This window comes from Anastrepha obliqua, chromosome 1, assembly GCF_027943255.1.
Source record: "Anastrepha obliqua isolate idAnaObli1 chromosome 1, idAnaObli1_1.0, whole genome shotgun sequence".
Lineage (NCBI taxonomy): Eukaryota > Metazoa > Arthropoda > Insecta > Diptera > Tephritidae > Anastrepha > Anastrepha obliqua.
In genome coordinates this window covers 136,994,708-137,066,796 of record NC_072892.1, presented here as the reverse complement: position 1 = coordinate 137,066,796, position 72,089 = coordinate 136,994,708, and positions in this window count along the sequence as shown.

The window sequence follows — 72,089 nt, the reverse complement described above, 5'->3', positions numbered from 1 at the left end:
CCGACGTTTTGGATTGTCGTAATGGACCCACTTTTCATCGCCAGTCACAATTCGATGCAAAAAACCCTTTCTTTTGTGCCGTTGAAGCAGTTGTTCGCATGCCATAAAACGGCGTTCAACGTCTCTTGGCTGCAATTCATACGGCACCCAATGGCCTACCTTTCGGATCATTCCCATGGCTTTTAAACGTTTGGAAATGGTTGATTGATCAACTCCCAAAGTTTTTGCAACCTCTTCTTGCGTTTGAGCCGGATCTTGATCGAGCAATTCCTCCAATTCGGTATCCATGAACTTTGGCGGCGCACCCTCGCGTTCTTCGTCTTCCAAGCCAAAATCACCACTTTTAAAGCGTGCAAACCACTTCTGGCACGTTCGCTCAGCTAGAGCATGCTCACCATAAACTTCCACCAAGATACGATGACTTTCGGCTGCTTTTTTCTTCATATTAAAATAATGAAGAAGAATTCCCCGCAAAAACACATTATTTGGCACGAAATTCGACATTTTCAAGTGTGGTAAAAATATTGTTGTTTACGCTTCAAATAAAAAACTTATACTGACGTTTGTGCCTTACGACAGTAGCTCTCCAATGAATGTTTGGAAATGTGGATCGATGGAATAATAATCAAGTTACGCCATCTGTTGTAAAACCGCACGAACTTATTCATAGTCACATGCTATGTCAATTGCCAGAGCTTCAGCCTGGAAGACAGTGCATATGTCATGTAATTTAAATTTATGTGACGTCCAGTCGTCATCTTGTTTATGAACGACAAAAGCTGATCCACAAGCGTCTGTTTCAAACTTGCTTCCGTCGGTATAGATGTGGGTCGCGTTTGCGTCGATAATATTGTCAGCTTCCTGTTGTGGTGCTATACTTTCAAAACGTATAGACTGAAGCTCGGAAGGATATAGTTCATTTTTTGGTGCAGTACGTCATATTCTCCAGATAATTTGACACTTTCGATTTGCATAGTTTCTTTTATCTTCAGATGCAGCGGTGTGAACCCTGCAAGCGCCAGAGCCGAATTGGCCGAAATTGTGTGAAAGCCTCTGATTGCTCGTATAGCGAAAATTCTTTGGAACGAGCGGAGAAGACGGCGTATATAATAAAACTGTATGGCTTTGCCCCATATACTTGCAGCGTAAGTTATAGTTGGCTCACAACTTGTTTATAAATTGTGATAACGTTTCCGGCGTGTATACCCCATGTGGGTCTAACATATCGGCATACGTTTCTAGATACTCGTTGAACTGTTTCGAGAACGTACTTAGCATGGTTGTTGAATCTCAGTCGATCGTCTATTACTACACCCAGGTACTTCATTTCTTCGACGAAGATTAGTCGATTGCCAATTAAAAATATTTCAGCTTGTTTAGCATTACTTTTAATTGCCATAGCATATGTCTTGGTGTCGATAAAAGTCAAAAGTTGTAGGTTAGATTAGGTTGGTGGTAGGTACGTGGCTGGCATAAGGGTGTAGAAGGGCCCCATTCAGGCCTGAAAGTTCATGGTGGTTCAAGCGGTCACTTAGGAAATCTGATGGCTCCTTCACGGAGCGGAAAAGTGAGACACTCAGCTTGCTGATGGAGTCTCACTTTCTTGGTAATCAGATAAGCATCAGCCGGCAACAGCCCTTATTGATAGAGGCAGTTGTCAGAGCTGTTACACCTTCTCGGCATGACTGGTTCGTTGCCAGATCTGTGGTGAATGAGGCCGCCATTCGATTTGCCATCAAATCTTTTGGCGGCTACAAGTCGCCCGGACCAGATGGCATATATCCTGCCATGCTGAAGGAGGGTGCAGAGTTCGTGACAGCAGCCCTGAAGAAAATCTTCTCGGCATGCCTGGCACTGGCTTACATAGCACGCTCTTGGAAGATGGTGAGGGTCGCTTTCATCCCAAAGGTTGGAAAAGACGACTACACCAGCCCCAAAAGTTTTAGACCCATCAGCATGACCTCTTTCATGCTGAAAAGTCTCGAACGACTGGTGGAACTGCGTATACGTCAGAAGTCGCTGCCAAAGAATCGTTTCGGTGCGAGTAGAGGAAGATCTGCTGTTGTCATCTGGGGTGGTACCACTAGTTTGAACTCTTTTTCCTCTTATTCTTCTTCTTCTTCCTCTTCTTCTTTTTCTTCTTCTTCTTTGTATTCTTTATAAGATTAAATCTTATTCTTCAATCATTTTTCTACCAGAGATACAATTTGGTTGGATTTTATTGCTTATACCCGAGGGGCTGTTTAGATATTGTCATGCTATTCGTCCCTTTCTAATTCCCAATGCCGTGAAACCACTTTGTCTCTCGGATAAACGACAAAATACTGTGGATGGCTGCCGATTCAGAGTCTCCTAGACATCCAAAGACGGAAATGTTCAGACAACAATATCGTGTTCCTGTAACAACGGAGCAGTGACACAGAAAGTTTTCTATGCTCTTCACATCCTACTCTTTTCTTTAACCTACATCAGAAGTCATGTGAGGAAAGCCCCACACGTTTTCCATGTGTTTCCATTGTACAGTGCCAGGTGATGATCTCAACCACTGTATTAAGGAAAGGCTGATCTAAATTGATGAGAACTAGTTCTGTGCTCATTCCTTTTAGGCAAAGCTTGTATAGTTATCTCTCAAATGGACTTCATGGACTATCTACCGCATGGACTGTCTTTACCGATGTAGACCGATTCGGCGCAGAGCTTCCTTGAGGATAAAGAAATGCCCACATATTGGGCAGTACTAACTTATTTAGGATCAGTTCTTCCCCTACTCAGTGCACCCGCAATGCAATTTCCAATGCAATTTCTCTAAGTTCACGAACCCAAACAAAATTCGGTTAGCCAGCTCATTATTGTATAGGTAAATAAAGTAGAGAAAGATGCAGACTAACAATTAGCCAGGCGTGAAACGCATGTTTTTGCAAAAATATAAATTTTCTTACGGATTCGATAGCTTATCCATTCAGCGAAAACAAGAGTAAGTTCGTTCGGGAAGATTTCTGTTTAAGGCGTTAAGCCCATAGAAATGCGGGTAGCAATTTTAGCACTGAGGCTAACAAAATGAAGATTTTATTGTGGATTTCGGCGGATATCAGCTAACTAGCAATTATTATCTTCCTCTTCCCGATTGACGTGGTAACAGTTCAAGTGATTTAGGCAGAATTTAAGATCTCGCGTTTTGAAATCAATTCCTCCACGTACTAATCCTCAGCAGTTGGACACACCAAGTGCAGCCAAATTCTTTTCCATCTGATTCTGATCTCCACCAACACACAAAAGGCGTTTCCCTTCCTCCGCTACCACCAGCTGGTACCGCGTGAAAGACTCTCTGAGACATTCGGATGACATGACCCAGCCAACGAAGCCGCTATATCTTTACTCACTGTCCTATATTTAAGTCATCGTAAAGCTCATACAGTAAATTACTTCATCATCTGTGATATTCGTCACTGCTAACACGCAAAAATTAGAAAATCTTCTACATAATCTTTCTGTCAAATACTCCAAAGGATATCTCATTGGATATTATCATATCCCGATCTTCTGAGCCACATAATAGGACGGGCATGATGAGAGACTTATGAAGTACGATATTTGTTTCGTTCATCGAGAGAGGACTTTTCTACTCAAATGCCAACTCAGTCAAAAGTAGTACTTTTTGACAAGAGAGGTGTTAGAAAAATGTTTTTCTTAATTTGGTGTTTCACTGACATTCGAACCGACGTTCTCTCTGTGAATTCCGAATGCTAGTCACGCACCAACCCATTCGGCTACGGCGGCCGCCGTAATGGTGCTAATGCGGGCTCCTAAAAAAACGAAGTCTTTTAAGGGGTAACACCACTGTAGAAATTTCAAAAAATTGATTTTTTTTTTATAAGCTTAAAAAATTCTTTGAACCTTTTAAAATACAGAACAAAAAGTTTTATACGTTACCGAAGTCTATTTCATAAATATTTTAAGCTTTTAACCAAGCGTTAGTGACTGCTACCTAACGACTTCTCCAAATTTCCAAACTTTAAACGCGTTTTTCTCAAAACACGTTTTCTGAAATTGGCACGCAGCATAACTCAAACAATTTTAAATATTTTTAATCAGGTTTTTCACTACGTCTGTATAATAACCTTCTTAAGAGAAGAGCGTAGGGGATATTCGATAGATTAATTTAAACGATTGTTATAATTATTTAAGTGCTGTTTTTTTAGTCCAAAATAGAGTTTTTTCCTTCAAATGCTTGCTAATTCCACAAAAATAAATATTTTTTAAATCCCCTACGTGTTTCTCTAGCTATTCTTATCTAGATTAAGAAAAAAATGTTTCTTTGTTCCAGATTAAAATTTGCACCCTCTGTGCTGCGTGCCGCGGAGCTCCTTCAAGAGAAACCACATTACAAAAATGTCTCCAATGCCGCCATTTTGTAAAAATTTTCGATCAAACTTTGTAGTTTTGTATTTTAGTATATAAGTAATAACTTCCCAAATCAGAGTGATTGTTTCCGCTTTCCTTCTATAAAAAAAATTCTTTAAAAATCGTGTTTATTTTACGCGTGTACAGTGGTGTCACCCCTTAAAGCTTGAAAATCATAACAGTCCACAGTGACTGCACCGACTGTGAGTGCGCCGACTAATTGTTTAATAACAGGAAGTACTTCGGTTTGTGCTCATTCACTATCAGACCCATTCGCTTTGCTTCTTTATACAGCTTAGAAAAGACAGCGCGGCATACACCAGAAATTGTACTCTTACGCTCTTGTAATAAATTGTACCTGAGTGATAAAGTTCTGCGGCTCGCGTAATCTTTTCTGGCATCAGGGTGAAGAAGTCACATGACACTATCTAAAACCTCATTTTGTATCAAGTGGCATCGAGAAGTCTTTTCCAATTTTGACAGAGCTGTGGTATTGCCTAACGTAATTTTGCACAGCCGTATTAAATAAAAATACCGGTCATACTAAATAAATGGAGTAGCAGTACAAAAATTTCTAATATACAAATTTGTTGGGTTGACATTTTTTTTTTATTTTGTGTGACTAAATTAGTGCTGTATTTTAGTGTGCACTTTTTTTGGTCCATCGTATTTTTTTCTTCTGTTTTTTCTTACAATTTCTCTGTTCGTATTGGATAAAATATGAGGAGATTATTTCGCAATTCTTCTTAGATCCTGAAAGGGTTTGTCTACTCTGAGAAGTGCGCATTGCATTTTCAGTACCAGTAGTAAAATCTCGCTGATTACTGATATTTTCCAGGCACCTAATATATATAAGTAGCGCAGTGTACACATTTATGCAACATTCATTATGAATTAGTGAAAAGTATTTAATAGAGGCGTCACTTCTTTGCGTTTTTGAGAAAAGGGCATAAGAAGTGGAGCAAAAGTGTATCAAAAACAAGGTAGGAGTGATTACTGCAGAATATTCTATATTTTATTTCTGCGGAGGATTAATTTCCTGTCCGCCCAAATATTAATTTCCGCTACTGAAAACTATGATGGGAGCTAGAAGGTATGGACTGAAAGATTCGGTACCGAAATTTGATGAAATTCAAACAAGGACTTTATTGCAGCAACGTTATGAATATCTTTGAAATCCAAATGTGCAGCCATAGAATAATTACAGGACCATTTGAGAGGTTGTTTTGAAGCAAAAGGCGGCCAATCGGAAAAATCAAAATTGCAGTAGAATCTTATTACGAGTACTTTAAATTTGTACACCAATTTGAAAAGGAAACAAAATTTATCGCACCACCAAGTGTATCGTCGTTTAAGCTTTGAAGTACAAAAACAAGATACAAATGTGGGGTTACCTAAATTTTAGAAAAGAGCGTAAACATTGTGTTATTCAAAAGGGTGAATTGCTTTTTTTTATTCACCAACCAAACCAACCCCTAGTTTACCATATAAAAAATGTATATAAATTGATGATATGAGCTTCCGGTGAACAAATCTCTATTTTAGCACAAATGTCAGTTAAGAGATTTTGCTCTTTAAATGACGATATGAAGTATGTTTGAGTGATAGAGTAGTGATATACCCGCATTTAGCTATCTAAATAGAACTTAAGGCGTTAATACCTTTTATGGCCTTTATACCTTTTGAAAGTACTTCTAATGTCTGCTGCTGCGTTCACTTACTATAAGAAACAACTTTTTCTATAAATCTACGGAAAGAGCCGTGCCAACAGTAGGTAGCAAACCCGACTTACTAACCGTATAGCAGTTGAGCACAACCCTACGGGTACGGCGACTACCGACTACTAAGTCAAATTGTATGCTTATTCCTGTTCATATCTAATACGCATCTTACTTACTTTCCTACAAAAGTTCCAAAATGTGGATTAAATATGAATAGATATTTCAAGTCCGTCCTGTACTCTTTTTACAGCTGTTTTTTTTATTATTATTACAAAGTATTGTTACGATTACTTACAAGTGAGTAATCGAAAACGCGCAAAAAAGTATTCAAACACGTGAGTGATGTGTGGCGACATACGTCCGCGATCACTTGCCTCAGAGTTGCACGTTCTCTTATGCCTGTTCGACCCTTCGCTGGTGATCATTTATGAAAGGCGCTAGGTTGGTGATGTGCATACGAGTGTATAGTGGGCTGCCAATCGCACCGAAGGTAATCCCAGAATTTCGGTATTCATTATGGGAATTAACATTCTTACGTTCAATGAAGTTCAATAAGTTAAGATTTGTTTATAAAAACTGAGTGATATTAAATATACTTTTTCAGCGGTAATTAGTGCATGTTTGTTTTTTTTTTTTTTTTTTTTTAAAGGCAGGTTAAGACTTGACCCATATAGACCTCTGAGATGCCTTGGAAAGATATTTTCGCACCTTTTTCATTTCTTCGACGTTTTTCATTTAATGTGCCACTTTTTGTTTTCACAAATACCGTTGTTTTGTGTCTGTAAATAAAATCTATAAACACTTTTGAACAGACCTTTTGAGCTTAAATTTTCTATAAATTTATAAAAAGTATTTTTAAAAATAAACTTCATTTATAAAAAACGCGACTTTTGGAAGTATATTAAAATCTGTCCAACTTAATGTTTCACAGAGATATTTTGGCGAAAGTCTTAGATTATAATAAATTTTAGAATTTAGTTTAGATTTCTTGTTGGATAGGAGCGGTACTGCAAAATAAATAGGTTTTATATATTTTTCATTTAGTTCCAAATCAAGCAAACAAGGCGACTTAAAAGTCATATTTATGTATGTAAACAAAAATTCTTAAAAATATTCTTAAAAAAATCTGATTTCTTTTTTTCATTTCTTTCGGCTAAAAATGGCTAAAATGAGGACTTATTAAGAAAAGAAACATATTTTAAGTTGAATCATTCCAGCTGCGTATTATAAAAAGAAAGAAAAAGCTTGAAAAAAATTCCTGTTATCCTTTTTTATAGATTTCGTTGAAGGTGAATCTGGCCTGAAAATATCATTTAATCGACCATCTAGCATTGCTCCGAAAGGAGTAACTACGAATGAATACTCACTCAATAGTTTTTTACACCACTGAGTACTTTTTCTACTCGAGTCGTCATGCAAATATTCAGTTGGGTATCGAATACGCTTTTTAAGTATTTATTTCTACCAGTATAAAAAACTTTGTTTGATAACACAGTGGAATAGCCATTTTAGGGTCTCAAAAATGCGTGATAGTCAAATTCCAAGAAGATTTAGCTTGACCTCATTACAGTTTTTTTAGCGTGGTTCAAGTTTCAATAACGCAACTATTCGTCAAAAACGCAATTATTTTACTTCAAATATTATATTTATACTGTCTACAGAGACCTATAGTAGAATTACATAAGCAATTTTTCTATAGAGCATTTTTAATTTTTAAACCGCATCTGAAAGGGTCTCTTTGACCCTCTTTAAAATAAGTTTCATACAAGTGTATTAAGGGTTAAATAAGCTACAGAAATTTTAGGCAGAAAACTTTCCTGGGAGTCGCTGCAGGTGAAAAACTTCCAGGGGCTAAATGTGTACGAAAGTTTAATAGAAGTACCAAAAAAAATGTTATAAAAAAATGTTCCACAGTAAGGAAATCTTCACATGTTCAGTAGAACTTTTCCCCTTCTGAATGATTGTATGAGTTCGATACTTTTAACAAATACAGATATCGAGTTCATAGCGATATCGGAACAACACTAAGCCCATAACCGTGAAAATAACCATCCAATGGAGTCGCAGAAAGCATTAGACCGCATATCATTTATAAAAAACACTTTGTAGTACATCAAAAAAATTCGTACGCACTTGCATGAAGTACATGAACAGCTAAAATTTCAAGATAATAGGTCAGGATTTTCTCAGGTTATATTATAGTAAGTATGACCGACTTAAAAATTGTAACCTCAAAAAGAAAACGCGTCGAAAGTTTTATGTATGACGGCCATTGCACTGGGAAGGGTTGCTCCAAAATTCTAAATAAAAGTCGGTACAGAATTTACAATAACAATTTATTTCTTTATTACATTTTTTAATTAATAAATTTATTAATGTAATTATTTATAGTCGAACTCTTAAACGTTGTTCCTGATTACTGACTTCGAGCTAATAGGATTTGTTCCATCCCATTCCCAGATTGTAAAGATTGTAAATTGAAAAGTCAAATGAATGAAATTCGGTAGGTAAGTAAATTCGCGAACAACCCAATCAACAGATGCATTGGACTTGAGTAACAATCTATTTTTTAAGGTATATTTTTGAAATTTCTGCAGGGGCCTATGCTTCTAATAAAATATTCTTTGATTAAAATTTTATTTCAAATATTTCTTATTTGGCATTAAGACCATTTGTAAGGCCAAAACACTTCGTCAAGTGCATTTTTCTTTTTCAAAAGCTCACTAGCTACTTGGCAAGTTCAGAGTGGCTTCTGATCCCTTCAATGAGTTTGTACGCGTGCTCGATTTCGCAACCAAGCAGCGAGTGCCAAGTGAAAGGATATTTGCCCCTCACTAGCGCAGCGTGTAGCATTTTTATGTGTTTGATTATGCATTACAAAGTTCGTCTAATTCATCATTCTATCTTTGCTTTGCATATGGGCTACGGGATCTAAACTGAGAGAACCCGAATGTGCTTAAAAATCTATATCTTTCTCTCGCCAAGTTTGAGAAGGACGCGATGATAATCCTCTGTTTTAGGACAGTCATGCCAATATCATCGTTTAACTTGGTCATCGTCAGAGTATGTAGTTCCCATCGGAGGCTTTGATTGCGTTTTCATTAGAGGTCTCAAATTCAGCGTATAAGCAGATATCCTGGGCTGTTTTACCTTCTCACATTTTATATAACTTCCAAACGGATGTTCGGAAGCTACCCAGAGCTGTGAGCCGCTTGAACCATATGTAGAAAAATCGGCCTGGCCACTCACAGGTAAATGGCGTTCAGAGCCTTTCCCTAATTGACTTCTACACATTGAACTATCCTCAAATCTTCGTTGCACCCAAGAATGTGGTGCCACTGAGGTTGATGATTAACGACATATAGAACTAAGTACAGCATATGGATGCCAAAAAGATGCAGCAACTCCGGCATCGTGAGCAGGCAAGGTGGTGATGCGAACGCCAACAAAATACATAAACCATGAAACCTGCTCGGAGGTGAAAATACAGGTGTGTGGTATCGTCACAATTTAGGAACTATCTTTTCTATGGTATTGACGGGGAACGGGTGGTAGGAGGCATACAGATCCAGCAGGATCATCTGAAGTATTGCATTAGAACAGTTACTGACGTTGACTGTAATGCACAAACCACATCCCTACGAAATACTTGACGGTAGTATCGGGGAATTGAGAAGGCAATTGAGATGTAGAGCCTTCTCTTGAAAAACGAAAACAACCCTGTAGAGAAGAACAATCACTCCCGCCTTGTATACGGCGCAGAAGCTAAAACGATGACGAAAACTGATGAGACATCACTGGCAGCGTTCAAGAGAAAAATTCTGCAAAAAATCTTTGTTCCCCTTCATGTAGGCGAGAATGAGTTCTCTATACAATGGAACAGCGAGCTGTATGAGCTGATATGGACATAGTGAAGCGTATTAAAATGCAGCGGCTGCGCTGACTTGGCAATGTTGAATGAAAGTGCTCCGGCGCGGCAGTCCTTCGAGAGGGGACACACTGGTAAATGACAAGAAAGAGGAACATCTAATGTACGTGGGGGGGACCAAGTGAGGCATAACCTGGCAGCACTCGGTTGCATCAACTGGCGCCAGCAAGCAGCGAACTGAGCTATATGGAGAAATGTTTTAGATTCTGCCAAAATCGATATACGGTTATAGTGTCATCTAAAGAAAGAAAAAAGACGAAAAAAGTATCGGGAGGATCGGAGTTCCAACTGTAAAAGGTTTAGTTTGGGTGAAACTCCCGCACTGACGAGGTTAAGCTTTCGATGTTTAGTTTAGATTAGGTTAGTCAGGTTGGTTGTTTAAGACAAGACACTCGGTGGCCCTAAGGCCCATTATGCCAAGATATTAGGCACTGTTCCTTGGAGTGCAGAATATTCACAGAGGAGGTATTGTACCGACTCAATTTCTTCTTCATCTTCACAGCTCCTGCAGCAGTCATTGTGAGGTACAACCATTCTACTGGCTAGCATGCCAATAGCGCAGTGACCCGTTATAATACCTGTGAGGACGCTGGAAGTTGATCCGTTGAATCCAAGCAGATATTTTTCCCTTTTAAGATTCAGATTTGGCCAGATCGCTTAGGAGACCCTACAGTTAATAGCCCGGGACCACCTTCTCTGGTTTCCGCGATTACACTCAGCTCAATGGCAGTGAATAACTCATTTGCTTATGTCCTCTAGTACTCGCTGAAGTTCAAGCTCAGAGTCAATCCTTGAACACTCATCCGCTCTTTCATTTTCTTCCACTTCAGAGTGGCCGGGAACCCAACAAAGTGTGTGGTGTTGTGTTGTTGGATAAACGACAGCGACCTACTGCCTTCTTTAACTTTCTCGGATGCTTGCTTCTCATAAAAGCATATTATTTGATATTAATTTGATATTGTTTATGAAGATCCAAGCCTGATTAGCCTTGGAATCGCTGATATTCCGTCCATCTCAGATCAACAAGTGCTCCACATCTCTCATTAAGTTATTAAGTATGAAAAGTTCAGTAAATTTATGGTTACAATACACCGAGCTGTTGGAGTCCCGACATTACGGGATGGCAAAACCTGATATATATGTAACGCCATTCGCAAATACCTTTTACTAATTTACGCTAGTGTTGGTGGTCAATGAACTTCCGCCAAACGTAGAAACTTATTTCATTTTTTACGCGCCGATTTAATGTTGGATGTTGCAAATTGTGAGCGCACACGAGTACTCGTGTTGCATAAATGCAGTTATTATATTAGTATTGCCGCCAAAGCTGCCTTTGCTGCTGTTCTTGCTGGCTTGTTTGTGTTGTTGTTGTTGTTGTTGTTGGGAATGGTGTTGTCGGTGCGCCAGCTACTGTTAGTTTATGTAATTGATTTCCATCAGCGAAAATCGCAAGCAAAAGAAAACTGCCTAGAAAAATCAATTTCGATGCATTTGCATTGTCATACATGTGTGTGTGTGTGTGGGATTGTGCACGTCATAGTGTGAATGCGCCTTTCGTTCTTGTAGCACTGGCAGCAAGCTGCATCACTTGCCCGCTTGCTTAGCTTGCCTTGGCGCTAATTTGATTTATTTGCAAGTGCCTGAGAAGGCGCATTCGATGTGGCAACATTCGCCAGCATTTGTGGCAGCTGTGTCAGCAGAATCATTAGCATTTTTATGTCGTGCACCACATGTTGTACGAACAGTTCCATTGCTTGTTTGTTTCACTTACCTACCTCCACTCGTGTATGCATGCATGTTTGCCTTTTGTTGCATTCGCCACACGCGTTTGTTTCTAATTGATATTGATTTTTGTTGTTTATGGAATAATTGCGCCCCAGCTGATTTGGTGTATAAATTAGCAGCTGCTGTGAGTCAATGCCGCTTTCTTTATTCATTGTTAGAACTGCTTCTACCGCTGCACGGAATAACAGTAAGCCGGTCATTGCACCCGCTGGGAGAAAATGTTTCGCTAACGGAGACACATTTCCAATTGTCGCAATTAATGTTTAAGCGCGGATTTAGTAAGACACCCTTTACAATACCCTGCTGTGCACAGAATAGGGATCATAATGGTGTTATTTTAGTATTTTACGTGACATCGGGGGGAGGACGGAATTCTTGTTGCAGCTTGTTTTCAGCCGCAGATACAACGGGATTGGTGCAAAACGACGCGTGTAACTAATGCGAAGATGGAAGGTATACATTAGAAGACCTCCTTGGCCACAACCCTGCTCAAAGCAGAACTCGTTACAACTGTTACTGGAAACAGTATACTTTTCATCTTTGAAGGATATTGCTGGCACAAGTGTAAATAGTTTATTAAAACTCGGCAAGACAAGTAGCCCACATGGGTTGGGGCGTGTCTACCATTCGAAACTCAGAGAGGAACGTAGGTTCGAATCTCGGTGAGCACCAAAATTAAGAAAAAGTTTTTTCTAATAGCGGTCGCCCCTCGGCAGGCAATGGCAAACCTCCGAAGGGAGGGAGTCCCGAGAAAATCACAAATGAGACCTATTTTGGTCAACAGCTCTTACACAAAGAACATTGAATGAACTGGCCAACGCATTGTTTCGGTGCAAGATCCATCAGTTCTCAATGAGTTTGATCTGAAGATGAAAACTGCTGATGGTCCCTTCGTTGGTGTTTAACTCGTCAATGTCTGTAGCGTTCCCAATGGCGGAGACTTCGACCTAAAAGAATTTTTGTGTCGTACTGCTCCTTTCAGAAGTAGTTAATACTAGTCTTACTGACTGGCACTACTACCTAAAATGTATAATACAACATCAGGTTCTGTTTAACCTAATTGCTCCCTGCCTCAGGTTGGGAATTGGTTGAAAGCCAAATTCTTTCATTAAATTTCCGTCTTGCGGACAAATTTCAGAATATCTGCAACCGGAGTATTCTTGATTTCATTCGGATCCAATTGATCTCGTTGAAAGATGTGCATTTTGTCTTTCCAAGGCAATACAGCTGCACAAATCATGCTCTGAGGTTTCATCATCCTCTAGAGGAGTCTTAACTCTGTCTCATTTCCAATGTGAATTTTTGAGAGATGATAATTTAAGTAATAGTAACCTGTCAGAAAACAAGGCCACTATTTTCCTCATGTCTACTTTACGCAAGTTTTGCAGTTCTCTATTGTAAGTAAAAGGTTTTGTAAGCTTGACGGAGATCGTGTGTAACTTCCCAATGGGTATCTCCTAACTATTTATCCTTCACTCAGCTTCTACCCTGTTGATGTCACAGTATGTTTCTGGACCGACCTCGCTCTAGGAAGGGCGCATCATCAGGAATTTCATTACCTTTTATTCCAGAGCGATCCGCAACCCAGCAAAGTACAATTTTATTTGTTGCACTGAGTTGGTTTAAGTTGTTAAGGCATTCGCACAATAGTTTCGATTTCACAGAATGAGAAGTTAGTGGTTTTAATGCAACTTGACTGTCCAAGCACACAGCTATGTGCGCACCCTTGTTGCCTCTCAAATGATTTATTCTGGCGCAGATTGAAATGGCTTGAATTGGCCAATTTGAACACTGGATCACTTGCCCTTTGGCTCGCAGATTTTCGTGTTTGGATCTTAGATTCCAGCATCGCCCCAGTATTTGTTATCGAGCAGTCTGTGAAACATTCAAGACTTCTGGGATCGATCCAAGATCCTTCAAGATTCCATTCATCTCAGTCTGAGACTATGATTCGGATAAAATTTTTTTTCTACTATAGGGACGTTTAGTATCCAACCATAGAGCCAAGTCTAAGCAAAATTTCTAGTCTCCGTCCTCATGCTCGTTCATTTCCAGAGCCATTGATGTCGTTTCTCTAGATGGTACAGGAGAAGCCAAGCTAATCAGGAGGCTATTTATATTTTCTGCTGAGAAATTGTGCACTCATATAAAAAAAGCTGCATTTTTTTCCTCAACTAAAACAATTTTTCCCAACATTAGATTAAACAACATAAATGGTAGAAATTTACGCTCCTGAAACCTTTGTTCGGTGTCAAACGACTCTGATAGATATGTACTTCTCAGTTTGGACAGAGTCAAATCAGTTCTGAAAGATTTCCAAGCGAAAATGGCAGCTCTTCAGCGACCTGTCGAAGACGGTTTAAAAGTTCACGCAGAGGTGTTTGTAGCAGTTCTTCATTCCTTGGTATTTTTCAAGACTTGGTGTATTTTCGGTGGCGGTGGATTCACCAGTTCTGAAGCCACAGTGTAAAGGTTCAACTCTTCTCCTATTGCCGATGGACAACAGTGTTTTACATTAAACGTTCGACATATCTTCAAATTTCTAAGAGAGTAAAAGCAATTTGCCAGATATTCTTTTGAATTGGTAGCTGATTACATTTAGATTTAAATTAACTGTCGGTAAACAAATCCGGTCATATCAGATTACCATTCAGCAGCATACAGAAGCGTCATCGTAGATCAGGTACAACAGCCTCTTAAAATAATTCTTATGAATAGTTTTATTATAATTTATTTTTATTTTATTATTTTTTCTTGATGAATATTTTTAAACTGGAACTTGTTGTTACTGACTTTAATATTTTTTGGGAGTCCGGCGAAATTGATAGCTTTTAGTCCTTTAGAGGAGGATTCGTTATTGATATTGAGTTTCCCTTCCTTCTCCTCCTGCCATTTAACTCGCCGAACACCATCTTTATGCCTTGACAAAGCTTGCAAATAATGATTCTCTCCCCGTTTTATCCCTTGGGTGGTTGGGATCCTAACACGTGCAAGAGCTCACCTGTCCAACAGGGAAATCTTTCTTGTTGAAAGACATCGGACATTCCAGGTGCTTGTTAACAAACCTTAATCCTAACTTATTTTGTCGTGGTCGGGTAGGTCCCAGTCCCGTAATACAATTTATTCTGATGTAAAAATTTCATAGCACTCTTGGCTGCTGGAGACGCATGCAAAAAAGTTACTTCTAGTTAATACCCAATTGCCAACTAAGAACTTTCCACACTTGTGGAATTTGTAATAATCTTCAAAATGAGCAAAAGTTATTGAACTAAGCAGCACATATTAGAACTCAATCAGATAATTCGAATTCATAACAAGTGGCGTGATAAAAGGTTGCACGAACAGGGACTTAGAGTCTGCCGAAAACGATTGGTTTTTCTTTCTCTTAAAATTACTGAAATAAAGAAATTGTTTGCATGTCTACTAATAGCTAGGGAACGACCGAACTTCGGCCTCGGTCATGTTCGGCCAGAAAAATTCAGTTCGGCTTCGGTAAAAAAAGCGCTGAATATTTACTTAATTCTTTTTATTCGAAAATTTGATAAACCTTAATTTTTGTAAGAAAAAGTTTAATATTGACATTTTCTGTAGAATTTTTTGAAAATTTTGTATAAACATATATCCGGTCCTCAATCGAGTTAACTGTATCACCATTACGTTGAAAATGCAGATAGGCTATTGCTTTACATATCTAGGTTAGGTTAGCCAGTTTGCTTGTCCAAAACAAAACACTCGGTGGCCCTAAGGCCCACTGTGATACCTGCATTTGATTTCCATCCCTAAACTAAGTTGCTTGAGCCGCTTAGACATATTCAAGAAGGTAACTAATCCTTCTGTTTCATATTTGGCACGGCTTCTTTGAAGTGCAGAACATTCACAAAGGAGGTGCAATTTATTCTTCATCTTCACCACTCTTGCAGAAGTGATTGTGAGGAACACTCGTTCCAACATCTGTAAGTGGTAGTAGTTCTGTTGGTTTGGTGGTAGTTGATCTGTTGAATGCAAGTAGATTTAAAAGTACTGGACTTTTAAAACGTCAAGCCTATATCTATTGGCTTCTTGCGAAGGTTCGGTTCGATTTTGGTTCAATTAGGCTTTAAAAATCGATTTTTCAGTAATTATTCAATTTATATTGAACAAAAATTTTTGCATTAATGATGTATAATTTGTAAGTGCTTAGAGTTTTCAAATAATTTTCAGCCTCCTCTAAACAACATAACATTTTCAACTGTTTCGGAGACAGTCTCGAAAATATGTTTACGGATGGCTCGAAGTTGGACGGAAGAGTTGGTGGGAGAGTATTCTGCAAGGAGCTTCCCATCAAGCTCAAATTTAGGCTTCCGGACCACTGTAGTGTTTTCGAAGCGGAAGTGGCCGCAATTAAAGAAAGTGTGGATTGGTCATTTGGGTCCCTGCTCACAGCGGCAAAGAGGGAAACTGCTTGGCCGATGAGTTGGCCAGACACGGAATCCTTGAGAGGGCTTCATCGCAATATGAGAGGATTGTAGTTCCCTTAAGAACCTGTGGTCTTCTACTGGAAATATGGGCCTCGCAGCAATTCAGCGAACGCTGGGCTAGTGCGCAAACGTGCAAAGTCGCGGCCTTCTAGGCCCGGGTAGATCGGAGGCGCTCGAGAGAACTTCTAAGACTAACAAAGTTACAGCTATCGAATTTGGTAGGTATACTAACCGGACATTGTTCGTTAGGTGTACATGCGGTGAGACTTTGCATTGTATCAGGCCCTCTCTGGAGGACGAGGTGGAATCATCTCAGCACCTTCTCCTCCCACGAGAGCAGGGCATCGTCGGGTCAAGGTTTAAACATCCGGGCTTCACAGCGGATATTGCGGACTTACATATCACAAATCTGGTGAAATTCATCAGCACTTTGAAGCTGTTAACTTAAACGTAAATCGCCACTCGTTGGTTGTCATCCTGAAATCCTCTAATCTAAGCCCTGGATTCTATATGGTTCCTGCTTCTTTCCTGTTCCCCTCCCCTCCCCCTGTATGGTGTCACAATGGACAAATATTACTTTTTGTCCAAGTGAGCCCTTCGCAAGGGCAGCCATTTAACCTAACTTTACCTAACCTCGCAGATTCCACGTCAATAGTTATGGGCTGTTACAATTTTATAGTCGAAATAAATACTGCCGGAATGTTGTTTATCCGTTAAGTTCACCAGGGTGAAAATATAAATTTTGGTTAACGTTTCGGCACTGCCAGATCATAACAAAAATTTCAAGGTAGCTTTATATTATTATGAATGTAAAATATATTATATCTCTGTTGAAAATCCCGTTAGTCGGTTAGTATCAACTTTTCTTAAAAATACACTACCTCACAAGAACACTGCCAATCACTTAAGCAAACATATGATGGTCCCCGTTTGACGGAAATACATATTCGACAAAGCTCAGAGCAAAGTGGCTATCCTATTTTTAATGCCAATGTGAAAAATTAAAAAAAATGGAAAAGTGTGATTTTGCATCTTTCTCTAACCTATGAGCTTTTTTTAAATTCTTTTTTAGATGGTGTGATGACAATCCTCATAACGCCAGGGTATTCCACCATCTGTGAGATCACTGGTGTGTGAGGCAATCCTAAAACTCAATGTTTGTTTGTTAATGAATGAAAGCAAGTTTACTGTGAACTTCTCATTTGCGTGTGATAATACTGATTTAAAGTATTTATAGTTATCGAATAGTTTATATTTACTCCTTACCGGGATAAGTTTGACATAATGCAAAACTTGGTGTGCATAAGAGTTTTCGCTCCGCACTCACATAGATCCGAGTCGATGGCACGAATCATGTGTAAATAACTGGCATCGTAATTGTGGCTAACCAATATTCTGTTGATAAGTTTTATATCTTTAACAACAACTTGAAATTTTTGAATTAGGTTTTCCCTGGTAACTGTGTGAAAATATGTGCAAAATTTGCATATGACAAATCCGTCGTACCATTCAGAGAAAACGCTATAGCAAATCATTCTCAAAGCTTCTTCCACAGTGAATTCAGCTTCCATGACAATGCCATTATCTGCTGCTTCTTTTGTAATTTGATATGCCCGGAGACCACACCACACCACTTAAACATTTGGGAACTCAAACTCTGAGAGCTGCGCGTGAAACCGAGCAATATAGTGATTGCTGGAGCGATTGTTTTTCAAGAGCTTTTGCCAATTTCTTTTGGGGCAATGCTTATTAATTTGACATTTCTTCTCATTTGACAATTAATGTTGCTAGAAACATTTCACGGCTGTGGATTAGTACTATCATTTAGCTTTGCAGAAATGTTGCTAGATTCATGTTGGCAGCATGTTGCAAACTTTTTGCAATTGCTTGTTCGTTGTAATCCACATTTCCTTTCAACTAAATTATTGTAAATTCAGCGTGCCCGGATTCGAGTTTGAAGCCAACAGAAGACCTCTGACTTGAGATTGAGATAAGAATCAGAAAAGGATAAATTTCCAGCAGAATGCATCTTAGTGATATTGTATTCGAGCAGTGGAGCAAAATGAGCCCAAAAGACGTGAAACAAAGCAATACAATGATTGCTGGAACAATTGTTTTTTAAAAGTTTGCAGGCTATTTGGCTTGCATCGTTTGATAGATTGGAAGATATCTCAGCAGTGGGTTGAAAGTATCTTCTTAAATTCATAATAGGATAGGTACCCGGTGGGCGAACTTCCAAAACATATAACTAATGAATTCCATCTGGTATCGCTACGAACTGAACCGGTCTATGCATAACTGCAAGTCAACCAGTTCTGCCCAACCTAACCTTGGGTGCAAGCACACATTTCGCCCGTCGTCTGATAAACTGAGTGCCCCACTTTGAATTGTTCTGGTTCGTTATTTGCGACTTATCAGCGATTTGAAAAATTTAGTTTTTACAAATTTTTCTTGGAAATGAACAATCAGAAGGGTGTCAAATACTTAGATCAATTTTCAGTTCTCCAAGAATTTCCATACCCGTTAAATTTTGTTGCTCGCCAGTATAGTTTAGACTGTTGAAAATGCCATAGCTGCAGATTCCACTCTTTAAGAAAATTAAGTTCTTGAGTGGCTATCAACCAATGAAACTGTAATTTACACCTCAAAACCTGTCAACGACTATTAACTGGATTTGCTACAAATAGAATTATACCAAACTAGTAGCAACACTTAACCAGAGGCAATGTTGCAACACAATATTTTAATTAAAATACATTCAACCCGAAAGGCAGACAGCACTTAACACAATAAACGGAGAAGATGGAAAGGCGGAGCGACCGAAAAGCCCCAACCACAGAACCAACAACATCAACACTAATACCAACACCAGCAGTACCACTTGTGTGCTTAGCTACTATCACAACTGCTCGTTGCCGCCACTTCCTTATTATGCCTTTAGTAATTATCGACTCAAGGTCGTTGTTGTGGCATGTAACTACATAACTGCCTAGCAAAACTCTCCCAATCGATTTTGATTTAGATGCAGATCGGCTGGCGCTGTAGATAAATAAATGTTTGAATTTATCATAGCTGCTGGCCAAGTGGTGGAGTAAGTGGCGATCTTGATAAGCTGTCATAGCTGTTTCATATGTTTATATGTATGTACGTACACCGTGCCACATAACAGTGCCACACATCTGTTCTGTTAGTGGTCATTCTATATTTTGCTCGCAACTACTCTGTAACAAATGGTAACTGGCAACTTGCTGCTGTTAAATATTTATCAACATTGATTGGTTAGTTTGTTCTTGCACTTCTGCGTAGATTCACTATTTCGTGCATCAGTGAGAATAGAGCAAAGCTAACTGCTCTCATTTTTTTCTTGCGATGAATTTCATGCAGCTTTGCAACTCGACGGGATGATGTCTGAGCTATTAAAATATTTTTCTTCCTTTTAAATTGTATTATATTTATTTGTGTAAGTATTTCAGAAATGCATAAGCGTGATCCCTACGGCAGGAAAATGAACCTCTGTAAGGCAAAGAAGGATATAGAATCTCAATGTCAACAAAACTTTTTTGTTATTTTCTATTGTCTTTTCGTTCCACTTGAATTAATCTATAAAAGCGGAGATAGCCGCAATTAAGGAAGCAGTGGATTGGTTGCTCACTTCGGTAATTACTGTAAAGGATGTAAATATATACTCCGACAGCCAAAGGGCTACTAGAGCTTTGGGCACGTTCGAAATTAGTCGGGGAATGCCTACCTTCCCTCTCGATTGCATCGGAATACTTCGATATTAGACTCATTTGAGTTCCCGGTCACAGCGGTGTAAAGGGCTGATGAGCTAGCAAGACGGGGAACCATGGAGAGGGTTTCATCGCAAAATGAGAGGATTGAAATTCTCTTGAGAAACTGTGGTATGCTCCCGGAAAGATGGATCTCGCGTTAACTCAGCGAGCGCTGGACTAGTGCCCAAACGTGCAAAGTAGCGAGATCCTTCTGGCTACCGGCAGATCGGGGACGCTCGAGCGAACTTCTAAGGCTTACAAAACTGCAGCTCTCGAATTTGTTGGGAATTCTTACCGGAAATTGTCCGCTAGGTGTCCATGCAGTGGGACTTGGGATTGCCTCAAGTCCGTTCTGGGGAAGTTGTCTCGAGAACGAGGTGGAATTATCTCAACACCTACTTCTCAGCTGCCCTGCACTCGTCGGGCAAAAATTAAACCGTTTGGGCTCTCACTTTTTCGCTACATCTGCGGATATTGCGGATTTAAATATGACACATCTGGTGAAGTTCATCAGTAGCTTAAAGCGGCTAATTTACATTCGATAGTAGTCGCCATCCTCTAATTAGAAGACTTCCTCTTCTTTACCTTTTTCTTTCCCCTGTTTGATATCACAACGGGCGAATTTTGAATATTTGTGGAAGTGGGCCCCTCGCAAAGGCAGCCATTTATTCTAGCCTAACTTAATTTAATTTATAAAATATGAATATAATAATTTATAAAATATGCAAGAAATTCGATAATATTTCCATGAAAAAGTGGTGCTTTGCTCATGCCTTAAAAAATGTGCAACATGTTGGCAACATGAAGCTGGCAGCATATTTCTACAGCTGCTTAGGATATATCACTATTTTGCTGCAAGAGTGACTTAATCCAAAACATTTTATTTCGGATAGACATGCAGAAATAACTACCAGCTTTTCTTTCATACTGTGTAAATAGTTTTTTTTTTTCATTTTTACTTTTTCATTTTTTATCCTCATTCACTCCGGTCGGGAGCACAGGGCCTTGACGTCTTTTAAATCGTACACGGTTCTGGGCTGTTGTTTTTGCGCTGCCCCACGTGATGTCGGCATCTGCTAGCTCGCGCAGAACCGACCTTCTGCACCTAATCTTTGAACGACAGCGAACTCTGCCCTCTTGCGGGTTCCTCTCCAGTGTCTCGTGATGCTATCTGATGCTTTTATTAGCGTGAGACCTATCCGTCCCTACTTTCTGCATTTGATTTGCCATAGGATGGGTTCCTCTTTCATTTATCTCCATAGCGCGTCATTGCTGATTGTGTTCGGCGAGAATATTCTACAGGTTATGCGAAGGCATTTGTTGACAAAAGATTGTAGCCTCTGTGTGATGGTGGTAAAGACCAGCCATGCCTTACTTCCGTACAACAATACTGACTTCACACATGAACTAAATATTCGTAGTTTAGAGCGCCTAGAGATTTGTGAACTCGCCCATACTGTTTGCTTTTGCCCGAACGCCGCTGACTGCCAGCGGTAGCTATCGTCAAATTCCACAAGGCACACGGCAACCATTATGTGTCTTGCTGGCCAATTTCTTTTGGGAAGATGCTTATAAATTTGTTATTTCTTCTCATTTGACAATTTATGTTGCTAGAAACATTTCACGGCTATGAAGTTAGTACTAGCATTTAGCTTTGGAAAAATGTTGCTAGATTTATGTTGGGTACATGTTGCAAACTTTTTGCATTGCCTTGTTCGTTGTAATCCACATTTCCTTTCAACTAAATTATTGTAAATTCAGCGTGCCCGGATTCGAGTTTGAAGAAGTTTCGGGAACAAGAAGAAATCGAGTATGTAAGACGGATAACCTATTAATTCGAACTTTCGATTGCTCAAAAAATCTCTTGTGTGAGCCGATACATGAGAGCTCCTAATTACTTGCTGAAAGATGATTCATCTTCGCGGTTGGTTTTCTTTAATTCTCTAAAAACTTTTGGCAAACAAGTGGTTATGGGCCACCCAGAATTAACTATTTTAAGTTCCCTAGTGGCACACTTGCGACTTGACCAGATTTTCCGAAAAACACGCAACCATTTGATTTGGGGTACTTCTTCCGCGAACAACTTTTGTTGTAATAATCTCGTCTTGGAACACCCATACTGTCGATAACTGTTTTGTTTGCTCCGGCTCATACCTGTATATATAGATCTAAGATTCGTAACCTGCAACTCGTACGATATCATAGACTTGCTTGAACTAACGTGGCTGAATTTCCTCAACATTCGAGTCTTTTTTTGAGCTTTTGAGCAATTTTCAAATTATGAGGTACCCAAAGAGAACAAATCTTCTTGACGACCAAATTTGCATGTAATATTCAATGCATGCTGGTTTCACTAATGCTTGGAGATGCCTCTATCTCGCGATATGAATGTGTCACATGACATTCTTTAGTTATAAAATTGACGCACAGCATCGATTGTTTCCTGCAAAAACCGTTTTTGTACGGCCTTCACGAAATTCTTCCTGCAAGGTTCAACGGCCACGTTGGAACTCGTTGTGCTCATACTAGCATTTTAGAGTGACTTAGTGTGGTCCTTGAACGCCAAAAGCAGAAGTAAGTTGATCAAAGCACTTGGATCAATACTATTCGGTAATCCACGTGAAAATCGCAATAAATCGTCGGAAGAGTCAATCAATTAAGAGTTACTTTCACCCTTTAGGGCAAGATATATTTTTCAACTAATTGAAAAAGAGCAAATAAAGCTCCTAAGGGAAAAGATCATATGTAAATTTTCGCTAGAAAATATTAAGATTTTCTATAAAAGTACCGAGTTACAGCTCGACACACACAGTGTTGCAAGGAGGCCCTCTTAAACGGCAAACTTCGTATCAGTGCCAAGTGGACTCAAAGTTAGCTAAATTCCCTACAGGGATATCAGCTTTACAAGCTTTAAAGAATTCATGAATGTTGCCACATGAATTTGTAGCACATTTATTACAAACACAAATAAAGCACCTGTGCCTGGGTGGCATTGAACAAATGCGGTCGCGCTGCTTCTCCCGCTATCTGACGAGTTTCTCAACTCACGGCATTGCTTGATCTGCCTCATAATCGGTATATTAACCGTGCATAATGAACGTGCAACATGGTAATTAACAGTCTCCACAAACTTCGCAGCGAAGTGGATCGCCAATGACTTGTGCAGCGCAACAGGTAGCGAACAGGCAGACTGCCGCGGCCTCTACTGACCGATGTGGCAGAAGTAGGCGTACATCATCGGTGGCCGATCGACAGTCGCGATTGCATCACACACTTACCTAACAACAGGCAACGGAGAAAATTCGTGGGTATGACGACGCGCGTGGCATGCTTTGCCAATTTAAAAATTTACATCTATGAAATGAAGTATGTAAATATAAAAATACATACATACTCACGTGTGTATATGGCCAGAAAGCCACGCTGCAAGCGGGTGTAATGAATTGCTGATTCCGCTCGAGTTACTAGTCCAGCGTAGTCGTAAAATTGTAGTTGTAACATTTTTACGATCACCCCAAGAGGTGCGCCAAATTTCATAAAACTTTAGTGGCCGCACTTAAATGCTGCTGTGATCATTAAGCGTTACTTGCTGCATTCTCATCTTTCCTCTGCCTTTCTTGAAGTTATTAGACACAAAAATGGGATGAAGTGGATGCAAAAGAGGGGAAAAAACTATATTCTGTGTGCTGACTTCAGTCATATAAGTACATAAAAATTTACCAATAAAATTTTGTGGTACATTCTCGACTCACATTTTTTATTTTTTATTTCTTTTTTTTTTGTTAATATAAATGGACCTGTAAAAAGTCATCTTTGTTACTGAGAGCATTATGATAGCACTAAAGTGGAACCTGTTGTTGGAATCTAATTCTATTGCTGCCCTTAAACTTCGCCTTCACTAGTTGTAAGCTTAGTGTATAAGTGCATATAGTGCTTAGTATAATGAATTGTGCATCAGCCTTTATTTTGCTTAATGAGAACTACACATTAGTGTACTTATAAATATAACAGGTGGCGCTAAAGTAATCCTCCTATCAGAAAATGCTATAAATTTTGGGAATGGCTCCTAATGTCAGTTCTGTTTTGACATTTGTGTAGTAAACACATGCGAAATACACGTTAATAAACAATGTTACGCTACACTGCTCCAGAACGCGGAATATTGCTGACTATTTATTTGACCAATAATCGGTCGGTGACTTTGGCACAACGTGAATTTCGTCGCAGATTTCCTCGCCGGCCAACGCCTACTGGTGAAACACTAGCCGCTCGCCTCGAAGAGACTGGCACAACACGAGATGCTGCAAGGCGTGGCAGACCCCGGAGTAGCCGTTCTGCAGAGAATATTGCTGCCGTAGCCGAGGATGTCATGGAAGCGCCGTCGACATGGACCAGACGACGTACCACGCAAATGGTTATCAGTCGACGGTCTTTACAACGAATTTTGGTACAAGATTTGAAGATGTTTCCGTACAAAGTCCAGACGGTGCATCAGTTGTTAGCTGCTGACCGCCAATCGCGTCTAACATACGCTCAAGCCATCCTTAATCACCACCAAGAGGAAGATGATTTTTCATCAAAAATAATCATGAGTGATGAGGCCCATTTCCATCTTAGCGGGTACGTAAATAAGCAAAATTTACGCTTCTGGGGCAATGAAAATCCGCGTGTAACCCACGAAGAGCCATTACATCCGCTTAAAGTCACTGTATGGTGTGCTGTTTTCGCTGGAGGAGTCATCGGACCTTTTTTCTTCGAAGACGTCGCGGGCCGAACGGTTACTGTGAATGGTGAGCGCTACAGAGCAATGATCAACGAGTTCTTTTTGCCGCAACTTGATGAATTGGGATTGGAAAACATGTGGTTCCAACAGGACGGTGCAACGGCACACACTGCACGTGCCACAACCGATATGCCGAAGGATGCATTTCCCGGGCGCCTAATCTCCCGTTTTAGCGATTTGCACTGGCCAGCAAAATCGCCTGATTTGACCGCTCCAGACTTCTTTTTGTGGGGCTTTTTGTGAGGACCTATCGCCGGAAGTTTTGGCCAAAGTGATGGAAAATGCCATAAAAAGGGCTCAAATGGCAATCAACTGTGGCGGCTGCCATTTACATGACATCATATTCTCGACTTGATGTAAAAAAAATTAAAAGACCAAATAAAAATAATCCACAAGAAGCATCAAAGTTTTTTATTTTTTTTTAAATTACAGCCAAAAAACATCGCAAGGTTACTTTTGCGCCACCTGGTATATAGTAAAGTCGGGTATTGTGGGCACCATTTTACTTTGATATTAATTTCTGCCAAAATAATCGTAATGAGAAAGCGAACTTGTTTTCTTTCCAACAGATATTTAATTATCTTTACATTTTACTGCAAAATATACCCTCGTATAATGGTTTTCGTCTGCTAATATAGAAGAACTGAAACCACCTTAAAAGTTGATGAAAAGAAAAGTGGTGGGTAAAGTGGCTCAGGGTATTCGCGTAAAGTGGGCCACTAGATAAAATCACCAAAAACATTTGTAAGAGTTAATAATAACCCAATGAATTTATTCATATATTTTTTTTTTAATTAATGACCTTCTTGGTTGACTATTTGAAAAAAAAAATTATTAAACTTAGGTAAATATAAATCCACATTCTGAAAAGCAGATGGTAGAAATTTGAGTTCTCATACTCTTGCTTAAGTAAATCTAAAAACATTTTTACAGTTTCTTTTGTGAAACCCATTGTTTATTTGTTTATATAAATAGTACATAGTAAGACTAAGGTCTTTTAATAGTACTTCAAAAATATTATAAGCAACTGGAATGTTTTTAACATACAAGTTTCTTAATCTAAATTTTACACCAGTTCATTTATAAATCAATCCAATATATTTAACTTAACTATAATAATAAGAAGAAAAGAAGCAGTAGGAAAAGAAAAGAAGGATTTAGAAAAGAAAAAACAAAAGTATTAATTAGAGAATATAGAGAGAAATTTAATGCGCCTATCCAATGCAGTCAAACACTTTTAAAATAATTTTAGACTTGTGCCCTGAAGTTAAATCTGTTAAGTCCAGCCTTCACAGTGTCAGGTAATGAGTTCCACACTTTAACAGCGTTAATGTAAAATAATCTAGATGATGCTAGGTAATTAAATTTTGGAACGATGAATTTGTTGTGTCTGCGAGACCTTACTGGTATGAACGTTAGATAGGGAGGAGACCTGAATAATGTAAGTTTGCACAAAAAAATGCAATTTCTAGCAGACAAATAACTATTAAGGCAACAGCCTAGTAACCTTGATCGCCATGCAGAGATATGGTCATATCTGCCAATCCCATATACATACCGCGTGGCGTTATTAAATGCCACATTAAGTTTATGGCAAGATGTGGAGTCGAGTTTGCTGTATACCACCTCAGAGTAGGTAATGAGAGGCATAATTAGCTAGAGAACTAATTTGCGCCTCGTTTTCTCTGGCGTGAATGTTGCAGAGACTCTCAGCTTACGCAATGTAGCATAAATATTCCCCACAACCCTATTTATATGGCCAGCACAGGTAAGTTTTGTGTTAAGAATAAACCCCAAATTTTTTACCTGATCCAGATTCCTATATTAAAAGACTATTCCGTTGGAGAGCGAAAACTAAACGCATTTTTTGTGCCTGGACAGGAATCCATGCAGCCAAGCTTTCCTTGCACATTGCTTAAGGGCCAAAAATTTGTTTGGCACTTTATTTCTTTCCCCCAATTGAAACGCCAGGGAACGAATATCGTGTCTCGTGAGGCCGCAAAGGCTTGATTCCATTTCTAATGTATATTTGACAAGGTCTTTTTCTGTGGCTTGGCTTACGTCCAAGTGGGGTTTTTAAAAGCAGGCTAGGGGGTGCATTACTCCTTGCCATTCTTTGCGATGTAAAGCGGGGCACATCAAAAGTCTTTGATGCAAAAAGTGGGCCCATCTCCTCATTCCTAACAGCTACAATGGCTTTTTCATCATACCGGGGTCCCATTTTCTTATTTCTCCATTTTTGGCATGTCTAAATATGTATAATTGGGAAATACAAAACAGGAAAATTAACGAGAATTAGGAAAATACTAAGGGAGTAATGTGGGCTACTAGTTCACGATACCAGACGCTGACTAGCCCACATTAGCCACTGTACCACTCACAAGAAAAAAGTATTACAAACTTTCGTTTAAATATTTAAATACAGGGTGGCTGATGAATTTTGCTACATTAAGAAACTCAAATAACTTTTTTTTGGTGTATGGAATTCATTTATTTTTTTTTTTCAAGTTGAAGGTCATTAAATTTTATTAAATGTAGCTTAACTAGTTTTAAAAATAATTTAATTTAAATGCCCCGCATGCTCGTTGACACAAGTGCGGCATCTTAATAAAAAGTTGTTCATTGCTGCTTTGAGAATTGCGACAGGAATAGCCGCAATTGTTGCCCGAATGGATTGTTTTAGTTCATCCAAATTTGTTGGCTTTGTTTTATAAACTTCTTGTATACATAAACCCCACAAGAAAAAGTCAGGTGCAGTAAGGTCAGGCGACCTGGGGGCCAACGAAATTCGGAGTTTCTTGAAATCAGTTTATTGGGAAATTTTCGTCGCAACTCTGTCATAACAGTCTAGGCTATGTGAGACGTTGCCCCATCTTGTTGAAACCACACAGAGTTGAAAGGAATTCTCTTTCGGCGTAGTTCTGGATAGAAAAATTCTTTCAGCATTTTCAAATAACGGTCTCCAGTAACCGTAACGGTGTGACCAAATTTCTTCAAAAAAATAAGGCCCGACAATACAGCGTGAAGAAACCGCACACCACACTGTCACGCGAAGAGGATGCAATTCCGTCTCGTGGAGTATCTGTGGGTTAGAAGTACTCCATATTCGACAATTTTGTTTGTTCACATTGCCGTTTAAATCGAAATGGGCCTCATCAGACATGAAAAGGCAGTTTAACATGTTTTGGTCTTCTTCCACCATTTGCAGGATCTTCTGGCAAAATTCCAAGCGAATCGGCAAGTCTGCTGCATTCAGTTTGTTAACCATTTGAATTTTGTAGGGAAATAAGTCTAAATCTTTGTGCATTATTGTTTGCAAAGACTGTCGGCTGACACCAAGTTGAGCAGATAAGCTTCTTGTTGAAACCCTTGGATTGCTTTGTATAGCTGCAGCTACAGCAGCGATCGTTTCCTCCGTCCGAACTGGTGGGTTTCGATGATAAGGCCTTCTTGCGACTGTTCCTTGCTCAGAAAAATTATTCACCAGTCTCATTATGGTCCATCTGCTCGGGGGATCGCCGCCAAACATCCGCCTGTACTCTCTCTGTACCAAAACTACGGACTCCAGTGCGTGATAGCGGCGAACTATCCAAATTCTTGTTTGCGTGTCCCAGTTATCCATTTTAATAAGTTTTAAAGATCTATCTGCAAATTAAAACAAAAATGGAACAGATAACTTAAAAAGAAAAAAAGTTATTCAATTTTTTTTTGGTAGCGGCTTTCATCAGCCACCCTGTAGTTTCTTACCGCATTAAAAGATGCAGAATAGTTTAATAATTCTATGTGAACTTTCACACTCTAATAATAATTACTTGCTAAAAAAATATCATTAATATTACACGCCACTGAAAAACAAATCGACTGCACTTCACAAAATATTTTGTTCAACTGCTCATCAGTGAAGGGTCCAATTCAAAAGGCGAGCAGCGTAAAACATCCGTTATATGAATTTTGAAGTTCATAAGCAATCTTTCTAGTGCATGTTCGTTATAATGAAAAATACAGTCGTTGACCACATTACCCAAATAGCCCACAATACCCGATCTTACTGTACCTGGTCGCTGCTTATGTCAAACATTTCCTTCAATGAAGTCCCGCTTTAATGCTGTTCCAGGGTTGTACAGTTTTTTATTTTTTGTTTTTAATGCAGAACGAGGCCGATAGTCACAGCGTACTATGTATGTATATATGTATGTTTATCTGTAGAGTATTATATTAGCTAAGGCATGATAAACATTTTTAGCGTCAAAATCTTTACTTTCAATTTGGTCAGTTTGAAATTCTATATCAAAGCACAATGAGGCCGGGATTCTTAATAACGGGTGATTTTTAGCTATTATCTTTTTAAACAGTTGGTTTGAACAGCTGACGCACGTTTCTTGTTTTGTTTCACTGTCAAACATCTTCAGTTTGGTCTATAATTTAACCATTAATCGTCTTACAAACGAACCAAGCTTGCAAATCATTGCATTTTATTATAAAAATGCGTGTTCTATTAAGAAAGTTTATCGCGCGCTTCTTCCATTTTATGGTCAGTTGAATCGACCCACTGAAGCGGTTATTCGATCTAATGTGACTAAATTTAGAACCAAATTTACATTACTGGACATCAAACCACCAACCCGCATACGTAGAGTGCGAACTGAAGAAAATATCGCAGCTGTATCGGCCAGTGTTAATGATGACCATCAATTATCGATTCGTCGCCGTTCGCAGCAATTGGGCCTCTGTCACTCAACAACGTGGAAAATTTTGCGAAAGGATTTAGGTGTGAAGCCTTTCAAAATACAGCTGGTGCAAGAATTGAAGCCGAACGACCTACCGCAACGCAGAATTTTTAGTGAATGGGCTCATGGAAAATTGGCCGAAGATCCACTTTTTTATCGAAAAATTGTGTTCAGCGACGAAGCTCATTTTTGGATCAATGGGTACGTAAACAAGCAGAATTGTCGATTTTGGAGTGAAGATCAGCCACAAGAATTGCAAGAGCTTCCAATGTATCCAGAAAAGGTCGCAGTTTGGTGCGGTTTATGGGCTGGAGGTATCATTGGACCGTACTTCTTCAAAGATGCTGCGAATCGTAACGTAACTGTGAATGGCGAGCGCTACCGTTAAATGATATCCTACTTTTTTTGCCCAAAATGCAAGAGCTTGACACGCATGACATATGGTTTTAGCAAGACGGTACCACATGCCACACAGCACGCGTAACAATGGACTTGTTGAGAAGCGAGGTCGGTGAACATTTGGGACCTGTCAATTGGCCACCCAGATCGTGCGATATAACGTCTTTAGATTATTTTTTGTTGCTATGTTAAAGCTCATGTCTATTCAGACAAGCCTACTTCAATTAACGCATTGGAAGACAACATTAAAGCATTTATATGTGAGATACCGGCCGAAACATTGGAAAGAGTATGCCAAAATTGGACTAAGCGGATGGATCATTTGAAGCGCAGTCGCGGTCAACATTTGCATGAAATAATCTTAATACATTAAATTATATGGACCGTACTATCGATTTAAATAAAAATTTCGTGCATTTTTTTGAAAATCCTCCCTATAGCTCTTAAAAAATCACCCTTTACAAGTCGAGACCCAAAAGACTGTAAACGGTATCTTTTCACTGAAAATAATTAAAAAATTACTAGGAGAGAAATATCATGCAACTTAAAATATTCGCTTTACCTTCATTAAATTACACTAGTCAACAAAAATTTTTTTTTCTGGACCCTATGGACTAAACTTACGAAAATATGTGTGAAGGTACAATAAAGCGAACGCCCATCTCACATTTGAAAAATACACTAGTCAACATAATATTATTTTGCAACCATGAACTAAGCTTAGAAAATATCTGTGAATATCCTATAAAGCAAAAGACCTCCTCACATTTAATAAATTACACTAGTCAACAGAGTATATATTTTTTTTTTGCATTTGAATTAAGCGAAAAACTATATTATATTTGGAAATTACGATACTATATTTGGTAAATTACATACACTGGTCAATAAAACAGTTTTTTGCAACTATGAAATAAATTAAAAAAATATTTACTAAGGTAAACGAAAAATAACCGCGTTTCCCCATTAATCGAAATTTTTATAAATATAGTAAGAGTATTAAAGATTTTTTGATTTGCCTTGATATTTCATATAGAAAAGTTGAATATATGTACTGCAGTGTATTTGTTAAGTCAGCCGCCTAAGGTACTTAAAAAATGAAAATTTTAGTTTTATATTTTATATTTTTCTGCGCAGTCTCCTTTAAGTGAAATAAAAAAAAATAAATAAATAATTGGCGCGTACACTTCTGTTAGGTGTTTGGCCGAGCTCCTCCTCCTATTTGTGGTGTGCGTCTTGGTGTTGTTCCACAAAATGGAGGGACCTACAGTTTCAGGCCGACTCCGAACGGCAGATATTTTTATGAGGAGCTTTTTCATGGCAGAAATACACTCGGAGGTTTGCCATTGCCTGCCGAGGGGCGACCGCTATTAGAAAAATGTTTTTATTAATTTTGCTTTCACCGAGATTCGAACCAACGACCTCTCAGTGAATTCCGAATGGTGATCACGCATCAACCCATTCGGCTACGGCGGCCGCCGCTTTAAGTGAAATACACAATTCAAATTCTTAATAACGCTTTATGCAACCGAGAAAAATATTCTTAGGATTTCTTTTGAAGATGGCTTTCTATGGCCACCTTCGTCTGGGTTTCGTTCGAAAATCTTTGGCGGGGACCATATTTTCCAATTTGAAGAAATGGAAAAGTGCCTGAGTGCTAGCTCAAAATTTTACCGTGGGTGATAAATTTCTGTGAATCCCATTGCTTCATCTCGTGCAACCTGAACCGGGTAAATAAATGCGATGCCTTGCAAAAAGGGGTCTTCGTATGCCAACTTGTCACATCTCTTCTGTATGTCTCACGTATCTGACCCAATAAATAGTGTAGTACAGTTCATTCATTGGCGGCCGCCGTAGCCGAATGGGTTGGTGCGTGATCACCATTCGGAATTCACTGAGAGGTCGTTGGTTCGAATCTCGGTGAAAGCAAAATTAATAAAAACATTTTTCTAATAGCGGTCGCCCCTCGGCAGGCAATGGCAAACCTCCGAGTGTATTTCTGCCATGAAAAAGCTCCTCATAAAAATATCTGCCGTTCGGAGTCGGCTTGAAACTGTAGGTCCCTCCATTTGTGGAACAACACCAAGACGCACACCACAAATAGGAGGAGGAGCTCGGCCAAACACCTAACAGAAGTGTACGCGCCAATTATTAATTAAAAAAAACAGTTCATTTATTGTAGAACCATATTGACTTTAGGGTAGTAATCAAATAACAAAATTCTTTCGGTAAATTTTCTCACAAATGTTTCCATCCATCATCTACATAGATTTTTAACTTTTTGAACTTTGGTGTCTTTTCATCTTTCTTTATCCACTATGCCGGCTCTTGCTTAGACTCCGGATCATACTGGCCAATCCAATAAATTATCCAGTAAATATTTTTGGGTTAGCTACATATAGACTTCGTCACGTTATAAACAGTGAAATCTGTTTCAGCCGAATGATCTAAGTTGAAATTCTCGTTCATCTAAAAATTTTAACCAGTGTCAGCATATATCTCAATAGTGATTTCAAGGACTAATTTATAGTTATTTTTTCAGATAGTTTAGTAATTGAAAGTTGTTATCTCAGAGCAGTAAAGCTGCTCAATGATAACCCAGACAAGAACTCTCGCTACAATCAATATTCAGCAGAGAATAAAGGCACTTTTACATGACACTTAAATGACATTCTATGTCTTTTTTTTTGTAAAAAGTTCACACTGGAAGTATAACTAATTACTCAATCTAACATTAATAAAAATAGTCAATTATTGGAATCCGTAATCCATGGTAAAAGTCAATGATGCTTTAAATTTTACTGGAGCGAATTGAAAGTTAGGATGGTAGCAAAGTCCCATCTGGGTGTCATCTATACATATAATATATATTTTTGTGAAAATCGATATGAATTTTTCGCGAGTTTTGTGTAAAATTTGTCGTCAAGCCCTAACATTCATAACTATAGTATAGGGATATTTTGAGAAGTTCCAACAATTTATTCGTTTCTTATTACATTTTAATAATTTTTTAATGAAAATATAGTTCATTCCACTAGGGGTGCAGGCAGATCGTCTCCACGCGGTGCACCTTGGGTAACGCCAAATTATTTGCGGCCTTAAGGACCTCTCCAATAACGAACGATGACGACCCTGCCTTCTTTTTGACCTCTCTCTCACAACAGAAACTCGATAGTTGATCTCTGTACTGGTGGTTGCGCTATTCTGCCACCTGAGTATGCTGGAGTGAAACTCAACTGAAATGGCTTGTGGGCTAATGCCGTGACCGCCTCCGTCCCGTTAAAACTCTCGCAGACCTCGGAGTACGTTTGGGTTTGGGTGTAGGTGCGGTTGAGATAACTCCCGCTATGCGTCCGATCTGGTTCTGAACGTATGCCTCATAAGGGCATGCACAGACAATCATGGGATCTTTTGGGGACGACTACACTTTCGAGTTTTGAATAGCGGTTCCGAGTGGGGACCCTTACAACACGAACACTAACAAAAAATCATAAAACGAAGAAAAAAACAAACCAAAAAACCTTAGGCGGCAGCGGGCCGGAGCCGAACCCCAAAGTCTCATCGAAAAAGGGACGGAATGACCCTCTCTAACTAGCCCGATCCGAGGGGCCAACTCGAAGGAAGGGAGCTAAGGTCGAAGCTCTGGATAAAAAGAATCTGCTTCACGTCCGCGTGCCAGGATCTGGCTCCCCTATGAACCTTCTGCTCCAGAGGAAATCCTTCGCTATTGCAACCCAAAACCTCGCACACATAACTGGAAGTCGGTTAAGGTGGGGAAGTCCGAGGGAGATTTTCGGTAGGCGCTATTGCGGCTAATTTTTAAAAGTAAAAAGTGTATCCATAAATTTCTAGTGAATCGAAAAACACGTCATTCCAAAGACGTGTGCCATTTAAGGATTAACTGACAGGGAAAATGAATAACTGGAATATATTCGAGTCTCCAAATTCATGTGACAATAAATGCAACTTTGTGTGTATGACCCAAGTTAAAATTGCCTACAATTTTTTTGACTATACACCTGTTACCCATTACATACCCACAATTTCCATGCAATGAGAAATCCTCTTCTTCTTATGTCAACAAAGATGCAACAGCCGAAGTGCTCACTGCTGAGGAGAGCGCCACTATGCCGGCTTTCATTAGAATGAGCGCAAATTGCAAGGTCACCTCTGCTTTGCATGCAATCAAGCTTAACAACCGGCGCACACAACATTCCCGCTGCATGCAACACCAATAGCAACAACACGTCAATACGAACTCTGAAGCTGTTTGTGTGCAAGAAAAATGTAATTAAAATTTACTGATGCAATGGACAGCAAAGCTGTGCACCTCTGACTGTGGCAACCGGCTTGGTGTTCATGCAGTAAAATCAATCAGCAGCGAGGAAGGCTTGCCAAGTAAAGGAAAGTGTGTAAAAAGCAGAGTGAAAATGAGCTTTCCTCCTTCCTCAGGAGCACCGATGTGATCGATGTCTAACTGCCTTGACCACTACACCAGCTGCTATGCAGTGAGGTTGCATGCCACAATTTCAATTGCATTACCGCATCGTACAAAGCACTGCATCAATGGTTGCAATGAACAAAAGAAAAAAAAAAACAACAACGAGATTGTATTCTAGTTCGATTTGTTTTGATTTAAGTTGATGTTGCTGTTGCTGTTATGGTTTTAATTTTTTGCGTTTAGCACCTTGGCCAAGTATTAGACTTAGCAACACGTATATGTGCATGCATTAGGGTGGCCATAATTTGTATGAAAAAAAAATACATTTAAATTGTTTAGGAAACACTTAATAGGAAGGTAAGGTCATCAAACTGCTGTTAGTTCTGCCGCTGCTGTTAGTTAGGTCTTCTCCAAACTGGATAAAGAGGCAAAGCGAATGGGTCTGGTGGTGAACGAGGACAAAACGAAGTACCTCCTGTCTTCAAACACTCGCGTATCGTCACTGTAGACAGTTGTAATTTTGAGCTTGTAAAAGACTTCGTTTATTTAGGAACCAGCATTAACACCGATAACAATGTCAGCCTTGAAATCCAACGTAGAATCTCTTTTGCCAACAAGTGCTACTTTGGACTAAGTAGGCAACTGAGCAGTAAAGTCCTCTCTCGACGAACAGAACTAACACTCTACAAGACTCTCATCATGCCCGTCCTAACGTATGGCGCAGAAGCTTGGACGATGACAACATCCGATGAAGCGACACTTGGACTGTTTGAGAGACAGATTCTGCGCAAGATTTTTGAACCTTTGCACGTTGGCAACGGCGAATATCGCAGACGAGCAGACGTATAAGCTTTACTACGACATAGACATAGCGCAGCGAATAAAGATCCAGCGGCTACGTTGGCTGGGTCATGTCGTCCGAATGGATACAAACGCTCCGGCTTTGAAAATATTCGATGCGGTACCAGCTGGTGGTAACAAAGGAAGAAGAAAGCCTTCTCTGCGTTGGAAAGATGAGGTGGAGAAGGACTTGGCTTCACTTGGTGTGTCCAATTGACACCGGTTAGCACGAGAAAGAAACGACTGGCGCACTTTGTTAAACTCGGCCAAAATCGCGTAAGCGGTAAACGCGCCAATTAAGAAGAGAGAAGGAGAAGAAGGTTATCAAACAGGAAGTTACCAAAAATCTACCTTCAAGACGATCGGAGAGATTTAGAGGTCTCGACTAGAGTTTCAAGTTTGAAAAGATTTGAAAAATTTTCCCCAAATTAAGATTGGATTAAGAGGTTAATAAAAAAATATATATTTGTTTGCTATTCGAATTTTTATTTTAGTTCTTTTTATTTTTCAGTCGAATTTTTCAATAGTGGTTCTTCTTCTCTAACAAAAATGGTTTACGCTCATGTATTTGATGAACTGCAAGCATTTGTTACAAAATTTACGCAAAAGTGTATTTTTACCTATGCAAATTCAATGCTAAAAAAATTAAAGCTTAGCATTAAGAAAAAAAATTGTTTGCCGCATCCTGATATACGTATACGCGTGTAGAAAATTATATATTACTATAGTAGTGTTTACTTTTTTATTATAATTTTTCAAGTAGAGAGTCAGCTACCCAAAAGAGTGTTTTAATTGATAATGTCAAAATGGGTATGTTGTTGAGAATCACTTTGAGCTCAAGCTTAAACTTTCAGTGATTGGATACATGTTTTTAATTTTGAAATGGCGACACCCCAATAATACATTCATGTACACATTGACACATGAATGTCCCGGTATTTAGTAATAAAAGTGTTGAAAGATGAGAATTTCAATACGGCCAATGGCTTTCTGTCTCTGTCAACGGTTCTTGCCTTGCCGTGGCATGCAACCTTAACTAATGATTCGATCAAAGTGTCGACGCTAAGCAAAGTGTTGCATCAACGCCTTCAATTGTGGCGCTTTCATAATCTATATAAAGAGAGGGGAGAAGTAGATTGAAAAAGAACAACAATAGCAACAGCAACATTTTTAAATACGGTACAAAATAAGCGCATCATTTTCTCGCTTATCGCCCATGTTCGCATGCCAATCGTAAATATAAAACGGAGTAATTTGTTTTCTATCAGCGTCTCATGGAAATTTGTTACAAATTGGAGCCGACTGAGTTATGAGAATATGGCGGGTTGGAAAAACTAAAATATGCTCAACTCTAAGTAAACTATAAAGGTGGTAATTTAAAAAAGGGAACTAACTATTATAATTTTTTTTTAATTAAATAAAATATCACAATACTCGTACCAAATTAACGGTAATAATAACAGCAGCAGCCCGAAAGTATTCTCGAGGACAAACAATTTTTTTGAACAATTTTTATTTAATGGATTCTCTAAAAATTTAAAAGCAAGGTATTGGTAAAGAAGTAAAAGAGGGCAAGTTAAAGTTCGCGAAAAATCCAGATGATTTTTATAATGTTTTTCTTTAACGGAGTTGCGCACATTCTCATATAATAAAAAAATTCATGAATTTTCCTAAAATTTTAATTAAAAACAGTGGAATTGTGAAGATAAGTTTTTGCATTTTTGTTTAGTTCCTTAATTTATTTCTTGAATTCAATGAAAATTCACTAAACTTTTTTTTTTGTTTTAAAAAAACTAGAAACATTTTAGCATTCTATATTGGGATATTGAATAAAATTTACTTAAAATTTAAGTGGAATAAATTTTCGATATTATTAAAAGTAACGCAAACAAACAATTCCTAAAGCAGAAACTGGATTATTGCGTTTTTTAAATCGCATTAGAAGTGCCGGGCAGATAAAAATGAAAATATTCAAATATGAAGGTAATTATTAAAATTAATTACGGTACAATTTATTATTATTTTTTTAATATAAAACAGTCACAAGGAAAAAATTCCAAACTCAAATTTTCTAAACGTATATACTAAACTCTCTTATATTAGTAACTCCTCTCAATACTCGGTCAAACATTTTCATTGACAGCCAAGCGGCTGATAAAGGAGGCATGACTCCTTGGACCAACTCGAAATGTGCTCAACAATGCAGATTCAAAATGCATGAACTCTGCGGAGACAGGCAGGCCACTATTTACTGAATAACAGGACATAAAGGAATAGAACGAAATAAGAGAACTGATGAGCTCGCTAAGGTAGGTATTCGCTTGCCGAGATTGAGAATGTCACTCTCCTTTCTACAAACGGACCTGAATGAGGATCTAGCTTTGGAAACGCAGTCGATATGAGAACACTCCACCTCGTACAAAAGTGCCAAAACTATGCTAAGGTCTGGAATACGAGCACTACAAACTTTATTTTATCACTTTTATTTTATCATCAACGAGGCGAATGCTAGGGGTGCTTTGAAATCAATACTTAGCCACTGCCCGGCTCTTTGTGGGACTCGATAAATGTGTCTAGGATCGACATATTTTTCATGACGTATTTATCGACATATATTTTTTGAAGAATATTGCTGGCAAAAAGCTAAACGGGTTTTTAAAACATGTGAAGAAGTTCATTAAAAATTGCATAAAATAATAATTCGACTCCAAATGGACCCTAGCGACGTAAGCGAGATCTTTTTACAGATCAGCCACCACTACCTAACCTAAGTTCATATTTAGGTAAACAAAAAAGTATTTAATTATTTTTCAATTTCTCCTTCGGCTTAAAATATTAATACTCTAGAATAAAAAATTGGAGACTTATTACTTAGTAGCATTTCAAAAATTTAGAGGTTTTCTTTTCGATCGAAAGCTTATATAAGAAAGGATTTGGCTTCACCTGATGCTTCTAATTGTCATCAGTGGTTTCGAGTTAGAAGTAGTGGAAGAGAAGTAAATGGAGAAGAATAAGAGTAGAAACAAATTTGTAGGTGTATAGGTAATGTTGAAAGCTCTGAACGTGTTTTCCCTGTATTTCGATGATGAAATTAAGAAAGATAAGTCTGTTCAATTTGGTGATTTTTTCTTGCTAATCTACAGTTCCTAGTCAATAAAATGATTGCTTACATGTCGACCCGACCGCACGGCGCATAAGATTTCATCATCATTAGCAACGATTTGCCTACAAGAGTATATTTAATCTATGACGTCGATTACCGATTATTATAATGGAATCTCCGTTCTACTGCTGCATTCCAGAGTATTGAATGGGTCCATAAATAGCAAACATTTCTTTATTCGCCTACTCTGACTTTGCACGTTGGCCTTAGTGATCCTGAATAGTGCATAAAATTGTAGTTTTTTGCCTCGATTTTGGAACGCTGCAACACACAGCTGGCTTCAGTAAATACAAAACGTCGCGAGAAATGTCTTACCAAAGACATCGAGAAGAAAATTCTGAGCATTATTTATTTCATTCGAGATTTCCCAAGCCTGCCAATTGGCGTCCGAGCCTTGCATTAGCCACTGCTTATCATTTATGATGCTCTGCTGAGCTTTCCACACTGACACACACACTTTGTGGCATATTACCGTGATTACTAATTGTTGCGTTACTTTTCGACAACGACACTGTTGAATTTCTGTACTGTACTTAGCTGGTTTTATATCGCCTTGCCCTTGACGGACTCGTTCTGCCTAAGCTAACAGGAGTCACAATCCAGCTTTCCAAAGAAATCAAACATCTTGGAGTAATCCTCGATACTAAACTTGTTTAGAAGTCACACGTTGAAATAAAAACATTCAAAGCACTGGCAGCCTTCTAGCAGTGCAAAGGTGTCCTTGGGAAAACTTGGGGTTTTTCTCCTAGCAAGGTCCTATGAATCTATACGCCTATGATAAGACGTATTATCACCTATGTATGTATCAGTGGTCTGGATGAGTAGACTCTCTGCAGTGGGAGTCAGGAGGACCTTATCCAGACTACAACGCACTGTAGCCATCTGTTGCAACGGAGCTTTTCCGACTACTTCAGGCCCGGCATTAGATGCTCTGATTGGTTTACCACTACTTGATACTTTCATCCAAGGAGAGGCCTTAAAGGCCATCTGCAGGCTGAAACACAATGGGAACTGGTACGGCCCCTGTCCGGTATTGGAAAACAGAGTTCTGGTGTCTTCGTGGAATCAAGCGAGACAAAACTACACTTTGCTCTTGGAACGCATGCATCTGTGTTTCAGGCGCAGATGTATGCACTTCAAGAAGCGATGAACTTTGTTGTGGAATCCGATGGAGAGGCAGATCTATATGTGCCTGCAGCGACAGCCAAGTTGCGCTCATGGCTTTAGACATCCCCAGAACCACATCAGGGGTAGTTGAGTCCTGTAAATCTAGACTGAACTATGTCGGTAGACATAACAGCCTGATGCTAGCATAAGTATCGTGGGAAACGAGACCTCTGACTCTTTAGCTAAGATGGGCTCTGAGGCTAACTTCTTTCTCAGCAAATGGGTTACTACAACTCACAAGCGAGCTTGACAGGCTGAGAGAGGCTGCAGATGGACTAAACTGATGTTACCTGCCATGTCCGATCGACTGTCGCAAACCCTCCTGTCATTAAGCAGCTGGTTGGACTGATGACGGGGCACTTTCTGTGTGCGAAGCACATCCAGCTTGTGAAGAGGAGGACGATACGGCGAATCACTTCCTGTGCGTCTGCCCCGCCTTCGCTCGAATCAGGTTTCAGGTCTTTGGCACTGATGTGTTAAGAAGCGACCACCTTGGCACCACAAGATCTACTCAGATTTCTTCAGAGATCAGGTACATTTAAAGAAAGGGAATCCAAGTGTAGTACAATGGACTTAATTCATGTCTGAGTGCTGCACTTGCACTTTTAACTGCGAAAAGAGTCCTTGGAAAGGCTATCGTGGAAGAGTTGTCACGAAGAAGTCAGTTTTCCCCCTAATAAATGGCGAAAACGCATTGCTTTCACGAATTTTGCATAAAGTTAATTTTTTCGAATGAAAGTAAGTTTTGCATTTTTGGTATCAAAATAAGAAAAATTGTGTGGAGAAAATCTGGTTTAGTGCTGAGTAAAGAAAATTGATTAACAACCGTGAAAGTGGTGGTGGTTGGGGGATAGTATCGGGGTGTATGGTGGCTTGCTTATTCCCATAAATATTCCTTTCGACAATACAACTACCCCAAGCACACTATTCCTATTTCTAAAGTTATGGCTTCTCTGTAATATACCCAAGCAATTGTCGAAACAAATTGGTAAACTCTATGCCCAATATGCTGAGGGAAGTGTTGAAATGCCGTGGGTACCCAATATGCTACTAAAAACGTGCATATTTTTTGAGAGTTTTTTCAATACTTGAAATTTTTTGTATATTTTTCTTTTACTTTTTCCAAAAATTCCTATTGGTTTGAGTGTTTGTTGTGCGCCAAACTTCACTTTGCATGGTAATTTTTTTTATTATTGTATTTTCACAACTCCACCAACAAGTGACCTGCGCATAGTAAAAATTCCGTCATCGCTAGTGGCAACCCCTTTATACCCAAGTACAAAATCGGATAGCCAAGCCAAAAATTGTATTGGCACAGGTCAGCTGAGATAGCAGCATGCACACATGTCGCATATGTTGTAGAATATTATGAAATTCAAATGAGCGGCTCAAAAGCCGCCACTCTTGTATGTGTGTCTGCACATACATACATACATACACATGCGTGGTTATGCATTTGTGAATATTCTAGTACGCAAATTTCCATATGCATTTGCATAAGCGATTTGGCAGTATGATGCAAGTTGCACTTAAGCGCACTCGACTTGCAACTTCCTGCCAAGCGCAATTGATAAGCGTAATGAAGTGCAGCTCAAAGCGCACTCGCGCAACTCATATTTTTCAAACCTTATTTGTAAGTGCATATCTATGTAGGTATGTAAGTATGTGTACGGATGTTTGAGAAGTGCCAAAGCGGCTGCCGCAGGAACCAACAACAACTGCAGACATAATATTGCCTAAAATATGAATTTAGTGGTAGTTGCAAGTACAATAAAACCTGGTTTGGCGATCGTACAATTTGTGCTTTCCCATTATTGTGTTTCTAATACTTTATGTGTATGTGTGTGCGCCTGTTTACAGGCATTCAGTCCATTTTCAGCAATCATAGCTCGTTTATCATGATTATGTATCAGCGAGCGGTGGACTAACAAGGAACAGCATTGCATGAATGGCGCACCAGTGATGATGGTGGTGCTGTAGGCTGTGGCAACAAGCGGTAGCGCAGTAGCAGTGGTCAACTGTCCGACTAACTAGCTGAATGAACTGCCCGACTTCCCTATCATTTTGTGTTTTTTCACGACTTGCAGCGCTCGTCGACGCGCCTACCGAAGGGCCAGCGATAGTGTCGCTGATCTTGCCACGCGCTTTACTTGATATGCGCGTCCGAGTCGGGTACGGCCTGGTGTGTGGCAACCATAACGAGCGATGCACTGGCACAGACACAAAAAAGAGAGGCAAGGAAGAGACAACAATTTTTTTACCCACTACTTGCCGCATAAGCGACAGTACTATTTGTTGCTGCTGTTGCCATCATTTGTTATCATATTAATAAGCGAACAAGAGCAACGACAACAAAAACAATCGGAATATGCAATGAGCAGTAAATACCACAAGTCTCGCGCAGTGGCTTTGAACTAAAACAATAACAAGGAAAAAAATAGCGACAAGAGCAATAAGTTCCGAAGCGCATACAACAACAACAACTGCCACTTACATCAAGTGTATGCACACCAGGCGACAAACGACTGGCTGCAACTGTTACTGCCGCCGCTATGCGCAATGACCAGTGGCAGCACCAGCCGCAGCAGCGGTTGACAGTCGTTGTGTTGATGGCAGTGGTGGTGGTGGCAGCGGCTCACCACTTCCTTTGGTGCTGCGGATACTGCTAAAGTTGCCACCACTGACCGTCACAATCGCCACCATTGACAACACGACCGCATTGCTGCAGTTACATTCTGTCTTGTTGTTGGTAATGATGCCACTGCGATCACCGTCTGCACTCGGCGTGAAAGGAAATGCAATTGTGAAATTTATTACCGTGGCAACACGCCACCATTGTGGACACAAACTGTGTATGTAAGTGTTTATGTATGCATACTGCAACATGTCGCAAAGGAGGCAACAATAAAAGCGCTGCTGCTAATGCCACACAGCACGTAGTAGAGCAGAATGTGATGCACAGTGGTACCCAAACGAATGTAATGCCACAAAAATGTGCGAAGTAATCTACTTTTTTTTTGTCAGGACAAATATCAAGTGCAGCATTTAGACTCAATTTAGTCCATTGTACTGCAATTGGATTACCTTTTAATTTTCTTTAAATCTACCCGACCTTCGAAGAAATCTGAGTAGATCTTGTGGTGCCAAGGTGATCGCTCTTTAACACTCAGTGCCAAAGACCTCAAGCCCGATTCGAGCAAAGGCGTGGCAGACGCACAGAAAGTGATCCGCCGTATCCTCCTTCTCTTCACAAGCTGGGCAGAGTACACTGTCTGAGATGCCTACTTTTTCCATGTACTTCGCCCACAGAAAGTGGGCCAGTACTGCCGTCTGCAGTATTCTACGTAACTGAGGTACCAGAAAGCGAGAGATCGTATCCCACAAGTAAGGCTTACCCGGTATACTAAGCTATAGACAGTTAACGTCGCTAATCAACCGGCTCATAGGTTGATCGTAAAGCCTATCCCTAGCATTTACGTTTGATCAAATTTCAGTGGTGGCCATTCCCAAAAACCGTAAGGAGCGTAATGTTAAATGAAAGAGAAAGCAGGAAACCTCCATAAACTTTTGGGATAGCGCAAATAGAAATACCTGAGGAAAATATATTGAAGAAGTTCCATACGGCAAGGCGATTCACTTGGTCCAAAAACAGTTTCAATTACCAATATTTATTTTTCGAGAAATAGAAAGATCTGCCACGGCTCAGATCTTTCAAGATCTAGCATTTAAAATTTGCAAAATTTGTGTTTTTTTGTACTTTTTAGCGACAAATATAATAACATTAGCGTTGTTTCAGAAGATTAATTTACGATTAGAGTTTTATAAAATCGGTCGCTCTTTGCTGTCATCGGATACGATTTCCGTTCAGTTAATGGACTATATAGCGCTTGATCGTGTTGCAGAAACCGATGCTTCTAGAGGCTGAGACTCAGACTGGCTTAGACTGCTTGAGAATGAGTTTGGTGGGATGACATCATGTGGTCAATGGCGAGCGTTACCGCGACATGCTGACCGATTTTTTGTTTCTCCAAATTGAAGAACATCACATAGACGAGGTTTGGTTTCAACAGAGTGGTGCTACAAGCGAACAGCCAACGTTACATTCCATCTTTTGAACTGACCAATAAGAACGTCTTTAGTAGATAAAAGGTAAATGTTACGTCAACCATCTAGAGTGGGTTCTCCAGTTGAAATATAAACTCAAAGTTGCCACAGGTGAGATGAGCGGGGAAACTCGATAAATCGCACTTTAAAATTTGGTTGACACAGTGAGCTCCAGTAAAGCTAGACATGGAAAGCATTTAAATTAATTTGTGTTCCATATTTCAAGAAAAAAATAAAAAAAAATCATTAACAAATGTTTATGCGTCCTTTATCGCCGTCGACTTCAATACCAAACGCTAGATGCTCAATCCTGTGTGCCCGTGTTGAAAACCCGCTGTGGGCACGATACATCAAAATGACGGAAAAGGTATTTTCTAACAGCCGTCGCCCCTCAGCAGGCAATGGCAAACCCCTGATTGTATATCTGCTTTGAAAAAATCCTTTATAAAAAAGCATGTGGAGGCGATATAAAACTAGAGAGTGCTCCATTTGTGGAACAACCTCAAGACGAACCCAAGAAATTGGTAGAAGAGGAGCTCGAGCAAATAATCAAGAAAAGATGTAGGCATCAATTGTGTATATTGCAATGCCTGTGGTTTTATGCTGCCCCTATATGGCCCGAGCCAAAACGTACAGCATATAATACGCGCCAAAGGTACTTCGCCGAAGTGCAATAAGTGTGGCATGTGGATACAGGAAGGTCGCAAGAGACTCAATAGACGTTATCGCGAGCAAACTACCACCTAACATTCAAGCAAAGGAATTGACACGTCGCTATAGCAGGCGAGGAGCCGTCATTAGAAGAAAAAACTGCAGAGTGACTGCACTCGATGGAAGAAAGGCAAAGCAGATGAAACTCGTCTACTAACGGACGCTGAACTCATAGGATTATCTCAAATATTGGCCAATGGGTGACCAAAAAGCACAGAGTCGTTGACTACTATCTCAATCAAATACTGAGTGGTCACGGTTGTTTTTTGGAGTGCCTCAATCGGTTTAATCTGGAGGATATTTCTTTCTGCCCAAACTGTAACAATGTGATTGAAAATGCGGAATACGTATTCTTTTACTGGGATCGTCTGAAAGAGGAGCGTCTAATGTTTGAAACTCTTCTGGGTGGACAGCTGTGCCCGGATAATCTAATCACCAAGATGATCGCAGCTAATACTTGCTGGAAGGCAGTTTGCAAATTATGCGATAATGAACCTTCAACGTACAGAGTGGCAACACAACAGCAGCTTTTGACTGGAAGTGGACTGCCTATAAACCGAAGTGGACTGCTCACAAATGCTCACGATGGTATCAGACCACGACATGTCGGTAGTACCCGCAAAATGTTGCTCGATGTTCAATTTGCTGCAGAACCACTAATGAACATAGTGAAAGCAATAGATACTATCGATAGCGTACAACCTCTACACGACCATGTGAGAAGACCATGTGGAATTCAGCCGAGACATAGGATTATAATAGGGTTAGTGGGCGCATATCACACATACCACGGCACCTTTACTGATGTTTCTGGCATTTTGAGTTTAATCTCTTTAATGAAAAAATTAAAAAAATGTCCGTGGTCAAGCTTCGAGCTACCAGATATGCTAAACCGGGCAAAGAGCCAAATTTCACACTGTGCGCCAGTGGTCTTTCAGTCTCCGTTTGACTTCCTCTGCACCAGATACTTTTACATTTTGGCAGGCTCGTTAATTCAATTTATCTCACTTTGGCAGTTATTGTTTGTTCATTATGGCTACTGGGGCCATTGTTGCAGCAGTGCGGCAAGTAGGCACACACACACACACACACACACACACACACACACACACACACAAATATCTACGTATCTACATGCGCAGATCCATATACAAATATATGTGGTTGGGATCAGTGCAACATGGCCTTCTAAATTGTGGTGCTGGACATTACCAGCGATGCTCGTTTTTTTCATCTCATATTTTTTGTTGTGTTTGGTAGATTTTGGCCCTTGTTGGCAGGTTATTGCTCTGGTTTCGTTGTTTGATAGGTTATTGCAGTTATGGTTGCTGGTTGCTGTTGACTAGCTGAGCTGATCTGGTGATCTTGTTCGCGTCGTCAAGTTATTATTATTTTACTTTTTTATTATTATTAGCATTTTTAAAGTGACTAGTAGCAGTCGGCAGCAGTTGTGCCTCTGTTTCTTGTTTTTTTTTTTTTTATTATATTGGTGTTGTTGATGGTGGCGGTGGCGTTGTTGTTATGCCCAAATGATGATCATGATCAAGGTTGTCGGCTGGCCAGTACCGCTTGGCTGCTCAAGTGCATGTGTATGGGTATGTGTGCGCTTGTTTGTACTATTGATGGTCCAGCCAGACTATTACGAGACACTGATTTGCGCTACACTTGGCCACTTCGCCACATGGCAGGACTCTCTCAGCATAATTCAATGTTGTTATTTGTTTATTGGCATGCATTTCTTGTTGTTGCTGTACTTGTTTTATTTTCCATTCGTCGCGCTATTAAGCATGCCAATGGGGGTTATGTAATTTGTATGTTCTGGGTTAAACGACAATATAAGTTTGTAACTTTTCTTTCGCAATAGTTGTTGTTGTGGTTGCTATTGTTTTGATGGTTATTGCAACGTGCATTGCCCCTCTTTTCTGGCAATACATATACTGATGTGTGTATCTGCATGCAATACCGTCATGTACGAGTGTTTTGATAAGCGCTCCAACGCTTATATGGCCGCATGAGTGGCGACTAAATAAAATAAGGCAAGCAAATCTTTTCGATTTTTGCGATCCCGTGTATTTCGGGATGAGATTACAGTTCCTAAATATTCACTATTTTGCAATAACTTACCGAAAGAAATTGCTCAATATTGTTTGGGAAGCTCTTCTGTATTACATGAAAAAACAAATAAAGAAGGGATTTGAATATACTTTTTTTTTTTTTTTTTTTGAGTGAAAATCATTTCTTGTGTAACAAAACAAAACAAACAAACAAAAGTAAAATTTAAACATATTTACTAATATTTTAGCGCATACATTTCTCATAAAGTAACTTAAGGTAAATATTGGGTAGTCGCAAAAGTCTTTTCGTATTTCTAATCAAACTTCAACTCATTTTTTTTTATATTTATAATGAACTTTTTTAAACCAAATATGTACCATTTTGGTCGGCCACTTTTTGCCATTTCTCTTTTAGAGACATTATTCCATCAGTGTAAAACTTTTGAGGTTTCTCGGCGAAAAACTGCGACAAGTAATTTTCACAGGCTTCTCTTGAAGCCAACTTTACTCCATTAAGGGAGTTCTGCATTGACCGAAACATAGGGTAGTCCGATGGTGCAAGGGCAGGGGTATATGGTAGATGCATCATAACTTCCCAGCCAAGCTCTCCCAGTTTTTGCCCAGTCATGAAAAATGTGTGTGGCCTAGCGTTGTCCTGATGGAAGACGACGCCCTTTCTGCTGATCAGTTCTGGCCGTTTTTTTTTTCGATTACTTGCTTCAATCTCATCAGTTGTTGACAGTAAAGTGTAGAATCAATCGTTCGAGCAGGCTGGATCAGCTCATAGTGGATGATTCCTTTCCAATCCCACCAAACACACAGCATAACCTTTCGAGGCGTCAATTCTGGCTTTGCGACCATTTGTTGAGCTTCACCACCCTTGCACCATGATCTTTTTCGCACATTATTGTCGTATTTGATCCACTTTTCGTCTCCTGTTACCATTCGCTTCAGAAATGGTTCGATTTCATTTCGTTTCAACAAAGAATCGCAGATGTTAATTCGGTCCATTAAATTTTTCACAGACAACTCATGTGGTACCCAAACATCGAGCTTCTTTTTGTAACCAGCCTTTTTTAAATGGTTCAAAACCGTTTGATGATGAATGTTTGGTGCCTTGGCGATGTCATGGCAGCTTATGTGACGGTCCTGGTCAATCTTTTCCATAATTTTCTCGACTTTTTTAACGATAGGTCGACCGGAGCGAGGTGCATCTTTCACATCGAAATTTCCAGAACGGAAGCGAGCGAACCATTGTTGTGCTACTCGAACTGATACAGCATCGTCTCCGTAAACTTCACAAATTTCATTGGTGGCTTGCGTGGCATTCTTCCCTTTTTTATACAAAAATTTCAAAATATAGCGAATTTCTTCATTATTTTCAATCATTTTTGAACAGCTATAACTTTTTTTCAACTTCTCCGAATTTAATTTTTTTTTTTTGGTTAAATGAAGCTTAAAACCTTTCACCTTTCTAACACCATATGATATGACACAATGTGATTGGTAGCACTGAAGATAGATGACTCCAACGACATCTATTGACAAAATACGAAAAGACTTTTTCGACTACCCAATATGTCAAAACAATTCGATATAAAAAAACTTAAAAACGCAGGCGAAATCTTCTGCCTCCATTAGGTTAGATTAGGTTGAATTGGCTGGCTGAAAGCCATCACATAGGCCATTATATTGTTCCTTAGTGGTACCAGATGGAGCTTGACCCTTACGTTTCCTTGTATTAGGCTTCTGCGTATCTTAATAAGCTCTGAAGCTCTAACCCCGAGAGATATTCTCATATTGTCGAGCTCCGAAACATTTCATTCGGGTTCTAGTTCTAGCTCTAGGCAAGAACATAGAAGGTGTTCAAGAGTTTTCCTCTCTTTTAGTTCATTTCCAAATCTGCAGCTATCATTGTTTGCAAATCCTACGACAGTTCTGCCTTCTTTTCTAAACAGGGCTAATACGAATCTGGCGTATTTATCTGCATTCTGTGTACATATGATTTTCGCGGTTTTGCAAGTGGCTAGATTATTCCACCTCCTGTCTATCCGTGTTTTCATGTCCGCAGCGATGCCATTGTATCCCGTATTTAAAGGTTGACAGCGCTTTTGGCAATCTCATCTACAATTTCGTTTCCCGCAATGGTATCATGTCCGGGTACCCAATAGATGTGTAAGCGGCTGTCTGCAGCTGGTCTCTCTATGGCTTCCCTGGTTCTAAGAACGTTTTAGATGAAATTTCATATGAGTTTATTGCCTTTATTGCCGCTTGACTGTCAACGTATATATTTATGGTGGAGTTGCTCGATGTCCTTGTTAATGCTATTTCTGCACCCTTTCCTACCGCAAAGACTTCTGCTTCAAAAATACTGCACTGGTCAGGGAGCTGAATTGGCCACCTGATGCCCAGCTCTGCGCAATAAATCCCTGCACCTACTCCATCCATCATTTACGAACCATTGGTAGATATGTTAATCGTATTGGGGCTAGGTTTCATATCCCTTTCCGCTTCTTCTATTGTTGTTCAGGAATGTTTCCAACCATAATCAGTGAGATTAGGGAAGGAGCTCTGGTATTACTCAGCAATTGGGCCACGGACTGTGGTTTAAGTGTAAACCCGAGAAAAACTAAACTGATGCTATTCACCAGGAAAACCAAGGTACCAAACTTTAATCTCCCAAAACTAAACGGCGTCAGTCTCACGCTAACCCAACAGGCAAAATACCTAGGTGTTATCCTAGACCCCAAACTCAGCTCTTTACACGTGTAAGAGAATGTTGGGTAAAAAATGGGGTCTCCAGCCAAAACTATTCAACTGGTACTACACAGCCATTGTAGTGTCAATACTAACATATGCGGTACTAGTTTTGTGGCCTGCAACAGAAAAGAACTACAACAAAACTAAGCTGAACACGATACAAAGAACTGCGTGTATTTTAACTACAGGAGCGCTTAGCATCAGTCCTACTGAAGAGCTGAATGTACTAACTCATCTGCTACCATTAGATCTACACATTAAAACAATAGCTACTTGCAGTGCGGTGAGACTCAGAGACATAGGAAGCTGGACAACAAGGTCATACGGTCACAGTAAGATCCTACCGCTGGGACCCTCGCTGCTCAAACACAGATCAGACTACACAGTCCCCGACCTTAACTTCAAGAAAGGCTTTACGGTACGTTTTCCACCGAGAGCCGAATGGAGCAAAGGGAAGGTGATTGGAAGATACGATTTCGAAATCTATACCGATGGTTCTAAGATGAACTGTGATGTGGGAGCTGGCCATTCGAAGCCATTCAACCTATCTCAGTCAAATCGTCTTCCTGACGATGCCAGCGTGTTCCAGGCAGAACTTTTAGCGATCAGAGAAGCATGCAAATCACTAAAGCTCTATTAGGAAGTTGGTGCAAGAGTAGCTATCTTTTCAGACAGTCAAGCAGCTATAAAGGTCTTAGACTCCAACTCCATTTCATCCAAACTGGTCTTACAGTGTACAGAAGTTCTGGAATTGCTTAGTCATTGCCTTGAAATTACTCTGATATGGGTTCCCGGTCATAAGAACATACGGGGTAATGAGATAGGAGATGAGCTAGCAAGAAAAGGTTCGACACTAGAAATACCAGAGGCGGTGGCAGTCTCCACCCCACTGAACACATTAAAAGCATCCATTGCGTCATACTATTATGCTTTAGCCGAAAGAAGATGGAAGCAAATAACTACATGTATTACAACAAAAAACACATGACCGTCATACAAAATCCAAAGGACGAATAACCTGTTAGGATGTTCTCGGCCAAACATCTCACGCATCATTGCAACCCTTACAGGCCATTGGTAAGTAGGGGATCATGCAGCTAGACTCAACCTACCCTTCAATCCTATCTGCCGAAGCTGTCAAGCGGAAGGTGCGAAGGAAAATCTTTTCCACTATTTATGTGAATGTCCAGGGCTAGCTAGGGCACGACTCCGCTCCTTCGGAAGCGAAGGAGCAAATTAAGGAGATCTCAGACATCGAGATAAAGGATCTGCTGTTATACTTGGGCGTCACTAAATGGATCTGACTTGGGAAAAACCAATCAAAAACAAATAAAAAAAAACAAAAAGGACATCATCACACGAGACAGTGTGACAGAATTGTATTTCGGAGTCATATAGTCCGTACTGGTGCGATAACTCATACCTATTGAGCTATGTCCGAATATTTCGCAAGTAAATTCACCCGTAGCGTTAAGTCTTGAAGCAGACCTTCTTCCGCAATGTCAATCGGTGGTAGGTTGAGTATTCTTTCGAGTGCTGCCGTAGGAGTAGCTTTTACTGCCCTGTAGTTTAGAGTGCACCAAGACGTTGAATACTTTCCATAGGTGTTTTGTGTGTCGTTTTTCTCAATGCAGTCCACCTCACTAGAGCTCTATAGAGTCATATTGGCTTTACTACAGCTGAGTAGCACCAATACATTATTGACGGAGAAAGACTCCATGTAACTTCCAGCATTCTGTTACATGCATATAGTGCGTTACTACCTTTTCTTTCCTCTCCAATATATTGTGCTTCCATGATAGTTTGCTATCCAAAATTACTGCAAGATACTTTGCGTGGTCTTTAAAAGTCAGTTCTACGCCGCTTAGCTTCGGGTGGTGCCAATTTCTGACTCCATTATTGACGTTGTTATATATCTATTTCTACCAAACCGATAATTTTGACCGCGGCGATATTTAGTTGGCAAAATATAAAAATTTAAAGAAAAGTTTTAAATAAAATGAAATGTATTTCATTCTAATATTGCAGGCATATGACTACTAAATAGTAATATTATTTATTTTTTATCTAACACATAGACTGAAAAACCTCGGACCTAACACATAGATGGCACTAATTTTATTATATTCATCTATTTTACGGTTTGTACTAACCTTAAAGAGACAGCTGTTAAAATTGTTATTGTGCTAAGAGTGGCGCTACTTTTGTTATTTTCAAAACGGTGGATCAAAAAGAATTTCGAGTTTTAATTTTACACAGCTTCTTGATGGGGAAAAATACCGTTCAAGTGAAGCAATGGCTGGAAAATTGTTAGGGGGACTCCGTTCATTATCTGCCTCACAATCAACAATAAAACGGTGGTTTGCTGACTTGAAACATGGTCGTTGAGACACCGATGATGCACAACGAAGTGGACGTCCAAACGACGCAGTAACACCAGCAAACATAAAAAAACCACAAAATCGTTTTGTGTGAAGTTGCGTGAATTAGTCGGACATCGTAAAGATATCAAACAAACGCCCCGGCTTTATATTGCATGAACATTTGACTATGAGAAAACTCTGTTCGAATTGGGGGCCGCGTTTGCTCACTATTGACCAAAACCAAGACTACGCCCTGTGTCACAAGTCAATCAAAACAATGGCAAAACTACATGAATTGAACTTCGAATTGCACCCACATCCACCGCATTCGCCAGATTTGGCTCCCAGGGATTACTGGCTGTGCGCAGACCTAAAAAAATGCTCGGCGGTAAGAAATTCCACTCGAAAAGAGAGCTTGTCGCTGAAACTGCGGCCTATTTGGAGGCAAAAGATAAATCGTTCTACAAAAGTGGTATTGAAAGGTTAGAGGCGAGCTGGAATGATTGCGTTGTTCTTGATGGAAATTGCGTTGATGAATAAAGCTAATAAGAAGAAAGAAACGTTTTCTCTTTGTTAGGTCAGGAACCTTTCAGCCCATGTGTAAAATTCATTCGCTTTTATGTATCCCTAAAGCTTTTTGTTTTGTATTTGCTGTTTGTACCCGGAAGTCTTACATAGATACCGTCAACCTAGTTGACATGCACGATTCATACGGTTCGCTAAAGGTCATTATATGGGGTCACGCACAGTCTGTATAATCTCACTGAACTGGACTTGCGAAACAGTAAACCTATATGCTAAACCCTAAACTCCGATCTCTATAGCTTTAATTTTGCCCTGCGGTACCACCGACAAAACCAATTATATCTCTTCACATACACATTGGTCTACTCTCCATTGTTTGGTCGTCTTCTTTCTGTGCTGCGCTGTCATTCTTTTTTCTGCAGCTCTTGTAGCACATTCGCATACCAGTCTTGCATTTTGGCTCACACCAGCTCCTATTGCAACATGTGCTATACTACAAGGTCCAGCAATCAAAGTGTAACCAACTACAGACCGCTCGCGCAGCTGATGTCCGAGCATCAACTGTCGCACCATTACTCGTTACAATGATAGTAATAGCAGCGCGAAACGTCATGGAAACATCATCAAAAGCCTGCAACATCACGTGAAATGGGTCAAAAAGTGAAGAAGCGATTGCCAATCCAATGGCAGAAGAACTGAAAATATCTGACCGTAGCATCCGCCGCATACTGAAAAATGATCTCAAAGTCAAGCCTTACAAGATCCAAAAGAGACATGATCTCACACCAAAGCAGCAACAAGTCAGACTTGAGAGAGCGAAGGAGTGCTTTCTTTTGGCCGAAAGCGGTCAATTTCCGAACATTTTGTTTTCTGACCAAAAAATTTTTCAAATTGAGCAAATGGTAAACTCTCAAAAGGGTAGAGTTTATTTGACCAACTATTCATACGAGAATTTGAGTCATCGATTTACCACCAGGAGGCAGCACCCGTCACAGGTATTAGTTTGGGCCGCTGTAACCGCACATGGGTGCTCTTCAAGGTCCAAACTAAAACATTCACCAGTCTCGAGGCGTTGAAAAAACCATTGTCCGCGAGTGGGCCAAAATACCTGCAAGTCACATTCGGGCAGCTTGCGATTTGTTTCTGGACCGTCTCAAGGCCATAGCCAAGGACAAGGTGGTAATATCGGTCAAAAGTAAATTGACTCTTAATTTTCACACATTTCTTACTTTGAAATATATAGAATTAAACTAAATTGATGGCCTTTTGAATTGGTTACACTTCGAGTGTCGGACCCTGTATAATGCTTGGCGTAATTCTTTCTTTAACTATAGTTTCTATAAACATCCCTTCGGACACATATCCTGAGCAGAAAAAAGACCATATGGTCCGCATTCTCACTGCAACCACCGCGGAACGAGCAGCCCATAGCGTGATCATGACCAAACCTGTGAAGGTACTCTCTGAAGCAGCCCCGTTAGGAATTGTGTCATGTAGAAATCCGTTTCACCATATCTTTGCTCGACCTCTGTCTTTACACTACCGATAAATCTACGTATCCACTTCGCTTTTGTCGCTAAGTCCCTGCCACTTTGCCACACATCCATGCTTCTTTGTCTTTCTCCTTTGCGCTCGTCAGCCATAAGTCAATGTCCAGGCATCTCGAATGGCGCTTATCCTCGAAACTATTTCCGCCTTCTTGGCTAAGGTTTTTTGTATCAGGGCTGTGCCCCATATGGGTGCTGCATACAGCCCAGCATCCATGCGCTCTGAAGTGGATGGTTTAAGGAATATATCATACAGCACAAATATTAATATCTCAATCATTTGAAGAGCTCAACATTGAACACCAAAAATCAGGCTGATTTCTTCCAAAAAAGTGTTGTAAACGGAAAGTGCTTTTCAATGTTGTTTTTTGGTATAAAAAAATTTTTTTCAGTCTATGTTTCATATGACTCGTAAGAAATTTTTATGTGCAGCAATCTGAGTATTTCCGGCACTTAAAATCCGGGATCCATTTCAAATACCTCGAAAAAATTTTTATATGCAGCAATCCGGGTATTTTCGGGACTTCAAATCCGGGATCGCGTAATCTTAGAACTGGCATTCTTAGTGACGACTGACTGTTGTAGCGATCTGGTGGTCGTGGTGGTGGTGGTTATTATTATTACTCACATTGTAGTTGTTGCTGCAGCTTCCGCAGTTGTTTGTAGTTATTGGAATAATGGTGGCTGCATAGAAGTTACATAAATTGGACGATTACTAAAAATGCATACTTTTACCCAAAAATTGGTCATAACAACACCGCAACAACAACACACGTGCTATCCGTGTTCCTCCAATTTTGGCTTTCTCGTAAAGTTTTCATTGCAGCAGCGCAACTACACACACACACACATGCATATGGAGTCTTGCTCGAACATGTGTATTTGTGCTCTTTACAAGTACAAAGCGTGCCCAAATAATAACAACAAATCCATTTGTACAATAATTGGTACACATTCAAACTGGGTGGTGAGCTATTCGCTGATAATCTAACGGCATTCAAAGTTCATTGACGTCTTTTGCTGCTGCGCTGCTGTTGGTAAATTGTGGGTTTTCTAATTGTTATTGCTTTTGTGTTATTACTTATTGAAATAGTTTAACTTTTTTTCGAGCGACTTCGCGAGGACGTGTGTGTAAATATGCATGTATGTATGTATGTATGTATGTATGTATGTATGTATGTATGTAGTTAATTCACTCATATTCATATCTAGTCAAGTGATTAGCTAACTAATGCAGATATCAGATTAAGTAAAAGGTGCTGACCATCTTCTGCTAGATGCACTTAAGGAGCCATACTCAGGATACATACAGTCCTTCAGGTCATTTTCGGATGATTATATTAGTGTTAATGTACTTAAAATATATCAATCTTCATTATAAACATCGACCTTTTACTTGACCTCAGTTTGAAGTATCTTTTTTTACAACAAAAACAACTCATAAAAATTTTATTTTCTTCTATCGAAATTTGGTCAAGTTTAAGCGCTTAGCGCTAAAGCATTGATTTCAGTTTGCATCGCAAATAAGTTCAATATTCAGTCATTAAATTTTGTCCCGTACGAACACGGCATATACTTAAGTTTTTCTTTTAACTAAAAAATGGAGAAAATTAGTGAAAATAATAACAACCATAGCGTGTCACGTAATAAAAAATGGAGAGACGAGAAACGAAAAAAAGGTCCAGATTTCAAAAACAACGAAAAAGAAAGAGTGAAACAGTGGAGGAAAAGAAAAAGTGAAGCCATGACCCAGGAAGAAATATAGAAGAGGAAGAAGTACGAAAAAGAAAAAAAGAGAGTCCAAAGAGCCAAAGAGTTGATTCAACCCCAAGACAGGGAGGCTGGTTCAAATATTGTTGGTGATTGCGAATCTGAATGTTTTCCATACAAATATAAGCAAACGTATGCTAAGGCTGTACAGAAACGTTAATCCTGATTACGTTAGGAATAAATCTATAAATGAACCAATTAACGATGACGAAACTACCAAAATGGTGAACGATTTTTACTTTCGTCCAGACATTGTTTATAATTTATAAGCAATGGAAAAAAGGAGACGATCAACGAGTAAAACTGAAGACAGAAGAAATCAGTTGTGGAGAGTTACACGAAAACCTTATATCCGACTTACCATATGTCATGTATTACATAAATATAAAAAGAGTACAAGCACAAGCATTCCAAAGCGATAAAAATAATGAACATGCAAGAATACTTCAAATTGATTTTGCTATGTCTTATTCTTGCGCTTATCAAAACGAGGTGCAGTCAGCTTTATGGAGCAGGGAAAGTGTTATTCTTTTTACGGCTGCTTCATTTTTCATGGCACAATGTAAAACTTTTGTGATATGCTCTGATACAAAGCAAAAAGATAAAGACAGTATATTCGCCTTCGTGACATATTTGTATGATAAAACTTTTGCAGCAGATCATGGCGAAAGAATTAAAGAAGTTATATGGAGGGATGATCCTTCTTCTGAATTCAAAAATCGTTATATGGTCTCGTTATTGGTATATCTCTCTGAAAGATATAGCAAACAATTTGAATGGAAGTATTTTGCCACTTCCCATGGTAAGGGAGTTGTAGACGGAGTCGGTGACAATATAAAAAGACTTGTTAATCAAAAAGCCCGTAGCCAAGGAAGCAATACTGCAATCCAAAACGCGAATGATTTCGCAAAAGTTGCTGCCACATTAATTCCTTCAACATCCAGTTTTTATATTTCTGCATCCGAAATAGCTAACAAAATTCGGGATGTTCGTCCCTGGGAATCGTCCAAGCCTATACTCGGAATATCAAAATTTCACGAAATATTAGCAAATGGGCGCGAAGTTTCATGTAAAATCCATGCTCAAGATAACAACAGCATTAAATTTTTCCTTTAGAGAACGTCCCGTACGAAAATTTTCATTTTTACACTGTAAGTCATTTAAACTAAATATGTTTTAAATGTTTTTGTTGTGTTAATAAACTCTAACACAATCACAATCAAATGTCATTTTCGTTTTCTGGTTAATATTATTAGTTTCGCTGAAATTTCACTTAATTCACTATAACTCAGAGTAGTGGCAGACTGGAGCTGTCCCGTACGAACATATAATTTTTTTTGATTTCGCAAAGATATGCGAATATTTTAAAGCACGTTTATAGGTTTCGCTTAGAAAACTACCACACAATATTAGTGCACTAAATAACTCGTTTTAAAAAGTTATGGTTTGTCTATAATTAAGGTTGTAAACTGTAAAAATTCGTACGATCTGTCCCGTACGAACCATGGAATGCTCCATAAGCCGTTTTCAGTCTTGCATTACGCTTCCAAAAAAAGTTTAGTCAGAAGACAAAACTCAATATATTATTCGGTATCACTACGACCGAGATGAAAATTTCAAGCAGCTGTACAAAAAAATGATTGCTGTGAATGGCCATGAATCAACTCATTTGGTCGACTTGAGTAAACTTTTGCTGCGTCCAATTTTTTTAAATTAAGTTTAGAAAAAAGCATTTACTGGTAGAGTGGTTTTTGCAGTAGGATAAATATATTTAGAGGTTTTGTTTTTGTATTTGTTGTTGGTGACATATGCGTTCCCGAATCGAATGGTTTCTTAAATGTAATTAAGAATATTTTTACTAAAATTTTACTACATTTTTTAATATCGGATTTTTAATGTTAGTTTAGCTTCAAATTTTATTTTGGTTTTATTTCAGTTATCGAATTTTTGCTTGCATTAAAAAAGTGACGTTAAGTCCCGAGATTTGTTTACAAAAGTCCTGAATCCCGGGATTAAAATTTTCCGCTAATACTGGCATCCTTAGCGAGGACTTATTCCATTGCGCAAGAAATGAAGTTTAGCCAGAATTCAGCCACTTGAAATCGTTAACATAAGGCCAGTCTCAGGCATGAACGCCACACGAATGGACGCAAAAAAGCACTTTTTGGCATAAATTGACGCCTGTCTTTACTTAAACGTAACGACGTTACCCATTTTGGAAGCAGACATTAAATTAACAAAAGCAGACAGTACAGTGTGTGTGAGTCCCAAATATTTTTTTCGTGTGTCTGGATAAATTTCCATGATCTACCAAAGCAAACGTCTTAGATAAATGAAGCTAATATAATACAAAACATCAACTACACTCTCGGAGAGCACTGCCCAACAAACCGGCATGCGCGAGCAATGGAGCAACATTTCTCGTTCCCTACGTACCGCCGCCGAAGAAGAAATCGGATTCTGGCGAGCCCGAAAAAACAATTGGTACGACGAGGAATGTCATGCTGCCGCAGAAAGAAAGGATGCCGCCCACGCTGCGATCGGGCGCAACGCGAGCCATGTGGGATCGCTACAGAGAGCTAAAAAAGGAAGAGAGACGTATTATCCGAAAGAAGAAACAAGAGGTCGAAATACCTGAGTGCGATGAGCTTGAGATGCTGGCCAATAGGAACAACGCCCGAAAATTCTACCAGAAAGTTCGGCGGCTTAAAGAAGCTTTTAAGACCGGGGCGTTTTCCTGTAAGAACAAAGACGGCAAACTGGTGACTGATGTACAGAGCAATTTTAAATTATGGAGGGAACACTTCTCGAACCTGTTAAACAGTGGTCATAGAGAATGTGAAGATCCCGATACCCCAATCGTTGACGACGGAATTGTCGTTCCGTTACCCGACCATGACGTGGCGAGAATAGCAATATCACGGCTAAAGCACAACAAAGCCGCGGGCGCCGACGAACTGCCGTCTGAGCTATTCAAACATGGCGGTGAGGAGCTGGTAAGGTGTATGCATCAGCTCCTATGCAAAATATGGTAGGATGAAAGCATGCCTGCCGATTGGAATTTAAGTGTGCTCTGCCCAATCCATAAGAAGGGCGATCCTGCAATTTGTGCCAATCACCGCGGGATTAGTCTTCTAAATATCGCCTATAAGGTTCTAGCGAGCGTATTGTGTGAAAGCCTGAAGGCCACCGTCAACCAACTGATTGGACCTTATCAGTGTGGCTTCAGACCTGGAAAGTCTACCATCGACCAAATATTCTCAATACGCCAAATCTTGGAAAAGACCCATGAAAGGAGAATCGACACACACCATCTTTTCGTTGGCTTCAAAGCTGCATTCGACAATACGAAAAGGAGTTACCTGTATGCCGCTATGTCTGAATTTGGTATCCCCGCAAAACTAATACGGCTATGTAAGATTACGTTGCTCAACACCAGCCGCGCCGTCAGAATTGGGAAGGACCTCTCCGAGCCGTTTGATACCAATTGAGGTTTCAGACAGGGTGACTCGATGTCGTGTGACTTCTTTAACCTGATGTTGGAGAGCATCGTACGAGCCGCAGAACTTAATCGCTCAGGCACAATTTTTTATAAGAGCGTACAATTGTTGGCGTACGTCGATGATATCGATATCATCTGCCTTAACAACCACGCTGTTAGTTCTGCTTTCTCCAAACTGGATAAAGAGGCAAAGCGAATGGGTTTGGTGGTGAACGATGACAAAACGAAGTACCTCCTGTCTTCAAACAAACAGTCGGCGCACTCGCGTATCGGCACCCACGTCACTGTTGACAGTTATAATTTCGAGGTTGTAAAAGACTTCGTGTATTTAGGAACCAGCATTAACACCGATAACAATGTCAGCCTTGAAATCCAACGTAGAATCTCCCTTGCCAACAAGTGCTGCTTTGGACTAAGTAGGGAACTGAGCAGTAAAGTCCTCTCTCGACGAACAAAACTAACACTCTACAAGACTCTCATCATGCCCGTCCTAACGTATGGCGCAGAAGCTTGGACGATGACAACATCCGATGAAGCGACACTTTGACTGTTTGAGAGAAAGATTCTGCGGAAGATTTTTGGACCTTTGCACGTTGGCAACGGCGAATATCGCAGACGATGGAACGATGAGCTGTATGAGCTTTACGACGAAATAGACATAGCACAGCGAATAAAGATCCAGCGGCTTCGTTGGCTGGGTCATGTCGTCCGAGTGGATACAAACGCTCCGGCTTTGAAAGTATTCGATGCGGTACCAGCTGGTGGTTGCAGAGGAAGAAGAAGGCCTCCTCTGCGTTGGAAAGATCAGGTGGAGAAGGACTTGGCTTCATTTGGTATGTCCAATTGGCGTCGGTTAGCACAAGAAAGAAACGACTGGCGCGCTTTGTTAAGCTCGGCCAAAATCGCGTAAGCGGTTATAGCGCCAATTAAGAAGAAGAAGAACTACACCAAAGCACCCAAGATTAATCATATTTAGTTATAAGAATTTCGATAATTGCGCAGTGCTAGTGAGTACTGGATGAAGCTGTATTGATCACTAAGGCTTAGGTGGGTAGGGAAATAGATGTGGCAGTCGATGGCGATCATTAAACCAACTCACTTAAACCGTTTCCAATCCATGGTATCACCAAAGTAGTAGTTTATCTGCTACTCCTAGTTAAACCATTTTTTTTTTAAGTGCAAGGCCACTCATTGAACTGGCTGACACTTATATCCATAAGGCAATCAGAATAATTCAATAACGATGAGCCAAAGTATCCACACCTAGTGGCGTGCTAAGCAGGATAATGACAAATAAGATATCTGACAGACTCTTCCTCCTTCTCATTCTTGCAGCTTCTGTAATAAGCGAAATGAGGTGCATTCAATCTTTGCGCAAGTCGACCTAGTACACAGTGGCCTGTGATTAAAGCAACTAACATGGAGACGATTTTGTCACTGACCGATTAAGTAGCGCCTCTTAATACCTGACGTTGACGTAATACGAAATTGCTTTTGTAGCGTTACTTGTCAGACTATCAATCCATCTCGTCCTGGCTGAAGTGGCACTGCTATTTGAACCACGCAGTTTGTAACCAGAGAGGGGTATACTTACAATTTCCTTATCAAGAGGGAGGCGACTAGTAATGCCCCCTCTCGCTAATTTCTCTGTTTTACAATTTCTTGGTATATCCTATATCAAATAGATGCGGAAATAGACGACCATCTCTTTAAGAGATCCCCAGCATTTGCGAGGAATGGTGGAATTAGTGACAACCCCACCAAGATATTTAATCGTCACATGACTATCGCAGTATAGGTATATAGATTTTCTCTGAAGGTAATCACATTTTTGCTTAACCAGACAATTACCTCCTTACTGGCTAGAAGTTCAGCTTGAAATACGCAACACTGATTAGAAAGACGAGCCGAGACACTTACTTTTGGCTTAGTAGAGTTGACGCTAAATCTAACTCTGTTGTCAAGCTTTGAGCCATCAGTAAAGAACCGTTAGAAGTTTTTCAGTCCAGGTATATGTCAACCCACTCTCATCTAGCTGGAATTCTAGTACTAAATAACCTATTATAGAATGGTTCATTCAACTAAAAGTCAACAGAATTAGTTGAACCCAGACCGAGTGAGTGACTGAGCAGCAGTGTTACTATACTCAGTTTATCAACCAAATACTATATAGGGGAGGGAAGAAAAAAAAGAGAATTTAGAGGACCGCGGGTGTAGTTCTAAGCGTGATGCTGATACATATAAGCGTCATACGTTGAACCCTGTTTAGAAGTCATACAATTGCTGACGTAGGAGATAATCGCCATAAACCCTGTTAGTTAATTCCGCTAATCTCCTTCATCTTCTTGATTGGTGCAGTACTCGCTTAAGCATTTTATGCCGTATTCCAAAAATCTTGCCTGTTGTTTACTCTTCCTCATAACAATGGGTTCCAATAAGAAAGACCAAATTCCGACCTCTTTGTTTATCTTTTTTTTGTTTTTTGTTTGTTCACTCCTCTCGGGAGCATAGGGCCTCGACAAGACTCTTCCATCGTAAACGGCTCTGTGCTGTTGCTTTTGCACCATCCCATGAGATGTCGGCACCTCCTAGTTCGCGCAACATCGACCTTCACCAAGTGTTTTTTGGTCGACCGCCACTCTGCTCCCTTGCGGGTTCCAGTCCAGTGCCACTCTCGTGATGCTATCTGGTGGTTTTCTCAACGTGTGACCTATCCATCGCCCCTTTCTATGTTTGATTTGCCTAAGGATGGGTTCCTCATTCGTTAATCTCCATAGTGCGTCGTTACTGATTGTGTTTGGCCAAAATATTCTGCAGATGATGCGGAGGCATTTATTGACGAAAGATTGAAGCCTCTGTGTGATGGTGTTGGTGACGAGCCATGTTTCGCTTCCGTACAACAATATTGACTTCACGCATGAGCCGAATATTCGTAGTTTAGTACGCGTCGAGATTTGCGAACTCCTCCATACTGTAAGCATTCGCCCGAATGCCGCCCTTGCTTTGTTTAGCCTGCCGTTTACATCTTCATCTGCTCCACCATCCGCCGTGATAATGCAGCCGAGGTAGCAGAAGCTTTCGACAAATGCCGCCGGGCATCCATCAACCAATATCTGCCTTGCGTTACTGTGATCGACGATGTTGCCGTCCAGTCCTCAAGATGTCTGGTGAAACTCCATACGATGCCTTTTTGGTGAAGGGTCAGTTAGCTCATGTCATCATCGAGGAAGATGGCGAAGAGAAGGGGTTACAGGGGACCACCTAAGGCAAGGTACCAAGGCCTGCTTTGGTAGTGAATGGATCGCTGATATCGCCTTTGTGAAGCACTGCCAGTTCGGAGTTCTCGTAGAGGACTTTGATGAAGGGGACTTTCTTGGCGGGAACTCCCTTTCTACTCAGTGCCATCCATATTGCATCTCGTTTGATAGTGTCGAACACCTTCCTAAAGTCGAAGAGCAGCATGTAAAGCGGAGAGCGCCACTCAACTGATTGTTATACTATATTCCGAAGTGTATTGGCTTGGTCAACATAACTTTCTTTGAGGGCGAATACCAGCTTCCTCGTCTCTTAAGGAGCGTTCGATATCTTTCAGCCTACTTTGTTGCAATCAGGAGAATTTTAAGCCCGGAGAATTTGCAGGCATTAGTACGAAAAGACACAGCCATTGTTTTTTTAAAAGTGGCTGCTCCTCGGATGGCAACGGCAAACCTCCGAATGTATTTCTGCCGTGAAAAAGCTTCTCATAGAAAACCATCTTCCCTTCAGACCCGGCTTAAAACTGTGGGAGCACCCGCCTGTTGGAAAGTATAAAGTATGCACACCGCAATTAAGAGAAACAGCTCGGCCAATCTCCCAACAGTGGGTGTAAGTCAATTCTTATCATTATAATTAATATTATTACGTTCTAACTCATTCATTTCAACGATAAAATGTTCGTAGAGGCACTCATTCCGTACAGTATTTGAATAAATCGATTGAAAATTCGTTCATTCACTTCTAACCAAATCTTTCTATATTCACTTTCTGCCGAAATTTCCTTCCTTTTTCTATATTTTTCACCAAGCAGTACTAAATTTTCCTATGAATAATCTGATTAAGCACAAATTCAAATTTGTTGGAACCTCAAACACAAAATTGCACTCAACGAAATGTGTTGGTGCAACAATAAGAACAGTAAGAACAGTAAGAACAATAAGAACATATTTCACATTTAAAGGCACCAAGATCTCACATAAGATCGTGGAAGGCAAAACCACTACAACAACTGTATGTACACATGTACCTATGTAGTTGCAAAGAATTGTTTCCAGCTTTGCGCCACCTGCAACATCAACTTGCATGTATGTGTGACTCGTAGCTATAGCTGAGGTTTCTCATTTCACGCCACTGCGTGGATGAGTTGCACTAACGGCTGCATGTCATGTGGCTTATGATGGTTACCAATCCATCAGTGGCGCACTTTCGCACTTCCACACCTCAAACGAAGTGTGCCTGGTTGCAGCTCAATGCTGGCGATAAAGTGTTAAATTGATGCGTCAACAATAACCATAACAGATAGTAACAATGCTGCAAGTTGCTCTCAATGTTGTGGCATGTGGAAATGCCACAGCGGGCATACGAGTATGCTCATGAACATTAGGACAGTTCTTTCAAGTAACTTAATTAATTTTTTTCGAGATAACTCAACCCCATTCTATGAAACTGTGACAAATTCGTTTATTTCAAATCGGCAGACTTGGAACGAGCCTTTTGTCTCAATTTGAGGAGCTGCCAACACCGAGCACAGTTTACTTTAGATTAAACTGGTACGAGGGGTGCCTTTTATATGTCGGGATTAGAGAACAAAAACAAATTTCAATCATCGAAAATCACTTTATTGTTTTTCAAAATATTCTCCATGAAGATCTATACACTTTTGCATGCGTTTGAACCAATTGTCGAAGAACTTTTGCCATTCTGAATGAGGTACCTCCAAAACATGTATTCTGAATGCCGCAACCGCTTCTTCTGGTGTCGAAAAACGTTGACCTCTCAGTTTGTTTTTTACGTACGGGAATAAAAAGAAATAAAAATGCAGTTGTTTGAGCCGATGTGTGAGAGCTCGCATTGTCCTGGTGAAGAGGGACCCGTCTTTGGCGATTACTTACTTACTTACTTAGGTGGGCAAAACAACCCGTTACCGAGTTACGGCCGACCTCACTAGCTCTCTCCAGGCGCCTCTGCTCCGCGCGCGCCTTCTCCAATTCTGTATACCAAGCGAGCATAGAGTTTCCTCCACTTGGTCTTTCCACCGGAGCAATGGTCTTCCTCTTCGTCGGCTCCCTTGGACTTCGCCCTCGAACACCTTCTTTGCTGGAGCTTCTTCATCCATACGCACGACACGCCCTAGCCAACGCAGGCGTTGGATGGCGATGCGTTGAACTACGTCAATGTCGGCGTAGAGCTCATACAGTTCATGGTTCATTCTTGAACGGTAGTCTTCGCCAACGCGCACAGGACCGAAGATCTTACGAAGAACTTTTCTCTCGAACACCCCAAGAGCGGCTGCATCGCTTTGTGACACTACCCCTGCCTCTGCGCCATAAAGCAACACGGGTATGATGAGCGTCTTGTAAAGTGTCAGTTTGGTCTTTTGGTTTTCCTAATTTCTTGGAAGACAACTGGCAAACAAATGGTTGTGTACCACTCAGAGTTTACTGTTCTGCGTTGTTCTAGTGGTACGGTTGCGACATATCCAGTTTTTCCGAAAAAAACAGGCGACCATTTGCTTGGTAGTGCTTCGTGCGCGAACAACTTTTGTTGGAGTTGGCTCATCTTGAAACACCCATACAGTCGACTGCTGTTTACTTTCGGGCTCATACGCGTAAATCCATGATTCATCACCTGTCACGATGTCGTAGACGTGTTTCGAAGTCCCGCGATCGTATATTTTGAGCATTTCCTTCGACCAATCGACACGAGCCTTTTTTTGAGCGATTGACAAATTGTGTGGGATCCAACGCGAAAAAATTGTTTTGACAGTCAAATGTTTATGCAATATTGAATGTATGCTGGTCCCACTAATGCCTAAGATTGTCTCAATCTCACGATAGGTCACATGACGATCTTGCAATAGCAGTTCGCGCACAGCATCAATGGTTTTCGGAACAACAGCTGATTTTGGGCGAGCTTCACGAAATTCGTCTTGGAGTGAACTACGACCACGATTGAATGCACCATACCATCGATAAACACTGGTTCTTGATGGAGCTTCATCGCCAAAAAATGAATTAAGTTCATCCATGCAATGTTGCTGAGTTAATCCACGTCGAAAGCTGTAAAAAATAATCGCTCGAAAATGTTCACGATTTAATTCTATTTTTGGACCGAGATGAATGTTTTAAGTTACTGTAAACAACACAAATAACGCTGGTATTTCAAAACGTTCTGAGTACGTAAAAGCCAAAAAATGTCAAACTTTGCGATACAGCTGTCAGTTGCCAGATTGCAATACCAGGGTTGCCAAATCCTGCCAAATAATATGTACACATTAGAAGAGCAGGTGTAGTGCTGATTTTTATCTTGTTGGTGATTAGAAGAATTCTTTCTGAGACTTAACAGCCAATAAAAATGGTCTTCTGCCAGAAATCTCATTCCTCTGGACCCAATGCAGGGTGTATTATTATTATTTTTCAGCTGTTATGCTACGTTAACCTCTGTAGCCGAATGGGTTGGTGCGTAGCTATCATATGGAAGTGTGAATCTCCGTACATGAAACATAAAAATTTATTAAAAAAGAATTTCTAACAGCGGTCGCCTTTCGGCAGCCATGGAAACCTGGAAGTGAATTTCTGTCAGGGAAAAGCTTCTAATTTGTTTCTAGGCACTCAGTCAATTTTGTCATTATACAAGGATTTACTCGCAATGCCGGCTGCATGGATATATGTATTATATTATACTTATCCCTATAATAAAAAGGGATCTGTAGATGATTTTATTATTATAATTTTTTTTTGTTTGTTTTGTGGCATGCAGTACCGAAACTCAAACTTTGCCGGCCGCATTTTTACTAAATTTTAGCGGCCACCAACTACTCTGTTATAAATAAATATTATCTTAGAAATTCGAAAGCTTACCACCAGCTAACATATATGCTTGCGTATATATTATATATTAAGGTCAAAACAGTTGCAGCTTTCCGAAATTATAAAATTTGTAACGATTTGAGAAAAAGTGTTTGAAAATGTTAGCAAGCAACGGAATCAAAATAATGGAATTTTCAAGTAATATTATTTTTGTCTTTTTTTGAAAAATGGGGTGAAAAAAAACTCGAATAACTTAACCAAACTCGATTTAAGCTTCAATGGTGTCATTTTATCAGTTCTTATATTTCTTAAGGAAAAATAACCCACTGAATAGGAATTTCCCCACTCACTTTTAGATGACTAACGAATGGATTGTAGTGTTGGAGCAAGTATATATTCTCATAGACTTAGGCTAGGTTAGGTTAAGTTTTTGTGGAAATCGGCTTAGAGTAGCCAACTCACTTAGATCATGTAGGTCCATACCACTGTGTGACACGGGAACCTTACTGTTAGAACTAATTAGACTCTCTTAGAAAGCGTAGTATTGGTTTTGTTCTAATAGTGGAAAGTTCCGTGAGAGAGTCAAACGAGTATTTTCCTAACAACCTTCATCTACTGCTTGCAAAGGCTGAGCAATTACAGAGAAACTGTTCTACTGTTTGTTCCTCTTCCTCGTCTCTACAACCAGAGAGAAAATACATGAGAAAATACTCTTGGTCTAAAAGAGTTCCAAACTAACAGCCAATGACTGGTGACACAAGCGAAATGTTTTCTCTTAAGAGCCTAAGTAATTCTTCTCATATTTTCTTATCTATTTGTGGACAAATTAGCCTGGTTGTAACAAATCCATTTTTTTCTCTCCATGACTTGTAGTCCTCCAGGAGAATATTATTTTTTATACTTAATTTGAAAGTTGCCATAGGAATTCCCATATTACCTCTGTTTTCAAACAGTGGAGGTTTAGTACCCTTTCTGTCGAGCTCACCGGCCTTGAAATTTCAACCTTTGATCACAGTATACAGTCTGTGTCGGAAGAAAAGCACCGGCACTTTTCTTGTAACTTTAAGATATATTTTGTTCTGCTTTTTGCTGCATAATAGTCCCACTCAAGGGCTACGACGCCAGTGCTAACTCAGGTTAGTGTCGTTCGAAACTTTCCCGTAAACGCAACCAAACAAAAATGAGTGAGAAGTACGCGAAGCATTTCGAGGCGAAAGAGCCGAAATTATCTTAGTGCCCACAAAAGTGATTAAAAAATCAAAAAAGTTTGTTGTGATGTGAAATCAGCGGTATAAGGTATGCTGAATTTTTAAGGTGAATTTTCCGAGCGCGGCTTGAAGCGAGTGACGAAAAAAAAGCAGGATAAAGTGATCGTCCAACCTTTTAAGCGGGCCCCTTCTTTGTGACTACGCCAAGCGCGATCAGTTCTTGCTAAAAAGGGAACAGATGTGAGTATCAACACCATCGAACGAGGACTGAAGGAGGTGAATAAATCCTACTGTCCCACATCAGCAAAACCACTGCTTTCAGAAAAACACTTTGAGAATCAGCAAATCAAGAAAATGGCGTCATAGTATTGGACTGGCCTTCCCCAGACGCCAACCTCATTGAAAATGTGTGGGGAACTATGAAAACGCATGTTGCCGAAGGCCAGTCCATGATTTAAAGCAACTCGTGCGTCAAGTTCGCAAAATCTAGTCCTGTTTGTCGACGAGCTACGCAGAAAAGCTGGTTCAAAGCATAAAAAAGGTGCCCGGCTATACTCGACAACGATGAAGACTACATGGCTTCTTGGTTATTGATATTATGAGTCGTAGTTTTGTGCATACTTTCATGTAAAAAATTTTAAAAATTAGTTGCGCATTAATAATCGCGGTTCCTGTTATCTGACACAGATTGTAATTGCATTTATTGATTTGAATGGCCGCGTGACTATCCGCGAAGATATTTATCGTTGTTCTTGCTACGGAGTATGTGTTAAGTTACACAGTTACCTTCTTTATAGCTAAGACTCTTGCCTGATAAACTCTATAGTACTATAATTGAGATAATTCAAATCCTGATTATTTTGAAAAACTCCATAGCCCACTGTATTTTCTAGCTATGATCCATACCCGACTAGAAATTTTGGTAAGGCGGGGATTAGGTGCAAATAAGGCAGACCGCATTCCAAATTTGCGCCTCATAAGGCAGCCAAACTAGGCCCAAGTCCCGAAAGGTATCGCCACACATCTGCCTCATTAGGCACAGGTTCGAAAAACCGAACTTCGGTAATACTCCGGATGCCGGAAGTGAGACACGGCCACAGATTTTCGTGACGACAACCAAATTTGGTATTGTTCTGGCATGCCAATTTTTACCTTGCCTAAGTAAGGTAATAGTGAGGCGTGCCTCAGTAAGGCCTTCCTATTTCGGGCCTAACTGATTCTTCGGCATGCCTCACTGTAATTCTAGTCGGGTACTTATAAAAATTTATTTTCTCTCTTCTCCATGGTCTTTGAGTTTGCCTCTCTCTTCTTGACGGGTTGCTAGTCTTGAAGAGCCTATCAAAGGTAGGTTTAGGGAAATAGTATCTAGTCGATTTATTGAATAAAACTACTCATAGTATATAATATAGAAGCGCGGCCGAACCACCGAGTTTTCCATGATGCCATACTATTAAGACTAAGCGCTGAAGCGTCGACCACATGTTTTCCTACCAGATTTAGAGCAGACAAGTTGACTAGCACCACGAGCTCTTTCTCATAGACTTATAATTGAAAAATCGATGCGTCTTGCCAATACTTGCATCTTTCAGGCGGAAGTATTGATCATAGGGGAAGCTTAGAGGCCACTAATCGCAGGCGTCGTTTTTAGGGCAATATCGCTATTCTTCCGAATAGCCAAGCTGCGATCCAGGCACTGGATTCAGTTACAACAACCTTTAAACTAGTGGAATAAAATAGGAATAGCCTCACCACTTTGAGTGAAAATCACAGCGCTGCCTTAATCTGTGTTAAGGGGCATCGGAATATTGAAGGAAATGAAAAAGCACACGAACTGGCGATAGGGGAATCAGCCTCTTGCAGAATCGGTACTCACACCACTGGGTGGAATACAGAAATTGCTGTTGTTCTATGGATTGTAAAGAGAGATCAGACGACTCGCAAACTTGGCAGAACGTAATGACCCACCTACAACCACAAACGATTTACAACATTGACAAATTTGAAACGAAGGGATACCTGCAGACTCACTGCAGTCATAACTGGTTTCTGATTATAGGAGAGCAGGCAACTAAAATGGATATCCCTCACCCTTACTGCCGTACTCGTAATCAGCCGGAGAAAAAGAAACTATCTTCCACTTCCGCTGTGAATATCCTGCTCTACGGAAGGCGAGGATTTTATCCTTTGGTAAACCGTTTTTTGAAAACTTCGAGAAGCTGTCTGATAAGCATAAAGAACCTTATATTGTTGCTCAACAAACTGGATATAGTCGTGAAGGAATACCCCGTATAATAACATGTTCAGAGTGAGGATGTTGGAAGAAAATCGTGCGGATGTGCTAATTGGACTCTCCACTTCATGCAACCAACCAACACCTTAACATCCCAATTGTTTTTTTTTGTTTTTCGTGAAAAAATCCTTACTGTGATTATGTTAATAAAAAAATGTTTATTTAAAATTTTTATGCAAACTTCCTAAGCTTAAACTCCTCTATTGTCTGAGATGATTTTTATCTAAAATATTTTTAAAAATTTATTTAATTTATAAAAACTAGATTTTTGATGGTTATTTCAAGTCTCTCTACAGATCACTTGGATCTTAAGATTTTTCCGAAATATTTTGGCAGAAGTCTTAAAATATAATAAATTTTAAAATATCGCTGGAAAAACAGCACAATTTTTTTTTTGTGTATGGAAAGTCATACACCCTAATGTGCATACATACATATAAAGGTGTCAGGCTGCACTCTACTACACATACTGAATGATTTATAACTTTGGGCTTATTTCGCTACGCTTGCTTGTTGCAAGCATTGCAAATAGAATGCCTCAAAAGTATCAGGCCAAGGATGCTGATGCTTGGCCAGCATCTTCCGCCTAACGGCTATATTTATGTAATTTTGTTAAAAGTGGGCGTGGCCAGCATAATTTAAGTGATGATGTAATAATTTCATCCTACGTTGGCATATTTATTGCGGTCAAATGTGGCAAAACTACAATAAAATACATACCAAGTTGCCACACTCGCTGGCAATTTGTCAGAGCCCACAATCGGTTGCCATCGATTGCTATAGAACATTTGAAATTGGAGCAGCAAAGTAAGTACAAAATACCACAGTCGTTTTGCTTTTGCCACAAGTTCAATCTACTCCGATTACAGCAGCGTTACTCGTACGTGGCAGTTACTAAATGTGGCAGTTATGCATTCAAGGGCCGCTGCGTCATGCCGCAATTTGTTTGGAATTTTCGCTGCTGTGCTGCAAATTACGCAAGCCAGCTGCGCATGCCACTGCGCTCATTAAAATTAATTGCCACAAAGTCAACGCTGGTCGCATTCGTTACCATTTGCATTGCCACTGCCACTGCCACAGCCACTGTCAGTGGCATCGTGTTTGTGTGATTGTCAAAGCCATTACTGCAACTTCTGCAATCGCTTTTGGGCCAATTGCTGCACATACCCACATCCACACACATATTTACGTGGCAAATCGCTTTGCACTTTGGTCATTGGCCGCTTCCCACAATTGTCGTTTGGCTGAGCGATTTTTATGCCACATCACTGCCAACACAATTGACTTGGAGCAAGCTTGAGACTGACAATGCAAGTAGCAACTATAGCAACAACAATACTGATTGATAATGCGCACCATGCGCGGCAATAGCAGGTGCCAATTGCCCGCCACTCGTTCGCCTCCGGGCAACTTCGCCTTTTGAGAGTGTGTGTGTGCGTGTGCGCTTGTCGCCTCAGCTACTTGCAACTTTAAATCACTTACTAAATGGAACGTGTGAATGCGCTTTGTGGCAACCGCTCTTTGTTCGTAATACAGGCAATTTTGCAATTTTTTTCCACTCTCATCCCGTTAAAACCCTTCCTCGAATGAGCCAGCAAAACAAAGCTGCACAAAGCTCCCCGATTGAGTAGTGCAACAAATATGTTCAGTTAAAAGTAAATATGGTAATTCAAGTTGCAGTGGCTTTTTGCCACAAATTTTTATGTGGCAAGTGACATGCATTTATAATCTGAGCTCAGAGGAACTTAAGGGTCAATAATTCTATGCTTATCCACTTATTGCACTTTCCTAGCAAAATAATTTCTGGAAAAAAACTGTGAAATGCAATAACTGAGGGCGTTGGTAGGTGGGCGGGTGTGATATTATATATTATCATATAATGGAAAATGGGTAATTTTGTAATTAAATTTAAAAAATATGGCACGAGTGGGCATAATTCCGAGAGGCGAATAAAGTACTGTGCAGACAACTCTTTTGACATGGTATGCTACTAAACGTTCAGTGACTTTGTGAAGAGGTAGTGGGGGCTCAAAAGTATAACAGCAGCGTTGTAAGTAACCCTTTCGGCAGATCCAAAAATTTTTATATTATTCCATCCACAAATCTTAAAAACTTTTCATAGAGAGCTATGAAAATTTCTGAGGTAAAATGTGGAGACTACAAATTGTCTACCAAGGAAACTGGGTGTGTTGTAAATGGTCTTACGAAAGAATCCAGGCTTCGCTTTCGCAAGAAAATTTACAACAAATCAGTAACCAGTAGTGAATAATTCCTATACCGTACCATTTTCCATTTGTTTGCATGTCAGTTGTGAAGTAGACAGATGCACAATTTTACAGGATAGAACAACGCGTTAAAATTATTGGAACTTAGTATTAAAATGGTAGATCTTTAAGAACAAAATTTCGCAAATTATGGCGGAAACAACCGTCCGAATGAGTCAACAATTCGAAGAATGGTAAACAAATTTCAAGAAACTGGACTGGCAGACCAAAGACGAAAAATTGGATTTTCTGTTGAGAATATTTCTGCTGTAGCGCAAAGGGTAGCAGAAATAAAAAATAGTTTAAAAAAACTAAAAAACACGCTTTTATTGCTAATCGAAC